Consider the following 72,089-nt stretch of genomic DNA (forward strand, 5'->3'; position numbering starts at 1 on the left):
AAGGGGGTGATGGGGCGGTTGTGAGGGGAGATTGTGAGGTGAGAGAAGGGGCAGCCATGGGCCGTGAGGGGTGGCCATGAGGGGAGATCTTAAGCGGCAGCCATGAGGGGTAGGGGCAGCAGCTATATAGTGTGGGGCCACTGGGAGGGGTGCAGATAAAGGGTGGCTGTGACTGGAGTTCCTGAGGGGCAGCCATGAGGGGAGATAAGTTTGCCCTTAGTGACACAGTTTAGTGGTGGGCTTGACAGTCCTAGGGGTAACAGTTGGGCTCAATGATCTTAAAGGTCTTCTCCAACCTAGTTGATTCTAGGATTCATATGATACAAAGTTTATAGTCACAAACTTCCAGCCCAGACTAGTTAAGGTGCAGTTGAAGGGTAGAAAAAAGCATCGTTGCAGGTATCCCTGGTTTCCAGTCTCCTTACCTACTTACCTAAGCAGCTGGCACTAAAAATAGACAGCAAAGATGTTTCTTTAATAAATGGGACAAAAATGCCTGCTACCTTAATCCTTCAGTGCATGAGGTAAGACTTCTGCACCATGAGAAATTCAAGTGTTCAACGTGTGATACTGGATCTTGACCTACATATTTTCTTCAGTGGTTTTACACTGATCAGAGACATCTGTACTGTCACCACAGCAACACGTTCCTCACCTTCCACCCGCCTGCCCTGAGTTTTGACACCATTTTTGTTGTTTTGGTTTTTTTTTTTTTTTTAAGAAAAACCCCACTGACTGGAGTCAACCACACTCTTCTGCAGGGAATGCTGGGCTGCTCAGTGCTGCTATTCAAAATCTTTCCAGTTACAGCACTGGTTCCAAGAGATTTATTTTTTCATAGAATCACAGAATGGTTTGGGTTGGAAGGGACCTTAAAGCTCATCCAGTTCCAACCCCCCGCAATGGGCAGGGACAACTTCCATTAGAACAAGTTTGCTCAAAGCCCCGTCCAACCTGGCTTTGAACACTGCCAGGGATGAGGCAGTCGCAGCTTCTCTGGGCAACCCATGCCAGGGCCTCACAACCTTCCCAGGGAGGAACTTCTTCCTAATATGTAATCTAAATCTACTCTGTCAGTTTAAAACCATTCTCCCTTGTCCTATCACTACATGCCCTTGTAAAAAGTCTCTCCAATATTTTTTCCCCATAAAAGCCATGGACACTTTAGAGCTTTTTTGTATGCCAGAGTTATTCTAAGCAGTTTAAGATTCTATCAAACTGGGAGTTCAATATCAGCCACCACCTCCTCACAATGCTTCCTTTGAAGAGGGTTGCGCAACTTTTATCACTCTTATACGATGGAAGCAGTTTGCAAGCAGATTAAGAATACTACAATTTCAATATATGAGCAGCATCTGTTTTATTTTTTCCCTGCATAGCTAGATTCAATATGTGAAGGTATTTTCCCCCATGCAAATAATAATGCAAATAGTAGCAGTGTATCAGAAACTGGTTTGCGATACTGTGATCATTACTAGCACAGAGTAACGATGAGGAAAAAAGAAAAGCACAATTAAATTCCTGCTTTTCTAAAGAATTTTCTAAATATTGTCTGAGTATTTAACATTTCTGAGGGCGCTGAGGTTTGCTGGAATTGTAAAAGATCAGATAAACAGACACACCTTGCACATCAGAACTAAGAAAGCTTATTTTTAAATGAATTTGTATCTCAGTTGATTGACTGTAGTGGAGAGAGATGCAAGTTCTGACTGAGGCTTTCTGACTTGTGGGATGCAACATTCATTAAAGCCAGACATTTCATAATAATCCATCCACTTGCAACAGTTACTTATTTCAAAGCTATGCTTTGTTCTTCAGGTACTGCATGCATCCCAAAGGATGTGCGAGCACAGGAAGCATATAGCACTGAGTTCACAGAGTAAGATTTAGCATACAGTTAATGAAATACCTAAATGCTGAGGACAACACACTAAAACCTGCGACATGAGAATTTCACAGGCAGTTTGAAGAGACATAGTGCTGAAACTCTACAGATCTGCAGAGGCTGGCTTGTCCCTGCGGCTGGTGGGGCAGGGAGCACATGTTCAGTGTGCGCACAGTTAGCTCTTGGATGTGCTCCGACCCTTCTGGCAATAGCCAAGTGAAAACACTCATACACTACACTGTAAAAAACAGCAGGCTGTTGATCTATAATTACTTTGTGTAAATCAAGTTAAGTGCACACCTTGAAGAGCAAATTCAGTTGCTCATCTCTTCTTAAAAAAGGCATAGCAGAGATAGAAAAAAGATTTCACAGAGATTGCAGTATATAGAAATAACATTTTATGGGAGATACGCCTAAAATCCCAGAAGGGCTCTGAAAAATCTAAAGTCTCTGCTTCAGTGTATAATGTTGTAGGTAGTATAATGGTAACATCACAGCTCCTTGAGCTTAGTGTTCAGAGGCAAAAGCTAATGTAACTTTGTAATGTAATTTATCATCTTTCTGAGATGATAAAACAAAGCACAAACAATTTGTTTTATGTTCTCCAACCACTGTTCCATGATTTATCAGTACTCCTAATAACAGGAGCTTGTGAGTGCTCCTTATAGTTCCTGGTCACCTACAGAACAAACATGTATGGAATATAGCTACTCGTTGGCTTTGTGAGAACATCTCTTCTTGAGATGAGTAAAAAGAAACACCTACTGGCTCCCTAGGTACAGGGGGAGGGCTTAGTTTCATTTTTTAAAGAAAGCAACAGTTTATTAAGAATTTTAGCCAAATAGCAGAACTGAAGTGTAGTTATAATCACTTTAATGAGCTTAGATTTACTTGCAATTTCCGCTCTTCCAAGGCAACAGCATTCCAAAATATAGCACACACAAACCATGGCAGCTATTCTGGTCTGCAGCTTTTCCAGGTGTGTGGCAGTTGCATCCAGCCCCTGAACATGTTTGGATTTTGACCAATACATTAAATTCCATTTTGGAACATAAGGGTGCTAAAAAATCGCTTTGCAGGAGGCAGTGGAAAGAATAACTCTTTTGCTTTGATTTCTGGTATTAAAAGTAGACTTCAGTCAGCAAAATATGAACCAGAACCATATGTTCTAGATTGGATTTTTCTCAAGCCCAGAGCTGTTTGGCTGCGGGCGATAAGAACTACAAAGTTTCAGTGTAGCCAAAGAGCTCTTTTCCCCAGGGCTGTGGATAGTTTCACCAGTTAGCCTGAGCTGCCACATGAAGGTTTCAGTCTCTTATGTGGAGACACAGTGGGCGTCTGATACTCGTGTAAGTACTGGATATTCGTTGCAGTTTCTAAAACTTCAGCAAAAAAAAAAACAGGGTAATTATTCTTCCCAGTCACAATGCTTAAGAGTTTCAGTTAGAAACCCGAGTCTATAATTGTGTGCTGTATGAAAGTCACAGAAGGAAAACCAACCCTTATCCCAGGGAGCTAACAGGCGTGTATTATGGTTAGGTGAAAAACAGGAGGAAGAAACAAACCAAAGAAGAGAGGAGGATGAAAGAACATGGTTTCAGGGAAGACAAACGTTGTGTGGGTGGGGAGCAGCTTTTTCAGCTTACTGCTCAGCTGTAGCCTGGAATTTTGAAGTTTTATCAGCTCACTACATCTTTAAGTTACCAGTAGATCTCAACATTACTTCAGTGAATGCAAGATTGGGCTGTTTGCTAAAGTTTAAAAGCAAAGTCAATTGAAAATTGATTTGAAAGCTGATCATGAGCATGCTAGGCAGAAAGCTTTCTTTCACACTCCTAGGTTTCAATTTTTGGATGGAAACAACAGTAAACTCACTTTGAAGACCTTATAAAAGCTGTCTCTGAAAAATCATTTTGCTTTCATCTCACAGAGAATATGATTCAAATAAACCACATTATGCATTCCAGTTTTGTAATACTGAAAGAGAGTAGAAGCCTTTCAGAGAATCTGGCACCTAACAACTGTTGCCACTAGAGTTGCAAACTCTACTTATGTAAAACCCTGCCAAAATATTAATTTTTAAATGCACACATTTTTAAGCCTTATGTTGACATCACAGCTTTTTATCACAGTGTGGGTTCCCCTTGTTCTGCCTCTCGTGGCCATGCCATGCTACTTAGCAGGCTTTAAACAAAGTAAGGAAGGCAGATAAACAAATTTAGGGAGGAACATATTGCTTAGCTGAGATTTTAATCACATCACTTAACTCCGGTGAATGGAGACAATGCTGCAAGTAGTTTCGAGTTCTGCAAGGGTAAACTCTGCAGTTTTCACACAGTCTTTGAAGGCCTTTACACCTCTACCAGGGCAGGACACAAAAAAGATTGAGTCCAGACACTCTAGGAAGCAGAAGCAACAGTGGGGTACTATAAAAAACATCGTATTTTTTTTCCCAATTTACTTATTCCATTCAAAGCCTTTCTACTGCTGGGTTATAAAAAGAAAATAAAACAAATAATACCCCTTTATGTAAGGAAAAAATAAGCATGGACATACTGTAAGCGGAAAGGAATTATTTCAGAAATTCTTAAAGCTTCGAAGTCTTTAGATTTAAGATGGTAAGTAATATGATAGATATATGATGCTTACAGTTTATGAGTACATGCAGCCCCAATGTAAATCTTCAAAGGAAGCATCAGAAAGCTTTAAAGAGGACAGAGTAGCATCCCTTCCCCCTATTTTAATGACGGAAGGCCTCTGAAACCATAGGTCATTCTGTGAAAGCCTGTTATTAAGTCTTAGAGGTCCTACCTGCTGCGTCTCACTTCAGAGCCCAGCCCTTTTGTTTAGGGACACCAACATCTGCAGTCTTTCATCTCATTACAATGCCAGATAGAGGGCTTTTTAAGTGAGCATCTCTGCACTCCCTTCAAATCATTGATCTTTGAATCCTTGCTGGGGATTTATTGAAGGCCCAGCAGTCTAGCACATAAAACATATACATCTTTCTGTGTTTTTTTCAGAGCTGTGGTAACTCAGAGTTGAGATAAAACGATAGCCATTAGCAGTCACCACAGAGTTCCTAGCTCCAAGATTTTGCTGTTACAGAACAATGAAATTCTTCCTTTTATGTAAAACCAGCAGCCAACAGACACTTCCAAGAGTGGAGATACCATTAAAATGCAAAACCAAAGCCTCAAACTGAACAAGATATTCAGTAGTTATCTTCATCCTTCCATTTCTAGCCAGCAGGTACTTTTTAGTCCTCTCAGTTCATATACTTCACTGTGGACAGGACCCCTCACACCCAGCCTCCTGATTGAAGCCATGTCAGTGGATATCTATTACCCAGTATAATTCAGCAATGAAAAAAGAAAGATCCAATAAATTGCCAACAGCCACAGTCCTCGAGGCACCCAGAAAATACCACTTGCTAGAAATAAAATGAGCTGTACTTCAGAGAGGCTTCATGTCTTTAAAAACAGCAGCAGAAAAATGTAAGGACATGGGAGATCAGGCAAGTTGACATACCTTTTAAAAGCAGATGTTCTCACTCTTCAGGTTAAAGTGGCACCTGAGGATTTTGCTGCTCCTTTGTAAACACAGCAGAGCCTTGTCTTCCCCTCACAATTACTATGCCCAGAGCAGCTGCTCCTGATCTGAAGAGGAATTCTTTTGAACCTGATGCACGTACACCTAGAGTTACAGCTTAGGGAGTGCTCTTGACAAAGCAACCTCAAACCTTCAGTGCCTGGGGAGTGTGTGTATTTTTGCTTAGTTTAGTGTGAGGTGTCCCTGCCCATGGCAGGGGGGTTGGAACTAGATGATCTTAAGGTCCTTTCCAACCCTAACTATTCTATGATTCTATATCATAAAAGCTTTACTTCTCAGCTGAGCTGGCTCCTGCTCCAATGTCACTGTTGGTGGCGATGCACCCATGTTTCAGCACCTCTCCAAGACATCACTCTTGTATCATTGTCTCATCTTGTCCTTTGCAAGTCTGTGCAGCTTGGCACTAATAACCCTGGCAGCTGTCTGGATTCTGAGCAGTACCTGCAGGATGACAGTGTTGAGAAGTGACTTCACTACGTCAAGCACTGTACAAACACACAGTATAAGACAGCACAGCTTAAGTAAACTGGGAAAAGACAGAAAAGAATCCTCATTTAATAGGTGGAGAATAGAAGCACTGAAATTCAGTGATTTACTTCAGGGTGCACAGGCCACAGGAAATGCAGGTTACCAGAGTCCTTGTTTGCTGCTTAAATACAGGACAAATTTCCATCACCTTTCCTCACGCAATCTTAAGAAAGATCACTCTGAGCTTTGGGAATTCACATATGGATATGTAGCTAGTGGCTGCTGAAGTGCATCTGCACATGCCAGGCTGTGACAGGTGTGCAAGATACCTACTGTTGAGTGGGACTATCTAGCAAGAAAGTAGAGGATTGTCAGCGGGCTTATCTGTTGTCCTTGCTGATAAGACATTCACTGACACTCCTGTCTCTTCTCCCTGCAACAACTCATTCTCACCCAAATCTGGTAGGAGAGCAGCTGGTTAGTGGTGGTAAGGACAGCAGTCTCTGCCAGCAGCAGATACTTTTTGCTCCACTCAGCTGATTAAATAGGTACTCAGCAGCAGTGCCTACCTGTCCCAGGAGACCTGTGACTCTTCTGAGCCACCTCCGTAAAAATCTAAGCCTGGAGGGCAATTTGCCTTAGGTTCCTCCTAGCAATGGTCTATTTCAATCAGGATAGCTGCTGTAGCTGGTTCTTCTGTAGGAATGGTATCAGGCAACACAAAGCATGGTGATGAACTGTCAGGTTAATGATGTGAAAATCACCTCATTGTATTCAGCCTTGATGTTAATATTGCTGTGAAATCACCCTATGAGCCACCTCTGTGAAATGTGTTAAAGAACAGCAGGGAGAGCTGTGCTCTTCTGTTACTGGTCAAAAGGCTTTGTTAGAATAACCAAAGCATTATCGCTGCTAAAGGAAATGTGCTTATCTCTGGGTCTTGTGGAGGGATACTGTCCAGATTGTCCCAGCCTCACTGCCTGGTTTCCTGATATATTCCCAAAGAAACATTGCACACACCTTCACTGGCTTTACTTGTCCCTGTCCAGGTAATTTTCTAAGCAAATAATCTGTAATCTAGCAAACAATAAAAATTACTGGTTTTCACTGGAGGCTTTCATTTCCTTTACACAGAGACCCATGTTTCATTGCTGACTGATTAAACATGTTGGTAAAAAGTACAGTCTTTGGGATCTCAGTATGCTTATAACATCCTTTTGAGGAGAAAGCATTTGCAGGGTGGAAGTGTGGATGCATTTAGGAAAACGCTTCGTACAGGCTGATTCCCCTTCTATTTGCTCCTCTGAAATAATTCAGTTTGCTATTCTTTAGAAGGGAAATAAAAATTCTGTTCTATAAGGACAGCCATTTTTCCTTTTCTTGTAATGCAAATATTTTTTAATACAAAGAAGAAAATGACATGCAGGGGGAGAAGGGCACGTGGCAGGCCTCCCAGTTCCCATTGGTATGCCCTTCTCCCTCTTGCACCTCAGAAGTTTTAATTGAAGGGAATGCAGTTTATTGATTTTTAGCATACGGTAACACAGTAACGTGTTAATAGTCAGAGGAGGTCAACGTAACTTTAAGCCAGTCTAGAGAGGATATAACGAGAAATTAAGGATGTGAAGTAGATTAAAGATCTGATAGTGTTTCCCATTAAATCAGAAGTTCTTTTGATTTTAGCAGCAAAAGTCCCAGCTATAAGGAGGGAAATGTGTACTATTGCTGTATCTAAAGACAAAAAAAAAAAAAAAAAGCAAAAAGCAAGGACTTGGAAAATCAGCACATTAAAGTATTATCTAACTCTGATTTTATAAGAGAATTATTTTTGTCTTATATATTTACACTTGGCTCAATTAAGCCACAAAGGCACAAGTTCAGTGGGACACTGAGGGAGCAATTGTATTCTGAAGTAAAGCTTCAACTTCAGTCCATGGAAATAATGGGCTTGTTTTGGCCTTTTTCTTTGTTTGGGTTGGTTTGTTTGTTTGTTTTTCTCTTTTTTTTTAGATCCAGTAAAAATGAAGACTACAAGGAGATTGACGAGTTTATAACAAGAAGTGTTCCTGTAGCCTATAGGGATGTCTCATTCTATAGTCCAGTCAGCAAATTATTTCCTGTATGATTCCTTAGTTCTGCGAGGGACAGTACTACAATCCCACTGTCTACTGTCTTCATCATTTTCTTGTTGTTGCAGGTGAAGCCTATGTGTGTCTGAACTGGCAAGAGATCAAGCTGTTCAATTGAATTTAGCTGCATTTAACATGACCATTTAGAGCAGATCTGATGCTGGATAGTACTTTGTGCTGTGGTCAAAATGGATATTAAAGCAGTGATTCCAGAGGCTGGCTCCTCTCCTGTGTACAATCTGTAGTTATATTTTAACATTATGCTATTTTATGTAAGCTACCAATACTATATAGTATTACAATGTCCTGTTGTCTCCAAGGAGTCCTAATATTTTTGTGCTGCAATGGAATTCTGTAAAACAAAGAGGAAAAATGATGCTGTATTTACAATCAAGAGAACATATGAATGCTTGCTGTTTGGTAGCATAATGAAACTGCTAACTCAGGGTTTAATTTTGCCATTACAAATAGAGTGGATATATATTATTACTGTGTGATGATGATGCAAGAAATAGCTTATTCTTGACTGAGATTTATACATCTGTACTTTTCATTTATTCTGAAAAAGGGAGATAGGTTTGCTATATGTATTTGTAATGTTATATGCTTTAATATTTTCTTGAAAACAGCTTAATCTTTAATAATTCCAAGCACTCATAGTCCATCCTGTCTGTTCTCCCTCTCTCTCTCCTTTTTCAGAGAGAGAAAGAAATACATCTTTGTGTGTACTGCACATATATGTATGAAAAATAAACTTCCTCTGCAGCAAGTAAACCCAAGAACAATGCTGCTAGCAGCTGTTGTGCTTAAAGCCCAGTGCAGAACACTGGTCCGTTATGAGCTTTCAATGCTCTTCTCAACATCAGTAACCAACGTGCCAGTACAATGTATTGTAAACTCAAATGCCCAGGCCAGGAGACCACAAAAGCTTCTCTGTCTTGTGTGAGTGAACTGAAAAGTCTTTCACAGTGCTGCAGAATATGCTGGCAGACTGCGTCAGTTCAGAGCCCACAGTGTTCCAGAAGATGGTTATGTACAAGGAGGGCAAATCTTGTCTAATCCTTGATTAAGAAGCTACTATAACTGTTTCTTTTAAAAAATGAGAAGAATCATATGTATATCTCAAATACAACCATCAGATAATTACAGGCTGCCCAGTGGCTGCATGAAGTGCAGTAGCTGAGGAACAGAAAGAGTCTGTGTTCCTTCAGCAGCAGCAGGACATCTTATCCACTCTCACAAACATAAAGTAAGACCTATCCTTTAAAAACAGACATACACCTATTTCCACCTGGTTTATCAAATATTCTCATAGACAATCATTTTTGCAAGCAGAAAGTTACAAAGCCAGAGTTTTATAGCAACTGGTAGTTTTTCTTAAAGGTGAAATCCCAAGGTAACAAGCACCCAGTCCTATGATTTTCACTCACATTTGTACATTTGTAGTTGTTGGGAAGAGTTAAGACTACATTGGGTAAAATAGCATCAAAGTGAAACCAAATAACTTCTCATTGCATGGTCCATCTAAAAAGGAAGGTACCTGCTGGGATTTTTAGGAAGTTTTGCTAGGTATCAATGGAAGCAACGAGATGTCAGAGAGAGGAAGATCAGCTTAGCAAACAGAATACTGCTTTTTGTAATTTTATTTTAAATGAAAATGTGCTCAGATACAGCCCAGTTATATAAGCAGAAATTTAGACAAATGTTTAAAGCTAACAAACGCCTGTAATTGATCTCTTAGCTTCACAATTCTTTTGTCATTGATTATAAGCTCAGACTAAATTCAGTCTTTTGCATTACCCAGATTCAAAATCAATGATGTTAAAAAACAAAAATGTCTTAAATTTCACTTTCCACCCTAGCTTACAAGAGTAATAAAACCACTGAAATGCCTTCATTAATAAGCCACACTGACATGATATAAAACTGTACAAACTGTTGTTTAAAACAAGCATTATAGGGTAAGTTATAGCAGTGCTAAAGATTTTAAGCAGAATTTTTTTCCCACTTGTCCTTATGTAGACTCTTTTGACTAAATTACAAATAAAAACCATTTTGAAAATGTACTCTTAAATTCACCAGAATAAAAAAAGCCAAAAAACTATCTGAGAGAAAAGTCTATATTCTACGGTGTGTACTCACACTCCAAATTCCCAGGATGTGGAACGCTATTGGAACAAGGGTTTTCCTCATGCTTGATGTACTTAGAAACACATCCTGCACCTGACAAGGTGAGCAGTCTGCATGCTGGAAAAGTACTGAGTACTGCTGAGTAAGGCAACTGAGACAAAGTATGGCTTAAGTTCAGTGTGGTTAAGGCAGAGTACGTATTTTGAAGCTCTCACTTCTTCTGCTTCCACATAAAAGCACTAGTGCTCTAGGAATGTGTTTAAGAGCTTTGGTTAAAAAGACCTGCTGGAGCTGGAGGTGGTTCCCAGAGATAATCTAAAGAAATTCACTATAATGAGCTAGACAGTCCCTAAAAATCCCCTTCGTTGACTTCATATTCTTACAGCCATTAGGTCCAAAGCTCCAAATATATATATGTACTAAAAAGACAAACATGTCAAGTACAGCTTTCTCAAAATACCCACCCCTTATTTGTCCCCTGTAAGACACATCTCCCCCTCTGGATCAGGCATCATCTGAACTTTTACCTGAGTGTGGCAATACTTTGGCCTAATAAGTAAACCAGGTCTAGTCCTAACCTTGCAAAAGATGTAGAATTAATGCTTTATCAGGCCAAATTCTGCACACTGTTATGCTGACCTCTATCTAAAGGAATTTCTGTGACATTAATTTAGATTAGTTTAGATTTTCAAGTGAAGGCAAATTGTAGCCCATTTTAGCCCATTAAAATAAACTAAACCACAGTTTCTGTTTGAAGAATCAATAGCTTAAACAAAGCATTGGCAGCACTTTCCACATTTACAAGAAAACCTCCACTCACCCCATTTGACGAGTTTTCAATTATTATTTATCCTTTCCAGTGCTAACAATTTCTACCTTATCCACAGAAAGACACCAAAGCTCAGGAAAGCATATCAACAGGGGTGTCGTATTGTTGCATAAGCTTACGCTTAAAGATGCCAGAAAGTAACTGGGTTCTGATTATTCTTTGGCTTGAAGCTGGAGCCTCCTTGGATAGATCAGTTCTTCCACTTGTTGGAGTCCCATGCCAGGAACCAGCCTGTGAATGTTGGGGGTTCATGCCCCTGCTTCACAATGACAATGGAGGTCCTCTTATCTCTGCCAGAAGGATCTGTTTCAATATAGCGTTTGGCTAAAACCAGAGAGGAAATATAACATATAATATATTAGTTCATTCCTTTGGTATAAGAAACACATTAAAAGCCCTAGTGAAAGAACCCAGGGCTACTATAACACAGTATTCAATTAAATTATTTCAAAGGCAATTAAATGTTCAGGTAATTGCTGATTTCTCCCAGCTGCCAGTGAAGGAATTTTCCACAAGGTTGAAACAGAGGGATTGTTGCTTTGATCAGTTCATTGCCATACACCTGGGTTTTGGCTCCTGAATAGGAGAAAAAAAAACCTGCTAGTGCTGTGTAGATGCACAAGCTTCATTCCTGCTTTGCTTATGTAAAAGCCACTATAGTTTCCCCTAACATCACAACATGACATCCACACAGATCAGAAACACAGTCAGGTAACCCCAGATGCTCCAGGGAAATACCTGTAAGTGTTTTTTAGCACAAACTTTGTCAGAAGAGCTCAGCTATGTGAAATCACACCAGAGAGAATATATGATTTTCCAAGGAGGTGCATTCCATATGACTTGTCATGCTTTGTTCTGTAGTTGGAATTTCCTCCTCCTAATTTAAATTCAGTGAACAGTGGCAGGGGAAGGACTTGAGGATTTATTGGCATGCCTTTGACTGTATAAATTAGTGTAGGGCACAGCTCAATAGGTATCTCCTTTTCAATTCTTTCTCTTCTCAGTGCAGTTTCTTTTCATGGAGCTCTCCTATATATTCTTTAAAAAGCTCTGCAGCCTAATAATACTATCTTGATTCATTTTATCCTTCATATGCTTACAGATAATAAAGATAAAATTAGTTTTAAAGCACATTTGAAGGAGAAAATATTTTTCTTCAGGATTAAATCCTAATAAGCTCAGTAACTCCTTTAAACACTGTAAACATAATTAGATTTCTTCTAAATCATCTTTTTCACTTCTTTAAGTAATATTGATGCTACTTCACTCAAAATTCTTCCAAATTGATTTGATTTACCAGATTTAACGGATTCCTGTCGCTCAGTTTCATTAGCATCCTTCCCAATCCAGACAAAAACCTGCAAGCAGAGGAAAGAGATAGCTCCCATGTTGTTACAAGGATGTTGTGTACAGCAGGTAAAGTACAAAACAATTGATTCCACCAGGAGAAAGAATATACACTATAAAAAGACTGCACAGAAATACAGCTGTCACAAACCACAACTGATACTATTTTTTCCCTTGTGCAAGAGATCGTAGTTCTATCCTCCAAAATCCACAGAAAATGTAATTAGAGTTCCTTTCACCACAGTGCATAAAGGTCCATATTTCCAGTGTCAAAAAAGTGGTGAGATTTCAGAGGGTAGAGTTAGTCTTGCAAGGAAATCAGAAGCCTCAGTCTGCAGTCCCCACGTAGTTGGTTGGTTGGTTGGGGTTTTTTCCTGCCAAGGATCCTTTTGGAGACCACCTATGTGTCTCAGACTTCCTTCCTTCTTACCTGAGTCACTATGTCCCAACTACTTTCCATCCAGCTCTTCCACCCACCTTGTCCCATCACTGTTTTATACATGAACCTTGGACATTCCTTCTCATTTCCAAAAACCTCAGCCTTTTCTTCCTTAAGGATTAGGCTGAAGAACACAAATAAAGTATGGGATCTGTGGCTTCCTCCCCACTTTCCTCCAAGGAAAGAGGAAGGGTAGAGAATATACTGTAAGAAACAGATGTGCTTTATTGCACCCCCAAGTAAGTTTACAAGTCATCCAAAAAGCTCTCAGCAGTCTCAGTTTTCAGTGAACCTGTGAAAATGACAGATTGTTTTTGCCAACCTCCATGCAGTTTGTCTGAAGAAAACTGTGTAAGGGTTTAGACTTTGTCCCCTTCTCTAATAATACCTTTTGTAGGTGCTGCTGCTAAATGGATTTTGTGGCTTCCGAATACCTTTTATGCAATAACTTTCTGTTTTAAAAATCAATAAACTTTATTGATAAAATCAAGAACATTATTGAGAGCCTTTCAGGGGCTCATACTCTTTCAGTGTCCATTGGTTTTAATGGGGAGTGCCTGCCATGATCCTACATGATGCTTGGAAAATCACTCGTGTGCTCACCCTAGCACATCATGTAGCTCAAAAAATATAGCTCCCTTTGGTATAATTTAAAGGAAACATACCCTCTTCCATTCTCAAAAGATTATTTTTCTTCCCATCTTATGATCTAAGTGGTAAGGAATAAATTATCCTCGTTACCATGAAAAGGAGTGGTCAAGGACACAGCTTACCTGCTCCCAAGCATCCAGCAACATAACATCATCTTCAGCCAAATCATCCTGAGTGAATTCTCCTGGGACCTCCTCAATCTGAAAAGGACATTATGCTTTGGTTTGGGTTTTTGGTTTGGTTTTTGGTTTTTTTTTTCATAATTTATCAAGATCTTCTGATTTTGCACAGACCAAAGATACTTTTAAGAGGGTAAGGCTAGAAGCTGTTGCACAGTTCTTTTTGCTCCTAAAGGATCAAGCCCTAAACTGATTTGATGAATGTGTCAAGGGTGTTTTTCTGAAAGGAAACAGATCACATAATTGCATATCCTATAAAATCAGCTCAAAGTTTGTCAGGATTGATAGGATATCCTCAAGAGGGGAAGAGGTTTACATTGTAATTCTGACTGTTGTTAAGTTGGGACTGAGGTCTGACAGAAGGCAGCGACAGGGAAATTCCCATAGAGCACCTTGTACCAAGCAAATCAATCAGCTGATCCCAGCTGAGGTATTCCTGCAGCTTACATTCATTAATAAGGTAAAGAAACTGCACTGGTCTGCAAAGGGTGAGCTCAGTGATGAAATACACACCCAAGCAAATTTTCCAGTCACTTGACAGTGGGATATTACAGTTGACTAAGGCATCTCAAGGCTTAGTCCCCAGAGGAAAGGCAGACTGTTTGCTTCTTCCAAGGATGTGCAGGCAGATAGGAAAGCAGTTTAGTACTATTCTGTGTGAGAAGGAAAGATAGCAATGTAGCTAGTGGTCAGCCCTCTACTTTTAAAGGACTGTCAAGGGTGTGGCTATGCTTGGTCATGTAGGAGTGCTGAAGAGACGGTGAGCAGATGGTGCAAAAGACACTCCTTTTCTCCACCCTGTGTTACAGTGCCAGGTCAGAGTGATCTGACCTACCTCTTCTGGTGAGCTCTAACAGTGATGATTCTGTTAACTAAAGAAATGCTTCAGGAAAGAGGGGATTTCACAGAATTTGGAGGGAATTTAAAACAAAAACCAAACAAGTGCATAGCTGCCAGAGCACTATTTACAGAGAGCTTTGTTCCTGTATTTCAGAGGAGTGTTTTAGAAGCTTGTTAGAAGAATACACTTCACTACTTTTATTAAAAAGTAATCCTTATTAAAAGTTCCTATTTGTTTTATCCCTCTTCAAATGGATGGGCTGTGTTTTAAGGAGACTGTAGAGATGGTGGCAAACTATGTCCCCTCCCTAAAAATTAGTAGAACTGTGCCAGAGAGTGACACAGTGTTGCCCTCCCAGAATATAGTAATAAAGCCTGAATCACAGGCTTAATACACAGTGCCCACTTTGGGGTATTTCTGCTAAGGAACTAGGTCTTCCTACCTCTTAAGCATAGGTTTATACCTCAGACGCATAATTTCATGTCTTAAATCTCTATGGAAAAATTCAGACTGCTAGAGATTTTTGGCAAGGAACATTTCCTCACCACCACTATCAAACACATTAAGGGGCAAGGCACTGACCTTTCTCAGTGAAAGCAGTCTGGCAATGGTCTGCCAGAACACTATTGCTTTCAACTGGGCAAATACCTCATCATTTTTCATCTGCAGGACTCTAAGTCCCTGGCTGGAGCAGGCTCTGTGTGCAGACTTCTTCATTATTCATCATTCTGTCCATCCATTGCATTTGGATTGATTTAAAGCATGAAATATCAATTCTCCAGCTCTTGTTAAGCACAGCTAACTAAGCCAGATCCCCAGATTCATTTAATGTCTGATGATTCCCAAAGCAAAATATACCAGAAACTATACAATTAAACAGAGAAGAAAGTATCCCTCATATACTCACAATAAATCTACCAGTCTTGTTAGAACAACCATACAGGCGAGGGGGGTGATCTTCAGCCTTTGTCAAGAGTTGTGATGACGTCTGGTACTTTTTTTTACCTCCCAGTGCTTTCCAGAATTCCTCTGAAATACACAGTATATAATTTATTCAGCAGTGGATTTAATATTTGATGGTTTAGCTTGTTAGATACATTTCAAGAATCCCCAAACAATATCTGTGCTGTCTCAAAGATGAGTACATTTTCCTATAGTTCTTCCCACAGTTTGTCAAAATAGTAATGAAAATATCACTTGCAGACCTAGAAAGAACGATGCACTACGTCCTTCTCCCCTCCTAGGCACTTGCAGTAAAGAAAGGACCACATTCCCCTGCAGCTCCTACTACTGTCCTGCAGACTTCCAGGGCATCACACTGCTCATGCATTGGCCAGTTCTGGATGGATCTCCATAGTAAATGTCAGGTTGGATTTTAAAATGGAAAAAGTGAGCATATAGTTCTGGCTACAAAATATATATGATCACAAAACCCTATTTAGGCTGTATTTCCATGCAGTGCTCTGTATTCTTAGCTACCTATTAGCAACCCTGTGGCCTCATACTAACCAGGTTCCTGGCCTTCATTAATCTTAGCAGTCTGGCAATTAAGAATGCTGGCAATGTATTGAGCTCCATGTTCCTCTTCTTTGCTTGAGCCTTTTCCTACCCAGGTGTAGCCAGAGTTGTTTGGCAGTTTCAGAACAAAGACATCATTAGAGTTTAGAGACATTGCATCAACATCAACCTAGATCAAAAAAAAAACAAACCTGTTTAATTCTCCATATTTTCAAATAAGGTAATCACTATTTTGCATGCTTATATAAACTGTGTAGATAGATCTTAATCAGCTATGCTTTTTTCCTTCAAATTTTCCCTAGGTTTATACTGATATAAGTTACAGAACCTAACCTGAGAGAGGGAGCCTGCTTGAAGGGCAAAACTTAGGACTGTTTGGCAGTGAGAAAAACTGTCTCATAAGGGTTGCTGATTCTTATCTATTCTTTATCAGCTGACTCTTCACTACACGTTTTCTTACAGTTTCCTCTGAAAGCTGTAGATTGGTTGCACCAAGTTACAGCATATTCTCTTTGATTTATTACATGGATTGGTCACTTAGGGCAGCGGATTTGATTTGGAATTCTGCATTCCTACTAGATGTGACTACCCAACAAGATTAGTCAGAGAGGCTATGGCAGCTATACCATTTCCCATGGAGAACAGTTGATTTATCTAGCAGGTGACCTTACCTCTGCAATCCTAGTAATAGCTGCAAGGTTCCTGCGGATTTGGAAGAGTCGTGTCAGTGGAGCAGGTTTCTGACCTTCGTTCCTGGATGTCCCATCCTTGTAGACAATAAGTGGTTTGTTTTTGAACAAGCTCAGTAAATGTGCAGGCTCTTTGCCTTGGCTGACTCGGATCTGTACATACATAAAGAAATGCAATAAAAGAAACAAAAGGACACAGGTAGTTATTTTTGGTCTTTGTTGAATAGCGCGGGGGATGTTAGCCAATAACGTGAAGTTTGTTAGCATGAGGGAGAAGTGGCAAGCAGAGAAAACCTAAAGATATAGTTCCAGACACATTAAAGTTAGAGCATTTGTGAGACTTTTTTGTCAATCATGCTGACACAAAGACAAGATTCAACCTTCTAACATAACGTTTAGCTGATTAAAATGGCTGCTATCTACTGTAATGAGAAAATTACTCTTTTTCAAAAGAATTGTCATTTCATAGCATTTTATAGAGTGACTGAAGAACTATCGTGGAAGTTTAGGTGCCTTGTATTTAAGCAGAACAGAAAGAGTATTCATCCTGTTCATTATTTCTATGTGTATTTTATCTGCAAGAGGGTGAAAAAGATGAGCATAAATCTATCTTGCAGATAACGTAGACGACAAAAATGAACTTATATTAGAGATGCAAAAGATGTTATTTCAATCTCAAAAAAAAACATTGAGCTATGAAGAATAGATATTTTTAGGTTAACGTATGATAAAAGTAATTTGTAGACAACTATTTATTCTTCCTTTGTATCAGTGCCACCTGTCAAGGTGGAGGGCTACGACTACCTGCCTTTCACTCCTGGAAAGAAAGAGGAAAAAGGGAACGAGGCATGCTGCATACCCAACAGAGGAGAATTGGACAGCTCCAGCCCCTTAGCCCTGCCTGGTGAGGCTTGAGGCAGCTGGACAGCAGTGGTCATGCTGGGCAGCAGGAGCAAGTGTTTCTACTGCAGAGACCACAACAGCTGCCTGTTGAGGATACCCTGGAACACATACACTTGTGTGTATGCCAAACTGCAGCAGGATTTTACAGATGGGGGAAAAAACTAATCACCAAACAAAACAAAACAAGCCAACAAAAAAAAAAGCTGAAGGAAACACTCTTGCAAAACAAATAGGGAAAAATGACTTTTTTTAGTCATTTGTACTGTAATGCCATCTAGTGACCACAAAGTAGTACATTTAAACTCTTCAAATAATGCTAATACAGACGTTAAGCACAGGCAATATAATCTAGGTAGCCATGTACATGCATACAAATGCACACATATTTGAATGTATATATACACACATATATACATTCCTAAATTTATTTCAGGCTAAAAGTGCTTTTAAGTATCGTGTCCATTGCGCTGAGATGGATCTCCTTCAGTTTTAATAAAGAGTTTTTAAGCACATTACTATTGCAGTTGAGAGTAGTAATATTATTGGTACTGTAGTATTAGTACTGGCCTTAGGTATGAGGCTGGCCCACACTGTGCTGGACTCTGTCCAAATATAGAACATGTGTTAGGAATATTTCAAGCAGTAATTGCTTAGAAGTGTTCTAATCCTTCCTTAATATAATTTCAATCATAAATCATTACTGATTAATGGTTAAAAGCATAGTCTGCCATCTAGATTAACTGTACCTTAGTGGGTGGGGGAGCCTTTTACTTTGGTAATTAAAAAATGGCAATCACAGAACTCTCTGACTGCCCAGAAAATCTCTGTCCCTTGTTCTCTTACAGCTCTGGCTTTCCTGTGAAAAGCGGAGACCTCTCACCTCTCCACCTACTCACCACTCCTCAGTAGTGATGAAAGAACATCACACACCCTAGTCATGTTAGGACTAGCTTATCTCCTCACACCTGTTAGCTGTCAGTGTCCTGCACCTTGCCTTGCACACCCCACTTCTGCAAGTGAGGGTGTGTATCCTGCTTTCATGGAGCTGCAAGCACTACAGGATGGGAAAACCCAAGTTATGTTCCTCAGTAAGGCAGGCACAAGCCAGATGCTGACACACAGTTCATCATATCATAGAACCATAGAATGCTGAGGTTTGGAAGGGACCTTAAAGATCATCTAGTTCCAAACCCCCTGCCATGGGCTGGGACACCTTCCACTAGACCAGGCTGCTCAGCATCATGTGGCTTTCATATCTCCCAGTTTTGGCCCACTAAAAGTCAGGTGTCCTGTCTGGGCTAACCATGACTGCTTCCTCCATAATCAAAAGGAGACAGGGGAGCTCCCACAGGGGTATCACCCTGTTAAGACACCTGCTTCACGGGAGATGCTCTGCTCTGGGAGGATCTTATCTGGTCTCTGTTGACCATGTACAGCATCTGTAAGTCTAGGCAGGACTAAAACCTAATTTTTAGACAGTGAAAGTCAAAGGAAAGAAAAGGCAGTTTTAGGCTGTGTTCTTCTGAATATCTACATTCAGAAAGAATGATTCAAATGGGGAACCTCCAGTGACTTTAAAAGGAGCCCATGGTGTTTGGCTTATACAGATCACGAGCAGCTAACTTTCCCAGTCTTCAAACACTACCTCCTCCTTTCAGTTCTTATAGAAATTGTTATATTTTGCATGCTGTATTGAATTTTATCCAAAAGACACTAACCTGCACAGCTTGACCATTCAATAACTGATCCAGCTGAACAGTCAGAAATGCAGACGCAGTCAGTTCATCTTTTGTAGCATGGGCTCCTTGCCTAAGAGAGAAAGACAAAGACAGTGGTTAAGTCCAGTTTCAAAATGATCCAGAGCTTATAGTGCATAACAAATGCACAGTAAACAACCTTGCATTTACATGTGGTTCTACTGAAAAGGACATAAAGTTAGCATAAAATAATATCCACATTCTGGAGGTTTGTGCAAAGCCAGCCAAACACACCATGTGTAGATGATCTGTCCTTTAGGGTAAGTGTAGAGGATAATGTAGCAGTCGCCACCATAGAACTGTCCGTAAGTCTCAGGTCCCACAGGAACCCTGCCACTGCTTTCCACACGCCAGATCTGGGGAAACAGAGATATCACTGGAGTATGCTGCACTTCATCCTGAGACTCTGCAAGAAGCAATTCACTGTGTCATCCCTTTGAGTGATCTTTGTTTCTGTTCCCAAGTGTTATGGAATAAAACCAGGAAGGATTCTTCATGAAGTAGATCTATACACCCTGCACCCACTGAATGAATGAATAAAGACCATCAACAAGCCAATGCAGTACACTTTTCTTTGTCTGATGCTTTAATGCCACATGATCATCTCATAATGCTATGTTGAACTTACTTTAAGATCTTAAGATGACAATATGACATGAATGGCACAACACTGTGATTCATCACAGTACTACCATATCATTTGGGAGAGACACACTGCAGTCAGAGAGCACACTGTTATGCAGATTTCTTCCTATTTGATTCATTACAGCCCAGTTCAGTTAACAACTGTTCTCCAAAAACATACTACTAAAATTAAAAATCAAAAAATGCTGCAGATCAAAGCTGCTTTGGCTTAAGCCTACAGACCATCTGAAGTATGATGTTAGAAACCTAGAAAACATAGCAATGAGACAGTAGGTATTTATCTCTTCTTTTTCTTCTGTAATCCTAAGATGCAGGCCTGTATTCAAGAGGCTGTGTTGCTAAAATGGCAAACCAGCCCTGTGTAATCCAAAGATATTCCTGCAGTGGGATATGGATAGATTTAGAAAGACTGTACAGTCATTTTTTCTCTCCAAATCCAGGCTACCTGAGAAACACAATAGGGACAAAGAAGGTTCTTCTAGAAAGCAGACTGGATACATACATAAAGACACAGAATTGAATTTTTTGACTCCAAGGGCAAGTCTTCCCATTCCAGATTTCAAGCTGATATAAGCCAGAAGTCTTTCCTTAGGCTAAGGATCATACTCAAAGTACATCTTTAACAGGTATTGTGTAGAGATTCAATTTCTACTTCCAAGTATCTTTTCTGATGATAGAAGTAACACTGCCACTAATGTAGCATTACTCTATACAACAGTGTAAATGGGAAAACATAGTGTAGCAGCCTATCCCATTACACTTAACAAACTACACTGGGTAGGTGGGATACAGTTTAACACAACACAAAAATTACCTCTACTTTCCCTGAACCATCATCTACCATGTTGTGCTGGGCAGCCATTTGAGGAGACTCATGTAACTTGGTAGCATCAAATTCAACCTGCTCAATTTTAGCCACTCTCTCTGTGACATACACTTTGCCAAAGCCATCACTTTGATCTTTATCCTTCCAGTCTTTAAAAAATTGTTTGAAAATTGGCGTTTCACCTCCTTCTGGAAAGACTTGAATCTGAAATGAAGCAAGACACATGAAATGGAAGGAAAACAAAACTGACACAGTTACTCAAACAGAAACTTTTCTGAGTTACTTGTTAGTGAAATATTGCCCTTATGTCTTACCAGCCCTTAAAATATTTTTTGCTGATTTAAAACCAAACTTTTGAACAGAGCTCATGTTTTCCTGGTATCATCTTATAACTAGATCGCACCTGTGTGTTGGCAGGATAATTCATCTGCTGTATGAATTGTTCAGCATTCTTCATGGCAGCTTTCCTCTCTTGTGGGTTAGCATCTTTGCCTGGTTAAAACAGAAGGATAACAATACATGGGAAAGCGTAATGAGCTCACAGATCCTGCAAAAACAAGATGCCCTTGAGCCAGGTTCTATCTGACATTGCTCTTGCCTCAGCCTTGAACAAACACAAATGCTGGACATAGCATGAGCAAGAAGACTCACATGTAAGCTGAATGGCCAAAACAGCGGCTTTGGAAACAGCTAAAATAAAAATAAAAATGGGGACATTATAATTATTTTTTTCTTCTAGTGTGGGCCTCTACCAAAATAATGCTGTTCATAATATCTGCTTGGTTTCAAGGTACAAGAACACCCCGGTGCTTTTCTCTGAATATGCTCCTTACTGGGCTGCAATGTGGTAAATAAAGCTGCTGTCCAGAACTGCCTTTACCTCTTTAGGCACTGCCACAGTCTGAGTAGAGGCAACTCCCACTTTGTCTGGCTGGGTTGTGCAATTTCCACTGCCCTTCCCAACCCATTGCTCCTTTTTCAGCCTTGCTCAGTGTCAGACATCTGGGGAAACCTCTGTGGGATGATATTGTCTATCAGGTCTGTGTCCCAGCTGGCTGTCAATTACTATACTGCAAAGACCTCTTAGTCTAATAAGATGCTCTTATGAGCTATTCATTGTATTCCATTCTGAATGAGATTATTAGAAAAGCAATTCACACTCCTCAGCTTAGTGGTCTGAAGATTTCCAGCAGAGATGATAACTGCAGCCTCCCAGTGAAAGGGTGAGACTCATAGACTAATGTGAGTCATTATTGTTACACATTATTTTTACCAACAGTAGCACAGTGAGGATGCACGGAGGAGCAAATAGGTTCACATTCAAAGGGCCTAAATAGTATTTTATTTATTTTATGCCTGATCCTATTGGCTTGGTTCTTCTTGAAGCTGTCAGGTAGAGAGTAAAAACCAGGGATCAAGTAGACGTTAGGCCATCTGAGCATAATGCTCCCAAAATATTCTCACTTAAAGGATGCTTCCTTAACTGCAAATGAAGTTTCAACAAAAATAAAAAAACCTGCAAATGCCACAGAATAATTAATACAGTGCCTCAGATGAAAAAGGGGAGATACTCAGCACTGGAGGCAATGGCAGCACCACAACAATCCAGCTACAAGGTGTACAGACCTAATTCCTCATTAGTAGTATTCTCCTGGGAAATGTTCAGTCAAAGTAACTTCAGACACTCCTACAAGCATTCATGATACTGCAGAGAAATATTCACAAGACAAAAAGAAGCATCAAAGTATATGCAAGCTTATGCTTTTAGTTGATGCCTGAGACACTCATCTTGCAATTTCACACTTCTGTGGAGCAATGTATGGAATCCATTCATTATCAAAATTTATGTGTCCAGATTTTGTTCCAGAAGATAGGGATTTGATAACAGTATATAGAATTTGTAGAATTCTTTACGTTTGCTTTGTAACTGCCACTTAGATAAGCACTTAGGCACCCAGGCTTACAAGTACCTCCTTAGACAAGGATCCTTAGACAAGACTTAATCTGGAGGCTGTTACCCAAATGAGCAATCTGTGTCCACCAAGGAACTGCACCTACACCAAGGAAGACTGTGTGCAGGGTGCTGTGTCCAGCCAATATTAAATTATTGCTAGTGTCCCCAGGGTGTTGTGTCGACTCCTTAGATATATCTGTGTAGCTTCTGCATTTGCAAGAGAAGTGATCTCTTACCTTTCCACACAAAGATCTTCCTTGCAGCACCATTGTCCAAAATGAAACACTCCTCAGACAAAAGCATAGCCATGGAGAAGGGGTTTTCCTCTGCTACCAGGGACACTTTCATGGATCCACTTGCATCTGACACCTAAGAAGCAAACATTTCAAATTTAGAGCAACTCTGACTTTTATTTCCAAGTTAATTTTGGCTCCCAAAATTACTATAATGATCAGCTGCCATTCCTATATAAATGGCTAGATGAAATTTGTGTGCTGCTGGAAAGTAAGGCAGGCTGATGATACTTCTGTTTCATTTCATCTTACATCCAATAGAGGGAGATGTAGTATTAATTTTAGTGAGTTGGTTGGATTCCTGTCTAACAACTTCTTAAAAGAAATCTGTTTATTTCCCCTTGCAATTCAACTGCTCCTTCAGTGAACACCTGACAGTTAAAAATCTGTATTTTCTCCAGCCTCTCCTATATGCTCAGCTGAACTAGTGGAGTCCCTAAGTGTCATCTTCTGCTACCAAGCAACCTGCATGAAGCCAAAAGTACACATACATGCTGAACATTTGAAATTGTAACAAAATACTCCTACACTGTTAATAACAATAAATACCTATATTTACAATATATAATTTGCTAACTGGAAATTGTAATATAAGACTTGTTACAGAATCTGTTTCGTAATCTCTACAACTACTGTACGTTCATGTAGATTTTTAAAACCTTCTAAAATTCTGTCCTGTATGGTGAAAAGACCAATTATTACTACTTAAAAGAAGTTATTACGACTCTTGTAATAACTTTTCTAGAAGTCTTTATTTCCTTTTAATTAGTAAGTATAAATTATAAATATACCACTATATCTTACCTTATGTGTTATGGAAGCACAAGATGGCAACTGCAACTGCATACAACAAATAAAAATCAACTATTATACCTATCGTGAGGCTTACTGTAGGCCTGCCTCCTGACTTTGACACTTGCTGTTTTATTGCAGCACATTTAAATTTAGCTAACAGAGCTCCATTAGCAGGACAGGTATGGTTAGAGGAATTTATTAAATATTCACAGAATTTTCTGAGAGCTCCTAGGATTCCAAAATTTACTGCAAGCATTTTTCTTTAGTCTTGTCTTACTACAGTGGTCCTGATCATACCTGCAGGCTTTTCTCTTCCTCCAGCCCCAAACCTTCCTACAAATTTAAATATGTGCCAGATTTTTTGGCAAGAATGGAATGATTAATGGGAACTAAACACAGCACATAGACCACAAGGACTTAAAAATGGCTTGTAACGATCACCTCATACAGGCTTCTTGTAAACCTCTGCACCACATGTGGGTAGGGGAAGAACCATGCTATAGGCAGGGAGAGAGGTGGCTTTATCCTACTGAAGCCTGTGGGATGCAGTAGCTGCAGAGGAAGGGACTCACCATCTCTCATACTTCACAGCAGCCTCAAAGCTACTGTATATGGCACCTAAAAGGTCATACACATGGGGATACAGCAGCACTTAGTTCTGTCAGTGTTGCCACTTGTTGATCAAATCCTTGCTCTTAGGTGACTGTGGTGAAGACAAAAAAGTACATTGTATGCCAGTGAAAGACTTTTCCGCCACAAAAGGCAACCTCACTGCTTGAGCCAGAACACAAAATACTGAAGAGAAAGGTCCAGACCTCCATGCTAATGAGGGCTTGTAAAATAAATACTCTTTGTGCAGTCTTCAGGATAAAATAATCTTTTCTTATTGGGAGGAGGGAGGATAATGTGTTTTATAGCTATTGTTATAGATATGTGTTTATAGCTATTGTATAGCTATCCCCTTTTCCAAGTACTTTCTTACTTCTTTTCTCAAGTGGGAGAATATGAAAGAAAGAGAAGCTATAGGAAAAAATAAAATAAAATAAAATATAATAAAATAAAAATACAGGCCTGGAAACAGTTTGGATAGTTTGGTTTGGGTTTTTTTTTTTTGTTGTTGTTTTGTTTAATAGTAGTGTAGCTTTGTATACAGGTAAGATATTGTACTGCTAGCTCGAAGAACAAATTCCATGCCTCTTCTAGGGAAGAGCAGTACACCTAGCATGATGTGAGGGAAATAATTAGCTTTACAGACTACAATCATGAAATTCCTACTGATTTAAATGGACTCAATTTTTTTCTGGCAGCGACGCAGTCCTAGTCAGTGTTAAGCTGTTGCAGGTGAGGAAGGAAGTAAAGGGCATTGGAAAAGAAAGAAGGTTTACGTTCAAATTCCTTTGGATTTATCAATAAAATATAACACAACTGTTCAGCTTTCAAACTTCGTTAAGAATAACTTAATCACGTATGCTTACCAAAACTCTCACTGTTAAAATCGAGAAGACACAAAATATAGTTTAAGACCAGCTAATTCTTCTTTGACCTGAACTGAGCGCCTCATAGGCGATGCTTAGCTTGTTTCCTGAATAAACAGGATATAATCCTTTTTTTTTTTTTCTCCTGAAATTATCTGGGCTGTCTTGATTGACATCCCTTGAGAAACTTGTCCATTGGCTGCAAATCAACTGACCTGAAGGCAGTTCTGTAACTGAAGCCACAACTCCATGCATGAGGAACAAATGAATGCATGAATACTGTAGAGTGTACCTAACTTAAATAAGCAAATAAATTACGTACCATATATAGTTTAGCACTTCTCCTGTTTGTAATATCGGCTAGCTCATCTTCATTATCATCACACTCGGGAAGCTCTGGCTTGCTCCCTAAAACCTGTTCAACAAAAGAAGAACAAATTCAGTGAAGAGAGAGTAGGTGCTATAGTATAAATACCCAAACACTGTAATGGTTGTTCCAGTAACTAATTAAACTGCATTATGTTTACATGTAATCCAGTCTAAATCCAAACTCATGGATGATTTGTTCATCAATGCTTTTGCATTGCTAGGAAAAACTTACATCATTCCCAACATGTATTTATTTCAGGCAGTTTGTCTTAGAGACTGGAGGAGGACACAGAGCACAGAAGGGAAAAATCTGTACTTAAAAAAGCAATTTATGCTGAAAAAAGAAGTTAATTCTGCCCCAAAGAGATGCCTTCCAGAGAAGGTGTCCTTCCTCCTTCTAAGACAAACTTCTGTGCTGCAGCTGAGTCCACACACAGTCACACATATGTGTGGGGGGTACGACAGTTGATAATTTTACATGAAGATTACCAAGTGTGTATTGAACAACAGCTAACTGCTGTGCTGGAATTGGATTGTATTATTACCTAAGCATATGGCTGGCTGAGCTGCAGCTTTCCAGGGCACCTCACCATTGTACAGATAATCCTCATGTGATGCATAAAAAGAAAACAAATCCTGCCAGCTGAGACTATAATCAAACACTCCCAAAGCTTTTCAGCAAGATGACTTAAACCAAGAAACAGTTTAAAAGACATTGAGTCTTCTGACTCTTATCTACATATACTCTTCATTTCACACAAATCCCATGGTAGGTGTATACACAGGACCTTGCTCATATAATTCTCCCTATACAGACATTCAGGCTGCTCCACTGGGTCTTTACACCTTACAATCCAGAACACTGAGAGCTCTGGGGTGGTTCCTCTGGGCTGCTCTGACATTAGAAACCTAGACTCGCAAACTTACCAAGAACTCAGACCCACAAATCCATCCTACACACCTGAAAATAGCAGCGCTCTTTTGGGGATACAAAACAGCCTAGCTACACAGTCCAACCGTCTTGGCAACTTCAAACCACACCTCTCATAAATACACAAGTGCACACACAGGTTTGAAACCACTTTAAAAATCATCAATTATTATCCTTTACTGCTGGAGTGCTGAAGATTATTTAGAGTAGAAATAATCTAAAGAATAATTAGGGGCCCTGAAAGGATACCCATGCCTCATCTTCATTCTTTGGCTTTAGCATCTTTGTTCACAGCTGCTGATTTCCAAACCACAGACACTTCATATCACTTCACCTTACCTGTCATTGACAGATTAAGGTGTCAATCTTAGAATCATAGAATAGTTAGGGTTGGAAAGGACCTTAAGATCATCTAGTTCCAACCCCCCTGACATGGGCAGGGACACCTCACACTAAACCATATCACCCAAAGCCTCATCCAGCCTGGTCTTGAACACTGCCAGGGATGGAGCAGTCACAGCTTCCCTGGGCAACCCATTCCAGTGCCTCACCACCCTAACAGGAAAGAATTTCTTCCTTATATCCAATCTAAACTTCCCCTGTTTAAGTTTTAACCCATTACCCCTTGTCCTATCACTACAGTCCCTAATGAAGAATCCATCCCCAGCATCCCTATAGGCCCCCTTCAGATACTGGAAGGCTGCTATGAGGTCTCCACGCAGCCTTCTCTTCTCCAGGCTGAACAGCCCCAACTTTCTCAGCCTATCTTCATATGGGAGGTGCTCCAGTCCCCTGATCATCATCGTGGCCCTCCTCTGGACTTGTTCCAACAGTTCCATGTCCTTTTTATGTTGAGGACACCAGAACTGCACACAATACTCCAAGTGGGATCTCACAAGAGCAAAGTAAAGGGGCAGGATCACCTCCTTCGACCTGCTGGTCACGCTCCTTTTGATGCAGCCCAGGATACGGTTGGCTTTCTGGGCTGCGAGCACACACTGAAGCCGGCTCATATTCATTTTCTCAACACCCCCAAGTCCTTCTCCGCAGGGCTGCTCTGAATCTCTTCTCTGCCCAACCTGTAGCTGTGCCTGGGATTGCTCCGACCCAGGTGTAGGACCTTGCCCTTGGCATGGTTAAACTTCGTGAGGTTGGCATCAGCCCACCTCACAAGCATGTCAAGGTCCCTCTGGATGGCATTCCTTCCCTCCAGCGTATCAACCGAACCACACAGCTTGGTGTCATCTGAGGGCGCACTCAATCCCACTGTCTATGTCACCAACAAAGATGTTGAATTCAACCCTCACTCTCTGTTGCTCCACCACAGAATGATGCTTATACTCTCCCCACCATTCCTTCTTGCATGCAGGTTTGTCCTGGAGAAAAGCATGAGCAACTCTGGCCTCAGCAAGGCACACAACTGCTGCTATTCTGCAGTGGCCACCAGTGTGCACATTCTAACCTCATGGTGTATGCGATGTTGTTTAACCACTTAAGGCTTAATCAGCTCCACAGCTGCTTCAGACTAAGACATGCCCACAGCTGGCTACGGCAGAGCCCACCTTGCCTTACATGGCTATCGTCTAACACCAGCTTACCTCTCAATGAGAGCTTTGGAATGCCAAAGATCTTGTCTGAAGGCGGAGGGATAAAAGAAAGTCAATCTGCATTAACTGTCAAAGCTTTGGTTCTTTAAGTTTTGTTAAACTTTACATTTACACTCCTTGGCTGGTGCAAAAATATCAAGGTGAAAACCAAAAGAACATCAGATTCTCTACAAGTGCCCAAATTCACTCCTATCTTGTGGTAAGTGCCATATACCTTATCCTGCCTGCATAACCATAATCCCCTTTCTTATTCTCATGTGCACAATCTCTTCTCTATAAGTATTTGCACCCCCCAGAGAAGTAGTGCAAAATATGGAGGCAAACCTTTTACTGACACATGAAATTCTGCTTAGTTGACCTTAAAAAGAACAAAAAAAAAAAAATCACAGACAAAAGGTTTCTAATCTGTAGGAATGTGACAAGGTAAATAATTTAAAATAAACCCATCAAAAGAAGAAATTTAGTAAACATTGTCTTCGTAACTGGAGAAGCCAGCTCTGCATCTAAACCAGTTGATATTGACTTAATGGGAGGAACAAGTTTAAAGACTTCAGTGAGGCTGAAAATCCAACTTGGAAAACAATACTCAAAGACCGTGTCAGGTGAAGGTTAATTAAGAGAGAAATCCAGTTTGGTAGAGTTTAAGTTGTGTACACTAGCCCTGTGTTTGTGTTTCTTCTTACTATACACAGTTTGAGTTAGGTTTCTCAGTCTGAAACTAAACTGTTTGTTGTGGCTGTGATCCCAAATGCCAGATCTCAAAAACCTTGAATTCCCCTCTTTATACGCTAAGAGCAATAGAAAGAAAAGCAAGACATCTACATAGCTTAAAGCTGTCTTGTGGTCCTGATATTTTATTACTTAATACTTTCGGGAAACAATCAAGATTAGTAGGTTATCATTTACTCTCTAGCAGCCTCTGACATAAGCAAGTATATTCTTCTCCCACAAACTCAAGGTACACATGTAGGCTGTGATGGAATATAAACCCTCAGTGCAGGTTAATAGGCCTGAACCACAGGCACAGCATGGACTCAATGGCAGACAAACGCTTAGATTTTTATTAACCTTCAAAGCAGAGCAGAATATTACAAGGAATGTCTCTCTGAAATAAATACTGCCTCCAGTATCTGCTGCAGTGGTCTGTAAAAGATTAATCCAGTAGAGAGAGGAAAGGATGAACATGATGCAAGCTAGTAACCACCTGGCTGACCCTGGCTACCAGAGCAGACATTGGTGGTGCTCATTGGGCAAAGGTGTCTTTAGGACTTTGCTGCTGAAGTAACTGGGCAGTTTCATTTCTAATCATTTTGGCTTTGTGGCTCTCCTGCCAGAGCACAACCACTGCAGAGGATATTCTGGTCCACTCACAAACAACTTTTGACATTGGTCAGATTATGAATAGCTGAATATGCTTATTTCACTGGTTACTGTAACCTGGAACTCTTTCCACTCATTCATAGACTGAAAAAATTACACTCCCAACAGGAAAAAAAATACCCTTTCACTAAACTGCTCCCAGGTAGCTAGCAGGATTTCTGCCTGAAATTGCCTCTCACTAGTGATTCCAGCCACAACAGATGTCATTACATGCTCACCTTGAGCAGAAGACCTCCCACCTGCCTGAATAGAGATTGAAAATAAGATGGAAACAGCCATTAGGTACTGAGCAGTGGACAAAAATTATGGTTTATACTAACAAATAGTTCCAGCATGCTGTTAATTTTGAGGGGGTTACCATGTAATTCATCAAAAAGACTTCCTAGTATTAAGGTCTAAACCTGATTTGTATGCATCCAGATTGCTATGAAATAGCAAAACACATCAGTTGCTCATGGCACTTTTGACACTTAAATTATGGCCTACATTTTTAGCCAGCTTCTGTTTTCTCGGGAATTTCAAATGCAAATCACAATTTTATTCATATCTCTATGCTTAACTTCCTAAAAATAGGGCATTAGTCCTTGGCAGCTTTTCATGCAATATTTGCAACTTTGCATATCTGTCTGGGGTAATTTGAATATAAATCCTTTACTGGTATGACGGCGATATTTTAACATTCATTTTCTGCTCTGTGAAACAGGCCATGGATAACATTTTCATTTAAAAAGTATCTAGATCAGTCTTGAGAGTACAAAATCGATGTTTTTCACAGTTTGCCTCCAAGGTAAAACAAGCTACCTGCTGTCCTGCTGGGACTGCACAGCTGGCAGTACCTAAGTTAGATATTTACACTGCAACCCGGTGTGTGTGAAACGAGCTGAGGAAACCCCCAGCCGACATTATCTTCAAATGTCTGGCTTTTAGGATCCCTTCAGGATGAACAGTGATTCCACACTAAAGAAACCGTGAGGGTGAATGGCAGTAAATATGCACACACAGAAGCCTTTCTGTGACCATTACTGCTGCTGAACATTGAGAACTGAGCTGTTCATTGACCTGCCTACCTGCAGCATAATTAAAAATGCAGTAAGTAATCACACTACATCTTTTTCACATTTATACTCATTTTTTAATCATATTCCTTTGCTACATGCTCCTCTGATACCACCAGAAATATGAGAATTGAGGCCCAAATCCTGCAGAGGCTTGCACATGTGCTTGAGATGCCTGTTTTTTCTGCTTACTGGGACATAAAGTCAGGCACACACTGAAGCCTTTCTAGCTTTGCAGATCCCAGTTTGAAAGCCTTGCAGATAAAAAAAATCTTATGTGCTTCATGACAGTGCATGTTTATGTGCTGGAAAATAATAGAAATAAATCAGTAACTAATGCCAACATGAAGCCTCAGACAAAGAATACTCATCTGCTAAAATCCATGAAACTCACATCTTTTCATACCTTAAGTGCCTCCACTTTTGCAGCAGGGTATTTGCAGTGCCACCACATGGGCAGGTCCTGAGGCTGTAGCATGCTGGATCATATCAATATTGGGGTAAAAAGAGGAGTATGGCAAATACCCTGTGAAGCTCGAGCTGCATGCAGCAGCAGGGGTTGGCAGCCACTGACCCTGCTAGAAAAGCAGTTCCCACGGGAAACACAGCCACTGGAAGGATCAGCAGGCAGCCATGGTGAATAACAGCATCAGGGAGAGCAGACGGAGCTGCAGAAAGGTGTTTCAGCACTTAATCTGTAATACGGGAAGGTGAAAAAAGCTACTTGGGGCACTGAAATATTTTCCCAGCACACCACTGGCCCTATGCACAAGCTCAGCATTCCTAATCCCATAGAGCCCAATAAATCAGCCTGGGGATCCTCTCTGGTATGACACTCAAACCGTTGCATCCAAGACAAAGCATACATTTGGACCCTGATGTTTAAGAAAGCAAACCAGAGAGCATTCTGATAGTTTTTCTCTAATGAATCCTGCTGAAGCTTGAACTAAATTAAATATTTATTAGGACAGAAAAAGAGAGAGAGCAATAATGTTTCCTTCACCTGGTTGTCTAGGAGATGCATCCTGCTTAGCTCTTTGAAAATAATTTCCTCCTGCTAGTTGAGGTGCCCTCCATTAACTGATTTGTTTTTAAGTTCCTACACCTCCTCAAATTTTGTGTAAATCAGCCAAAATGTTCAACAAAGGGGCTATGATTTATAGCTCTTAAAAATTAGTTGCCACACTGATTACTGCAGCATTTAAATTCATCTTAATTACCTACCTCTTATTTTTACAGGTAAAGCCAAGTAGTATCAAAGTCATAGGCTGGTATGTAAGCAAAATAACCTGCTTTGCAGTAAATACAATTATTATATTTACACATTTCTTCAATGTTACACACTCAGTGGTGGTGAAAATACTGAACTGATCCCATAACACATGGAACAGTTTCTTCTATACAGCTGTTCTTCATCCTTGCTTAGATGTGAGAGAGCTTTTACTTTTACCTTTCAAGGTGTATCTGTCTTGGGGAGATGCAGGATTCCAGAAACAGCACAGCCCTGAGCTTTTTATACAGCAAAGATTCTGTGTCCTTTCAGTTCTTCTCCATGAAATCCCCCCCGTTGCTACAAAGTACATGGAAATAACAGCTCCACGTGGAGATAACTGCTAACAACTCTTTTCTTTGGCCTTGCCTTCTTAATTATGCTCATTTAATAACTGAAAATTAGAGTGGGTTTTCATCAATAGATTTCTTGATAGCCTAGCACAGAAAGGAAAAAAGCCATTACAAACTCCATTAATATTCTAACATGTAATTATAAGATTATAATTGAGTAATGTGGTAACCCTACAAGCGCTACAGCTGCTGAAGAAGAAAACATAAAAGATGAGTAGTTTTCTCACCCACAAGAATGCAAACGAGACATAATTTAATTGCAAGCACTTACAGAAATTCATTATGATTTTAGAAATTCACTGAAATTACCTCCTATAGAAGCATCTTTCTTAATGTAAGAAATTAGGTTTTCAGTCATCTATTATTAGAGCTGTTCATAAACGATTTAGCTCATGCCATGCTGTACAATACACCTGAACATATTCTGTAGTAAAATTTCAAATGCAGGCACTGAAATTCATATTTAGAGACTTAATTAAAAGCCTGACTTTCAGATGTACTTGCCACCTGCAGCTCCTATTCAGTTCCCTGTCATTTAAGTACCTGGCTTCAGGCAGCCAAGATTGAAAACTGCAGCTTGAAGAACATTATGGATAACTCACAATGTAGCTGAAGAGTCCTCTGCCTTCCTTGGGCAGAGGACTTGCTGATTTTCTACCTGGGCCTGGGGAAAACAGTGGACAAAATGCTCAGCTGGTGCAAAGCAGCTAAGCCTGCTGAAATCCAGGCCATGCCTGCTTTGTCTGAGCACAGGTTGTGTAATTGAGTCCTTTCAATGGCAATTTGCATCAAGAAAAAAGACTGCCCTTAATGAAGGAGATCTACCGAGTAATTAGAAAGAAAACAGGACACCTGGGTTTGACAGCTTGAAACTGGCGCCCTGCAGGGCACGGGGTTTGTACTTTGCATCCACATTCATAGCCTATCATAAACTCTAATTAAAGAGTGTAATGATAAATAAACTGACACTCCTAAGACTGGACAGATGTTGCTGTGAAAGGTGCACAAGCAGGTGTAGTATTTTTCCCCATGAACTGTTATCAGTTCATATCCTACAAACTCCTACTGTTTGAAATGGCAAGACCCAGACTGTGCTTTTGCTGACACCTGCATATATCCAAAAGCATTCCAGGGAAGAAGCAAATTTGTCTTCCTGAGGGGTAAATTTGATCCGTAGTCTCAAAGCAGCCTGAGAAGGTTCATTTGAGTACCTAATGCAACTACAGCTAGTAACTATAGTTAGTATAGTTATAGTAATCTGCTGTTTTCTGCCCATTAGCTTTCTTCAATCTTTCCTTTCTCAGGTAAGTGTAGTTAACTTCTCCCTGTGTGTCTGGCTGCATAGATGAGTCTTTGTATAGGGGACTGGTACAATTTTCATTGTCCTCGCCCCTCTCTCAATGCACTAATTTTCCGTTGGAAAGGACTGTTCAATACTGCTTCTGCCCTGGGACTGAAATTAATTTCTAGTATGTTTCACAAAAATCCCTGGAAGCTTGTTCATTTTTTCCAACTACCTCAATTTAGATAGTAAAAGATACTACTTTGGCTTACATATCCCCAAAGCCATGGATAATTTGGCCTAATATGATTTCATTAAGGTATTTTTCATATTGGGCATTTTCTTGCAAGCTAACAGGTCAGGCTGGACCGTAATAGTTACATGCAATTCACTGCTCTAAGTTTATCATGTAGCTGTGTACAAGCTACATGATTAAACAACAGTTTAATCCCTAATAAATGCCTGGAATTTGTATTCTGCAAAAGAATTTACCCCTCCTCCTCCTGCATCACTCTCACTGTTCCCCCACTCCTCTCAATACAAAACAAACAAGACTCCTTATCATGACTCATAATACAACCAAAAGTAAGGGAGCAAGAAAGCAAATGCCATGAGAGCAGCAGTTTTTGCAGGGTTGGGATGGCAGATCCTACTCTTGCTGCCTCAGGGAAAGGAGAAGGAAACAAACCGGTGGGGCACGCACCGCTCTTCGAGCCTTATGCAATGATCCAGGTGACAGGACTGCAGGAACCTGCCTAGCTCCTTCAGAGCAGCATGCCCTTGCGTTGTCAAACCCACTTATGCTAGTTACAAGCCACAGCAAGCCTTAGTTTTTCCCAGCTACCTCACTGCGCTTTGTGCCACCCTTGGAAATTATCTTTGGTTTGCAGCAAGTAATTTTTAGGGGCTTGGATTTAAGAAGGGAGAAGGTGGTTCTGCTCTTCTGTCCATATGGCCAGACATCTATCCACCTAATTTAAGGTTTACAGGAGCTTGAAGCTGTGGTGATGTTTGCATTACTTGGGTCTCTAGAGAAGCAGCTTCTGTTACTTGCATTTGTGATGGGATCTTACTTTCTGTGCTTTTGATATTTTATCCGCATGACTGAGTTAGGACCGTGTAGCGCTACCAGTCCCTTTCCAGTTACAGAGGTAGAAAGGCATGACTGGCTGTAATGTGATCAAACCATTACCATACTTCTGTGTAGTATTTATTCGCACGGTTAGCAAAAACAATCACCACTGAACACAATGGCATTCAGGAATGCTCAGGATTTAGAGTCACTTAGGAGTTTTAAAGAAAAAAGAGGGAGGAGATAGCTGCATTATTAGAAAGAAGGAAAGGTGCCCTCTGTTGTTCAATATTTAAACTAGATGAATATTTACACAAGTGTTTCATGAGAAGCGAGTCTGCATTCATCTGTTGTAAGGTCACGAGAGCTCTCACAAAACCAGGAACATGACAACTGCAAGTGCTGAGCAAACAAGGTTATGGCATTTTTTTGTTTAAAGGCAGAAGAGCAATGTCAAAGATGCGTGCTAACATGATCCTTCATTTTCATGTGGTTTTAGGCTTCAGCAGGTATGTTCCTCAGGTTTTATTGTTTCAGGCATGAACATCAAAAACCTTTGCAAAAATTAAACAAAAGCCAAGAGCCTCAGCAGTAAAAACTGCAGCAATCACATGCTACCAAGAGCTGTGGTGTTAAGCGACTAGTTTGTAGGTGAATGATGAAGCAGTATTAAGAATCAGACAGTTTTGACTTCGTAGAAAACAGAACCATCCTGAAAAGTGTTAGCTGAACACTTCATGATTAAGCAGAAGGGACAGATGCAGACTCAATACTTAGCTTAGTTAAAACTCAGTCTATTCTCCTTTTTGATTGGCTTTTACACCCTGCAGACACACTGTCAAACTGCCTGAGATACTTGAAATGTACCACATGGAGATAAATCCATGTAGTCAGCACAGTACTGTCAAACTAAAAATCTTTTAGTGTGTCTAGTATTTCAAATTGCACAAATATAGTAAAACAACTATACTAAGACTTTATCTTCCTCTCCTATTTCATCTGTAGGGATACCATACCAGATCAAGGTTTTGGTGTGCTACAAATGGAGGATTGGGTGCTTTGCATCTTTCTCTTGGGTGATGAACTGAATTTCTGTTTCCTGCATTACTCCAAGCAGCTTCAGCTTCCTGACCAACTAGTAAACTTCACAAACAAAGATGTTTCCAATTCTTTGTTTCTCTAGTTTGCCATTACTCTGAAAACAGAATCACAGAATCCCAAGGGTTGGAAGGGACCTCAAAAGATCATCTATTCCAACCCCCCTGCAAGAGCAGGATAACCTAGAGTACATCACACAGGAACTTGTCCAGGCAGGCCTTGAATATCCCCAGTGTAGGAGACTCCACAACCCCCCTGGCCAACCTGTTCCAGTGCTCTGCCACTCTCACAGTAAAGAAATTTTTCCTGATGTTCACATGGAACCTCCTATGCTCCAGTTTACACCCATTGCCCCTTGTCCTATCACTGGCCATCACTGAAAAAACCTAGCTCCATCATCCTGACACTCACCCTTTACATATTGGTAAACATTGATGAGGTCACCCCTCAGTCTCCTCCAAGCTAAAGAGACCCAGCTCCCTCAGCCTCTCCTCATAAGGGAGATGTTCCATTCCCTTAATCATCTTTGTGGCTCTGTGCTGGACTCTTTCAAGCAATTCCCTGTCCTTCTTGAACTGAGGGGCCCAGAACTGGACACAATATTCCAGATGCAGCCTCACCAAGGCAGAGTAGAGGGGGAGGAGAACCTCTCTCGACCTACTAACCACACCCTTTCTAATGCACCCTAGGATACCATTGGCCTTCTTGGCCACAAGGGCACATTGCTGGCTCATGGTCATCCTCCTATCCACCAGGACCCCCAGGTCCCTTTCCCCTTCACTACTACTTCCCCTACTACTACAGAAGCACAGCTCACACATTCACTAGCCAAACAGTGGACAATAACTCCACTGAGACAGGGTACCTCAGTCCATCACCCATCCCACTCACCATTTCCCATGACATTACATAATGAGATCATGGGGAACTGTTTTTAAAATTCAGGTTCCCCAGTGCTATCCTCTCTTCAGAATTAGAGGAGAGATTCCAGCTACAGTCAGAAAATTGTCTGTCCTGAGTACGACTACCTGGCACTGTGGCTGCTCTCTCAGGCCTCAGCGATCTCCTGGGCATCCAAATGCAGCACTGTGACTGTAACCAGTCAGAAAGACAAGCAACAGGGCCCACAATGGACCCCAGAGAATTTGGGGTCAGTTTTGAAACTATGTATTTAGTGTTCCTTTTGGTTAAAGTTAAAAAAAGAAGCGTGGCTAGCTTTAACCCTAATGTGGTGACTCTAGAGCAACCAAACTGACTCAAGCATTGCTAAGACCTATTTTTGGGTTGGTCTCATGCAGGTGAAAAATTTCCTGTAACACAATTTGAACATTCAGGCCTAAAATCCAGCAGAATGAGTAACTTTATTCAGCTGTTTACATGTTTAAGAGCAGAGTCAGCATCTGGTGCATTTTAATATGGGCAGCTGCGACTGTGGAGACCAGTCACAGCTACTGAGCAGCAACAGCAGCAATTTGTCCAAGGTGGTCTGTTACTTTCTAAATCTATGAGGCAGCAACCCTGTACTGCGCTGCTGGTTGGTACCTCACCTCAAGTACAAACAGCCAGATCAAATACCTCTGATGTGCCCGCACAGAAAGTTTCTGCCTTGTCCTTGCAGCCAAAGAGTTCTAGTGATTCCTGCAGCATCTTATGAGACCTTCTGTGCTCTCACTGCAGGTCTGAGCTTTCCAGACATGCTGCATTTCCTGAGTGCGAGCACAGGATGGTCACTGTGTTCTCAAGTGGCCCCTGGTCACTATGGCAGATGAAAAACAGGCTTGCTGCCATCAAAACTACTCATGTGCCCAGCTTCTAGCTGCTCTCCTTTCCCAGGGCAAGCAAGCTCTATCTTGCTGGCCTGTCACATCAATTGATCCAGCCCTACAGCATGCTCTCTCCCATGAGCAAATTGTTCAAGCCGTGCCAGCCTGTTCCCACTTCTTGCTAAAGCGGTAGCTGTGAGTAGGCAACTGCCCTTGTCAGACTAGCTCAGCTCACCTGCAACTCCCCAGCTCCTAGCGGGAAAGCGACTGGCCTGGAAACAGCAGCCTGGCATGGCCACTGCTACCTCTGCTAATCCCGTAGCAGGACAGAAGGCTGGCAGGGTTTGTGGAATGAGCCTGTGCCTGGCCTCTGTGGGTACAGGCACAGCAGTCTTCCTTTGCTGGCTGGGAGTCAGGACTCTGTGCTTACAGAGCAGGGCTATGAGCGCTGTTGGCTGTTTACCTCGGTACTCGTGGTGGGTATATCAGCCCCTGCCTGGTGAACACTTCTCTGGCAGCACTGCACAAGCAGGTTTAGCCATTTAGCCACTCGTATGGAAGCAGATTTCTACTTACAGCAGGGGAAATCATTCCTGACACTTATCAGAGAGGATTTCAGGAAATCTCATTCCGATTTCAGTGGCATACTGGATGACAAAATAAATACTTAAAGTACATAATTATTTTCCCTAGTAAATAAATCAGCCTTTTTCTAAGACAGCTAGAGATGGCAAAAGTCCATCCTTCCTGATGCAGGGCAGTCAGCCTGGGTAAGGGCTATAGCAAATTAAAGACCATTTTGTGACAGCAAGGAGAAATCAAAATGAAGAGCACCAGGAACTGGATATCACTTTAACAGGAATAGGAATTAATAAGTTTTATATGTTTGTGAGGTTAACTACCCTCCTGGTGTACCAGCATCACATTTCAGAGCTTGGAGTGGCACAGACACAGCTGAGCTGCAGACCCTGTTATGTGACCAGCACTTCCTAAAACACAGCTACCTAGCATAATGCAAGCTAGAAGGTAAGCTCTGGATGATGACAAACTCACTCAAATCAGGCTCATGACAGTGGTGGTAATGAAAGCCATGAACCTACTTGCTCTGAACTACCCATTTTATTTCCCTCTATATTCACAATGCAAAAAGAAACAGCAGAAACTTCTTCAGATACTACTGAGCAAATGAAGAAAAGATTAATTATAAAAATATTAAATAGAAATAGAAACAAAATAAACGTAAGATAAATAAATAGAAAATTATAAAAAAACACTTATTATTGGAGCGAGTCCAGAGGACGCCACGAAGATGATCAAAGGGCTGGAGCACCTCTCCCATGAAGACAGGCTGTTCAGCCTGGAGAAGAGAAGGCTCAGGGGAGACCATATAGCAGTGCCTAAAGGGGGGCCTACAACAAATCTGGACAGGGTCTTCTTCAAGGGCATGTAGTGATAGGACAAGGGGGAATGGCTTTAAACTGACAGAGGGGATATTTAGATTAAATATAAGGAAGAAATTGTTTCCTGTGAGGGTTGTGAGGCCCTGGCACAGGTTGCCCAGAGAAGCTGTGGCTGCCCCATCCGTGGCAGTGCTCAAGGCCAGGTTGGAGAGGGCTTGGAGCAACTTGGTCTAGTGAGATGTGTCCGTGCCCATGGCAGAGGACTTGGAACCAGATGATCTTTAAGGTCCCTTCTAACCCAAACCATTCTGTGATTCTATATCCTAATTAAAAATTAAAAAAAAAAAAAAAGTCACAGGTGTAAAGCATGTGCCACATCAGAGCTGGTGTGAGAAGTCTGTACAAGGAAGTAAAAAGCCAGGAAAAGGATTTTTTTGCTTGGGTTTGTTTTTTTTTCTTAACCCTTCAAAAATCTGTGGTGTGCTGGGTGCCACCTCCCCTACTTTGAGCACAACCACATGTGTATTTACAACCCATAGCAAAAAATGCCTTTGCAAGCAGATGTACAGATCATCCAAAGGGGCGGTGATCACCCGCATGGCCACAGGAGGCAACTCAGCACCTGGCATGTTTTGTGCTTAGGTAATAACTATTTACACAGCACTTGACAAAACTGAATGCAAGCACCACCAAAATTAATGGCATACCTGCATGCACCATTAGCATTACTTCCTGAAGTTAATCTAAAGTACAAGACAATATTCCAACTGTACATTTTCCATTTTATTGGAGAGTGGTTTATGACCCTGCTTCCCTCTTCCTTCTTTTTGGAGAATGAACAGAAAAGGCTTAATTTAGCACACAATGAAAAGTGACAATGAATGCTTTAATTAGCATGTGTGGCCTGCAAAAAAATCAGTGCTTTTTTTTTTTTCCAAGATCTGAAAACTCTGTAAGTTGTAATATTCTTTCGACTCTTTTTAAAGTAAATGGTTAAACATTTTAAGTACAGAAGGGTTACTAGAGGCCAGCTGCAGGAGAGTTTGTCATAGAAATGGTTAGGCAGCCTGCTTGGCTTCATGAATCTCGGTGGAATTTGCTACATTTTTTTGCTTCACAGACATAGTAATTCTGTATCTTTCCTCTTGCTTGGTTCTGTCCCACCTCCATGCTGCTCTTTCCCCATACAGAGCCGGCGGCGTGGTTGAGGTGTGAGCTATGCTGTTCATTCAGACACCTTACGGCTAACTCAAAAATAAAAAAGCAAACATTTAGTTCCTGAAAAGGTATTCCCAGATGATCAATTCTCTCAGATTCTGTTGCCCAATGAATTTAACAGTGCTTGGATAAGGAGGGAAAAGAAGTATAAGCTGGCCTCCCATAACCTAAATCTGACTTCCTGGAATCCTTGAAGAACTTCAGGCTTGAGACAAATCCCATTTAGTTCTTGAGGCATAAAAACATTTTATTCACAGCTAAGTTAGTAACCGGTATGTATATCACAATACCTCTATGAGCTGGTCTGGTTCACTCCCTTCTTCCACAGTAATTAATTTAGACCTTCCGTTTCGTTCATTGTCCCGAATGCCGACAGCAACTTGAGTAGCCTTCAGCCGCTCGTATTTATTGCATGATGAGCCACACCACTGATAGATTTCCTATAATAATTAAAAGCACACACACATTAGCAATAAGATTCAATGGTGAGGAAAATCATTAATAAACTTAATCATTAATAAAATATTAATTTTATAAAGTGACTGGATCTAAGTCATGAGAATGTCAGTGAAGCTGCATCTTTCAGAGGTACTTTCCAGAAGAGATTTGTTAAGTCACCTAGATATTTATAATATGCAAGATATTTACATAATGTAATTTAGTATCCAAATACTAGGAGATCACTTAATCTCAGAATAGTCAGAGTGCTGGTTTGACTGAGTTTTATCCCAAATACAGATATATCTTCATATATATATATGAAGAACCTGAAAGTCCTAAATTTGCTACTGCAAATTGGTTTTTATTTTACATCTGGCAGTTTCTCATCTACGCTATTCAGGAGTGCCGGTTCTCATCTGTGGCAAGAAACAAAGTAATTTCAAAATCCCAAGGAAATCCTGACTGTATGTGCTACGCACAGGAATGTTAGATCTTTCAATCCAGTTTTTATTTTGGTGACTTTTTGGTGTAGAATGATATTTGTTGCACACTCTGCTGCATCAAGCCACATCAAACTGATGACGTCAGTGTTTTCAATGCAAAGTCTTCTTCACCAGAAGATTTTTCCTCAGTGTACAGCTAATCTAATGCTCATAAAAATTCATTAACTTCAGATTAATGCCAGCCCTTCCAACTGTTGTTATCACAAATGTCTTTTTAAATTACTTCTAAATATTTACAGATCAGGAATACCCTGGTTTTCTGGTCAGTTCCTCCCCAGCACAAGATGGACCCTTCCTGCCTCAGGAACTGACTAAAGACAAGAGACACATCTGTAGAAGATCTGTTCAGGAAATGCTGCAAACAGCCACAGGTAACCTGCTGACCCAGTGGCCAACCCTCTGCCATTGCCACCTTTGCAAGGAGCTCCTCAGGCACTGAAGAAGCTGCTCTTCATGTTGACAAGTGAGTGCACTAGTGGCAGTAGCCCACCCCTAGATACCATCTTACAGGCCTTCAAGACCTTCCTCTCACCTGGCTGAATAGGTAGGAAACAGGCTTGCCCTGCACATGACTGGGAAAGTGCAATTCAACCAGAACAGAGTGTGCTCCCAAAGCACCTTTCAGGAAGGAGTGCCACCAGAATCAGCCTAAAGACAGGTCACCTAACCCAGTCACACCACAGACCAAGGACCCCTAGTTTTGGCAAGTCCCATTATTCATCCTGAATGCAAAGCATTTCAGAATAAAGAATTTAGATTTCAGTCTTGATGAAAATCAGTAAAAGCAGCAGAACATAAGCCACAGAGCTGCTAGAGGCTGAGCTGGAAAGAACTAGTCAAAGGGAACTAATTAGCTTGGCTGGTTGCTTTCCCCCCCGACTCCCTTCTCCCGGAAGAAAGTGATTTGATTCTATCAACTGGCCCAAACAGTACCGAAATAAAGGTACCCTATAATTTTCAACTTTTTAAAAGATTTAACTGGTTTGTATTCATCTACAAATAAGGATTTAATCAGGACCCTCACTGAGTTAAGTTATGGGGTCTTAGTTTTACAGGCTGTATAAAACTTAGTTTTTTGGATGAAAACCTGTTTCATTCAAAAAAAGCTTTTAAAGCCATTTCTGCTGACCACTGTTATTGAACAGTACTTGAAATAGTAGTTTGCAACAAGTGAGAAATGTAGCACAGCTTCTCAGTACTAGCAGACGCAGACTTATAGAAGACAGCTAATATTGACGCCACCTGCATGCAAAACAGTGCTAGCAACTTCTGGTATATACTATTTGCCAGCTCAGATATAAAAACAGCAAACAAGAAAACCTCAGCGATCTCACAGCCAAGTTCCCTCCCCTTTGGAAGCATCCTTCAAATAAGAAGTTTCACGCTTATGTCAGGATAATACAGGTTCCCAGAACTGGATGCCTTTCAACTTGCAGATGTTGCACAACAAAAGCTGGGAGGTTTTCAGCTTGCCTTTAGCAACAGGACTGTAGGCTTAAAACAAATAAAAAATAAAAAATAAAAAAATCTGCTTCCAAGTTCTGGTTTAAATTCTGTCAGCTTACTGAGTGTCCAGAATCTGGAGACATGCTTGGCTTTGCGTCTGAACTTTATCTTAAATCAGGCTTTCAATGTTTCCACAGGAAAAGAAAATATTAGTGCATATTTGGGGAAACAGGTTTTTGTTTGGTTTTTTTTTCTAAATAACTAATGAAAGACTGCCTTGAGTCTGTAGAAAATAAAAAGTTTCAATTTCAGCAGAGCTTTTAATATATTTATTATAGCCATGCACTGCTTTAGACAACTCCCAAGTTTTGGGAGGCTTCCTGAAACACAGACTCCTTTAATTTCTGAGAATTTCAGCACCCAAACTTACTCATGCTCATCTTGGCATACTTCCTACTAATTGAGCTTATTTGAAATTACATGCAAAACAGGAATCACTAAAGATATGGCAGCAATTAATAGACATTTTTAGTTCCCTATCTGGAAGCAATAAGAGGAAGAAGACATAGATACAGAATTAGCTGAAGAGGTTATGAAGCTATTGCCTTAGTGTGTATGCTACAGTTCATGGAGATTACTCATTCAGAAGGGTTACAAGTTCAGTTTCCAGGTGTACGTGTCTGCCTTCACTTGGTCTTTTGGTAACTGACCATGCAATCTCAAACAAGTATTCTCATCTACAAAATGAACAGCATTTACCTCACTGACCACAAGGATATTGTGAGAACTAAATTGTCACTCCAAATTACAAAGACCTTTACTTCTCAGACAATACATTTACATTTTCTTTTCTTAGCATGTCTTAGCATTATCTGTCCCACCGCACAGCTACCCTCTGGCTACCCTGCATTCACAGCGCATTCTCCCAGTCTGCCTTCAGTCAGCAAGTGACTAAACTAGGCTCTCCTTCAGCCCACTGGCTCCAGACTTCCAATAAGAATCTACAGTAATGGATTTCAGGTCTTTTGATTTGCAGACTTATTTTCCTTATGGAGCCCACATTCCTTAACTACAGAAACATTCCCCCAAATAATGTGGCCTAAATACTTTTGTCCTAAACTAAAATAAATAAACATGAAATTTTGTTAGCTGTAACTCTCAGAGACCTTTGTGGTAGGGTTTTCTCCTACTGCATAAAAAAGTTGCATCAACAAGCAGTGTCTGAAAACATCTTTGATATGAAGTTCACATGGATAAACCATACTCTCCCTGTAAGCTTAATCTTCCCTGGTTACTTAAAAAAAACTACATTGATTTTAAAAGCTAGAAAAACAAAAATCTGATTTTGTTTCAGCACTAGAGAATAAAGACAGTATTCTTTATTAAAACCCTGAAAGCTAAACTTCATGTACAGTATAATCTAATAGAAGGAAGTGAGCAGCGACAAGTCACAAAGGTCTCAAAGTATATAACAATTTATCATATTTACTATGAGCACTAAACAAACGTCTTAAGCACTTAGTGCTACAAGCTTTCAGGAGCTTAGATTTAGTTCTTTTCTCTTCCGAAGTAAAATCATCTTTATTTTTAAATATATCTATTTTTGAGACCTCATGGTAGAAGCTCAGCTGGATATTTACAAGCTTGTCTTTTCGATTGAGTTTACCCCTTTCAATCCCTAGGCAGATTGGGGGGGTTTAACAATTTAAAGTCAGAAAAAGATATCTTTTTTTAGTTAAAGCAACTTCTTGACAAGACTAATGTTATAGATCTATATTTATCTGAAATACAGTCAGCTAGTTAGCTAACCATGTCCAACAGACCTCTGAGCTTTTGGCTTGTATCCTAGTATTCATGTATTTATAGACATATATTATACATATAAAGTGCTCAACTAGGGTCATAATATGGTATTTACTTTAGCTCGGTCAATACTTTCACAATTTCTTAGGTGTACTACACCTTCACTATTTTTAGGCTTGTTTTGCTAACCTTATTTTGAATTGGCAGGCTGACAGAAAAAATGTTTCCATTAAAATGAAAATAGACTTAAAGTGTTCACACCCCTCAAATAAAAAAGGAACTTCATTCATCACTTTTTCTTATGCCAAGCTCAGTTTATTTTTGGAAGTTTGTACTCGCAGGTTTGGGTTTTTAATCTCTTTAACAGAGTTTGAGAGAGAGAATACGGAAGAGAGCTATTCTATTACCTGATATTAATGTTTGTTGATATCAATATACTGGTCATATTACAGTGGGACAATTAGCAACTAAGGGTCAGCAAATGTTATCATAAATAATCACAATGATGACCCTAGAGCTTCTGAGGGAGGTTGGGAAGGCAAACCAGATCTGTGCCATGCAACCCACATGTCTCTCCTCATCTGTGCATTCTGGGGACACAGTTCTGTCTTCCAGTTATAGGAGTAGCTGGATTTACTGCTTTTATCCCTGGCAATTTCCGGTCTGAGAGCGACCTTGAGCAAGTCATACAAGATTTCTATAGCACATTAAAAATGACCCAACATCTAGCTTCTATACAGCAGTGCATGGCAGCATAGTCATGCACGGCTCATGAGCATGTACTCCAGTACCTTGGCACCTTTTGCTGTTTGGAGGGGGCTTGTGAAAGTATTCCTCCTGCCTTCCCACTCCTGTCCCAAAGGGCATGTAGAGTAAAAGAAGGAAAAACATGCTTATTTCAGGAGTGACATAAAACCAAGTTTTCCCTCCTAACACACAGCCACCTCTGTGTTCAGCTGGCAGCCTGCTCAGTTTGGAGGCAAATGAAAATACACTCTGCATCCTGGTGTCTTTTCTGTAAGTCTTAGTCAGGGCAATGAAAGCAAAACCTAAGAAGCTTAAATCTGTGAAGAACTCAGTTTTGTTCTGGTTACAAACATGTCCTCAACACTGAAGTGTTTTAAACCTGTATCTTTGTTGGAACACCTAGTAATTTCCAGGCCCACACTGTAATTTCTGATTTGCATTCTCTTACACGAAGAGACATTAAAAAGCTAAATAAATTAGACAGGTTTCTAATTCAAAGCAAATTTGTTGTGAAATTTCAATTTGGTAGAAAATAGCAGTGGCTTGTTTTGGAGATTAAATCTCACTAATCTTAAAATATTAAAATAAAAAAATTAAGCTTTCAGCAAGGACAGACTAAGCAAAGTACCAACAAGCTGCTGTGCCTCCATTCTGTGTTGCCAGGCCCTGAGGCACCCTAAAGCTGTTCACCTTTGCCTGCATCTGAACCAGAACATGCTCCCAAAATGTAACCGCACCTCAATTAAAATAAATAAAAAATATAAAAATATTACCGCACTTAGCTGAGTCAGTTAAAACTGTAGTGTGGATCCTGTCATGTCAACATGACATAACTTATTCTGACTCAAAGTATGTTTGTGAAGGTGTTCTCTTCTGTTCCTCTAAACCACAACAGTAGGTACATAGGCAAGGCTATGAAGCAGAGGGGCTTAGCAAAAAACAAAACAAAGTCCTTCAGCTAAATCTGCTTGCTCATGTGAAACACCATACTACATTCTCTTTACCCTCACAACTCACACAAAAGGGCTAAAGCAAGGGGTTTGTTAGGTTATTACTGCCTTAATTCCTCCCTTCTCTTAAGCTTAGCTGCTTCCATTTCTAAGAAAGCAGAGATTGAGCAAATAACCAAATGACAGAAAGCCCCTGTAGTGGTTTCACAGTGGGCAGGTAGAAGAAAGGATTATGAAGCATCTAAAGAAAGGCAGGTCAGGAGGAGAGGTGCTGTGATGCAGGAGTTCCCAAAGAAGCCTGCACTCCTCATGCTCCCATGTGAGTGAACTCTAGATAACACTTCTTGAGGGAAGCAGAATAAAACTGGCCAAGCTACAGACAGACTGAACAAGCAAAAATATTGGCAAAGCTTCTATACATATCTTGTCATGCTACTATCAAAATAATTGGCATGCACTCAGCTGAGGCTCCATTCATTCTCTTCATGGTCATTAATAAACAGCTGTTCCAATAGGGCAAGAGTCCACTTTAGCTGAAACTGTTCTTTGTTAAAGTCTAGTCTCTTAAAGTTATGAGATTTAAAGGAAAAATGACAATACAAAATACAAATAGATTTGCAAAAAAGTTTTTATATAAACTGCAAACAACAAATACTTTCAGTGCCCTCAGTTCTCATTAAAAGTGTTTGTAAAACAAAGGCACATTACCCTAGTGTTTGTACTTCAAACTTCTTGGAAATAAAACGGAGAGCTCAAAAGCAGGCGCGTGATGTGGGCTTTGTTGCAAGTATTATTTTTTAATAAAAAAGTGCTAAATAAAAAACAAAGTCCAAATGATGTAGAAAACTTTCAATTTTTGGAATTGACATATATATTAAGAAGAATGTTTAGATAGAACCAGGTTAATATAAGCTTCTGGAGACATTTTTCTACTTAAATTATTCAGTGTTTTTTTTCTTGTCTTGACTGCTGAATTCTTGATACAGGCAGGGGGGAGTGGAAATCATTTCATATATTCATCCAATCTGCCTTTTACATTTGTAAACTGGGACACACTGAGCCATTGAAAGTTGTACAGTTTTGATAATCCAAAACAAACTGAATTCACTCAGAATGCTGCAAGGGCCACCATCAGCCTGGCCCTGGTATAATCACAATAGTGCCTTTGTAACCAGTCCTGGAGTCTCCCATTTGATTCAACTGGAACAAATTGTTAGACTAAAAATAAGTCAGATGTACCACATTCATACACTTACCATATTCATTTTTCCTCTCACACCTGTTTTGACAGTGTATGCTAGGAACAGCTTTTGCTACACCACTACGCATTAAATGGTAAGCACCGGGAGGATATTCATTCTAAATAACAGTTACTCAAAGAGCAAAACGTGGATTTCCTACAGTACCAGGAAGAAAACCAACATGTCTGAATCCTTGTGTATACATGTATGTGCTGTACACCTTGAACTTTAATGACTGTCTCTGTTTCAGCTGCTTTTCTGCATAAAAGTGGGGCTGAGGGGAAGCTTTCGAGTCCACAGAGTATGAAGGAAAACTACATACCCTGGAAACTCTGACTGAAGGTGGGGAAAGCTTAATGTTTTGTTTTGTTTTTTTCTCTCCATCTGATGACTTTGGGACTATAAAATTTTCCAGAATGCTGGAGTTCAAACTGCTGGAGCTGTAAAAATAACTGGTTCATGGAATGACACAAAAATGTGTGTTTGCTTACTGAGATACACCATGCACAGACAGAAACACACTCTAAAGTCCACAAAGTTAATAAAGAACAAAAGCAGTTTAGTTCCTCAAGCTCTGCTACTTGTTTGGCAATTCTCCACTACAGCGCAAGCAACAGTTTAGCTCTTAGCTGGGGGAAACTGAGGAAGATGTTAGTTGTAGGAGAAACATGTGAATGAAAAAACATGGAAAAAGGACATGACTAATCAGTTGTTAATGCCAGGGAAATCAATGAGAAACTTAAACTGACAAACCCCAACATGCAAGAATCTGCTCTTCCAGTTCTGTTTACATACAAACAGGGACTTTATTAATACAATTAATATGCTGATTCTAAACTGGTTTCTCTGAAGGAAGAAAAGCAAAGCCACCTAGAAGAGAGTGCAGGCAAGAAGCAAAACAGGAGCAAGCAAAACTACAGCTGTGCTTAACATGCAATGTGATACCCCATAGGCATAATCATAAAGAAAAATATGTTCTCTTGGTCTTTTACTGTTAAAAAGCAGAAAAAAGCAGAAGTTGATTTTCTTTTTGCAAACATAACTTAATCTATAGCAGGTTAACAGGTTTTATGAAAAGCAGATGTGATAAAAAGTCAGCCTTTTTGCTTTTATTTTTTCTAGTGTCTTTGTGCAAGGCAGCAATCTTTTCCTTTTTGACATACCTATTAATTCAGGAGCTCAGGTAGAAGCACAGTGACAGATACATGATCACAACAGCTTTATTCAATCTCATACTTTTGAGCTCTAACATAATTTTCTCTTGTGGTTCATGGAGCCCTTGAGAAGTACATACATTGGTTACTGGATGGCACAAGTTGTTTTTAAGCACATCATAGACTCTTAAATTTCAAACCAGCAACCTCATGGCTTTTTATAATTCAGTTTATAACCACCACTATAGGAATAGGAAGAATAGACAACTGGCTGCAGTCTATCTTTAGTCTTCACTTAACTTGAGATACAGTTATCATCTCACTGCCTGCATTCTTCCTTTGGGAAGAAGAGTACTGTTTCATTAGCAGAACTTTGATTCTACTGACAAAACTTTCCAGCTTCAATCAGGCCCAAGCTCAGAACTGTTTGGTACTTACCACACATTCCTCATTTCCCCTTATTTTAAGGGCTGCCTAATTTCTTCCAGGAGGCTTAGCGGTACACAGCCCTCTCGCTGCCCTCTGCAGCCCTGTGGCTGATAGCACTGCCGCTGCTGCCCATCAGGAGGGGAGTCAGACAGACAGAATCCAGTCCTACACTTCACAAAGCTCTAGCTGAACAAATGTGTAGAAAGTATTTTTGCTGATCAGTAAGGATACAACTTTAGAGAGCCTTCATACAGCAGAGCTTCCTGAACTGAGTTAAGAAGCTTTCAGTAAAATCAGCTGATCACTTCATGTTGCTTTATTGCTCTTCCATTACTTTAATTTTTGCTGAGAACTACTGCTAAATTCAACTCGGAGCTCCTGTAAAGACTTAACCATTAAGAGTGGACCTCTAGTCATGGGAAATTTCAATCTGAAATTGTTATTTCAGCTTGAAGCATAGTTACAAAACTTGCTCAAGATTGCCACTGTGACAGTGTCTTTTTGACCACCCCTATTTTTCTATAGGCGTTTCACTAGACTTGCACATCTTCATCTTGAACTATGTCATGCATTGCCTTTTCATCTTCCACAGGAAAGGTCTGGTTTATATAATAACCTATGATGAAATTCCTACAGATGTCTACTGAAACACTTTTCCTTAATACATCCAAGAAAACACATCCCTCACATACCATTGACACAGCAAGACCAAGAACTGTTATTAGTCATGTGATTTGAGTGCCATTTCCCATACCATGGTAAAAGAGATCTAGACGCTGTTCAAATCTAATCTTTCTTCCTGCAAAGGCACAGGGTTGCATTGCTGCTTGACCTCTCTTGTCAAACAGGAAATCAGAAACCAGAGTGATGCTGCAGTATGAGAAAGGCTCACAGTGTACATTCAGTATTAGAAATGAACCTATGTGGCATTTAAATAGTTCAGTGGCAGTGCTCTCCTCTTGACAAATCTCATCAAAAAGGATGAGAGCCAAGATATACATGTAACAACACTACATATTAGTGTTATTGTCATGCCTGAAGCGTGACCCAAACTACCTTAGGTGAACTGGGTAACTGTAACACAATGAGGTCAGGACTAGCCAAATTCATGGAGTACACCAGTTCCACAGCATGTTCATGGGAGGTGAACTCAAGACCTGTGACAGCCTGACTGCAAAAGCAGCATTTTTTCTGTATTTAGTTCCAAATTGGCCATCTCCTATGTGTTAACTTTGCAAAGTGACATTGAGACACAAGTGTTGGGATACTGATCATTAGACTCTTTCGGTTGATTAGACCACACTGCCATATGGGATGTTGGGAAAACACTGGCTGGTGTTCCACCTGAAGGTTGCTAAGCATTATAAAAAACAGATATAATCAATATAGCTACTTGATACTAACAACTTCAGTTGTCACACCAGGGGATGCTTTTCAGAGGAAAAAGCCAAATGCATAACATGAGTTCAGAAGAACTCTTTTTCAGTAGGTCAGGGAACTCTTCTCTGAAAACTTGCTAAAGTAACTGACCACTTCCTTGTGGAGCATTACAGTTAAGACCAACGGAAGATGCTGCCTTGCAGATAAGCTCTTTTCCATCATACGTTGTTTTCTACGTGCCAGCATATCAGGCATAGGAATCATTTCAAATTGATAACTAGCATCTAACTAGAGGGGACTACAACCCACTTGCTACTTTTAGTATCAGAGTCTTAATCATGATGTGACAGTACTATATTTTAAATCACCCAAAGCAAGCAAAATTATCTGTCCATGTGCACTATCTCTACTTGGTTTGAATAGAAAACCTTGAAGTATAGGATTGCTTCTCAAGAGATCTCTTGAAATATTAGTTTTATAACACTTTATATGACATTTATTAACACAACTGCTTTTGCAGCTATTTAACACAGTTTTAGAAATACGAAGAAATGCTCTTGAGAGAAAGGTCCAATCTGCATTCTGCCCTGAACCCTAGCACTGATCTCATTCAGCTGGTTCATAGTGCCAAAGGTAGTCAGAACTTACTGGGAACAGGTTAACGTTCAAATATCAGTAGTAAAATATGCCAATGCCTAGAGTGGGAAAGAGAACTCTTTCCTGAAAGATAATCTGTGCATACTTCAGAAAACATTTATGGCAATTTTGAACCTTCAAAGTGCTGTGACACAAACTGATTTTCTAAATCAAATTCTTCCTATCAGTTTGAGTGAGTGACAAAAATCAGTTGTGCATTTTAGGGGATGATTCAGACCTTAGAAGGGATGTTGCACCTCCTACTTTTCAGTGTGTTTTGCTCTAAGAAATACTTACCTTTCCAAGGTCAATAATGAAACAATCTCCTTTGTTGAAGCTGGTCCAAGCCAGGGGGACTTCCGTGGCTCTTACAACTCTCCGGCCCTTGATATGCAGAAGCCTTTGGGCACTCAGATCATTAGTAACAACATGATTAAATCCAGAGGCGACACCACCTGCCTGAATAAAATGAAACAAAGCAGCAAGCTTTATTTCAGCTTGATTTTGGCAAACTTTATCTTACAAGTGAGGAGCTACCAGGAGAAAAAAAAAAAGTAGTTTATGCAGTGAGAGTGGAGCCAAAATAATATACTGTTTAGCAGTGCTGACCACAAGCCAGACAGACACAGCAAATGCTGCTGCTGCTCAACCCTCAGGTGTGAACTTCTATCAGAGGGAGCAGACATCACCATGTTTCAAAGGGTTTTCAGATGAATGGGCAAAGGGAAAGCACAGGATTTACAGCACTCTGATGCATCATCCAGAAGATGAGGTAATACCAAACCACACTGTTAGGACAAAAGTCAGTAGGTTGTCCAATAAAGACTGAGGAAACACAGAACATGCAGTCCCTATATAAGTTTTCCTCAGCTTCCTTACATCTCGGAGGTCTGGGTTGTTCTAGTGTCCGGTGATGTGTAGCAGAAAGGGTAATTCCACAGCAGCTCTGTAATTCTCTAGAAGGAACATCTGCACCATATGAGCAACCTAACAAGGGGCACCAAATTGGGGGAAGCGAAACCAAACTGTTGATTTAAAATCTATAAAGTTGAAATTTAAGCATAACTTATTCCTGTAAACTGGCTTGGCTGTCTGCCTCTGTGAGAGCATATTCTCCACTCTGCCAGGAGACCCAGATCTTTGGCTGGAATGGGAACTGGCTCTTGAAATTACAAAGAAAAAGTAAAAGGCCAGGTCACTGCCAAAGTCTCTTATGCAAGCAGAATTAGAGGCTTCAAATTGCTTGTTTAAACTATAACAAGTTGCAAACCTCCATAATAGAATAAAAGGCTGACTGAGCAACAGCTCCCAGAGCACCTGCTATAGGGACAGTTTCAGAAGATACATTACTTTATTCTTAAAAAAACCTAACAAAGATGTTGCAAAAAAAAAATCTTTCCAGAGATTCAGCTTCTGGAATTGACACAAGGGGGCTTTAAAAACATCTTAGAAAAGAAAAAGAAAAATCATTAAAAGTATTTGGGAGGTTTTATCATCTACCGTGAAACAAAAACCTGCAGTAGGACTGCAAAAGCATATTTTTTTAGACTAAAGTGAGATTATGGTCTTTTCCATTCTGTTCATGTTCTCAACCACTTAAGCACATCGAGTTCTGCATTTGCACAAAATGATTCAGTCTATAAAAAAGAATTTTGTGATATTTACCATCTCCCAGAGTCCCTACTGTGAGCTCCCTTAGACACAGGTATGAAATCTCAGGATAGCTAGATTTTGGGGGGAAAGAGAAGGGAAGGTTTTCACATATCAGAAGAGCCGCTGGTAAACAATCTGTTGCTTTCCGTACAATTACTGGGTCTCCTACAGTTTAAAATAGGTGGTTCAGATCTAAAACCACTAAGCATTAAGAAATTACTATTTAAACTTTCCATTTACAAAGCAAAATATTTTATTTAGGGCACAATGTTACATATATTTTTTAGAATACATTTTGACAGATGGATCTTTACCTTGTATTTAATTCCTCCTTTGAAGTAGCCCACAAACTCAGTAGACTCATATCCTTGAATTTCTCTACTCTGCACAGGCTTGCCTCCTAAATAGTCATCCATTTGAACAGCAAAGATAGCTGCAGCTGTGCTTTCATCCTGGGTACATTCTTTCCCTGAAATAAGATGAAATATTATAAAGCACTAATATAACTTTGAATCCCGTTGGAGAAATTGTGTGACAATCAGGCACTGCCTCCAGCAGGCTGTACAGCCCATGTATATGTTGCAACAAAGCAGTATGTCATAACCTTGCTCACCACTAAATGCATGACCATCCAGAAAATTACTTAACTACTTGTAAAACTGCATTCATAAGGAAAACAGTGAAAAATAGCGAAGTTTTTCTTCTCTCATTCTCTTTGAGCAAGGGAACATTTTAATTAATTTGGTTTAGCAAGTGTCTGCAGTAATGATTTTTGGACTCCAAATTGAATTGCAACAAAGGAAGTTCACATCATAGGTCTGATTACATGGTAAACCATGTATTTATGCAAATAACTCACCAAGCTATAAAGTCAGAATAGTTCAAAAGCAGTCCTCTTGACGTTACAATGCAAGCAAGGCATTCTGCTTAGATACCTTTTATCAGATTGCCTGGAACAGCTTGGAGAAAAAAAAGCAGCTTTGGGGTTCAGATATTTGCTTCATGATGTCACACTTTGTTTTGTACCTTTCAGGGATTAGACTCTTACCAGGACTGTGGCAAAATGCCCTCCTTACCTAGTCTGTTGATGGCCTAATCACATTGCAGATCAGGATATGTATTAAAACAAAACCTCTAAGACAGGCTTATACATTTTCTGATTAAGATTTTCAGCAGTTCTGATTGCTTTGAGATAAGCACAACAATTCTCAAGAGCAGCTTCTCACTTACATTAACCATTTCCTTGCTTCTTATGTGACCAAGTGGAAAAAAAAGCATAGAGTCCCAGGCAGTCTGAACAGAGATAACTCTCAGACTGTGGGAGAAGGGGAAGTGTGTAGTCTGGTATTGGTGCCACCTCACACCACTGTGAGTCACTGGTATCACAGGAAGTCTGTCAGTAAGGTATTAGGAAAGAATAAAGCATGGGAGAGGGGGAAGAGGGATGCCTAACGGTACCACTGACCTAGCTCCTCTCTTAGGGAGAGAGCGCCCTATTCATGGCCCAGCAGTGCAAATACCATAGGATGACTCCCCACTGCCCACGACCAACTGTGACCCTGTGTCCCAGGAGCCGTACCACCGTCACAGCTTTTGTGGTAACATAGGTGCAATGGAAACCTCCAGAAAGCAGCAAGGATGAACTAGGGAAAAGATCCAAATAAAAGCAGCATAGGGAAGAACAAAGTATGAGGTCCACCCAAAAAAGATAAAACAAATACTAAAAGCAGGACTTAACACCAGAATCCTGGGGGGGGAGAATGTTCCCATCACTCAGTGACAGAAGAATGAAGAACTCAATATACAGCAACATGCTTTCTGAGACTTGGGTACCACCTTAACATTGGTGGTAAAGCTAGGGGGGAAGGGTGTTCATTTGTTTGTTTTTAGAGTTATTTATGTTCATTGGAATTGGATCCTTCAGATTTATTGCTTGCATTTACACAGGCGTTCAGAACACTGTTAGAGGTAAGAGCCACTAGCAGGCTTGGTGTGACAGCTGCTATGCAACACAATACTCTGTGAAATCCTGTTTAAAAACCACAAATGAGAGTCAGTCTAAGCAGAGGTTATTCAAGCTTGCATGAAAAACAGATTTACATTGAATTTGAGGCACAAGCAGGTATAAATGAGGAAGAAAAGATATATGTATAGGAGAAACATCAAGATTTTTGCCAGACTAGATCCTGGTTCACATGAACAGGTCTTATCACTTAATCTGAGAACAAGGGTTAAAAGAAGAGATAAGAACACCATGCATGATTTTATTTAAGATATGGAGTATAGCTAGTTTTACTCCCACAAGTAGTCTTATACTGGCTGTTTCTACTAGTGATAGTTTTGAGACAGCTCCCTTAGGATTAGTAATTTAGTTACTAAAACATCCCTCAAGTGCTAGTGCAGACAACCCAGCCAGGGTCTCTGAGCAAAGTTAAAAATGGACACAGCTGCCACAGCACAGATTCACACGGATTGCTTATCCATGCCAACATCATTGCAGCACATGAGTTAGCTTGTTCAAAATTATGCAATCTCGGCAGCACTTCACTGATACTTGGTAAAACAGTGGCTTTTGAATAGGAAGCTTCAGGACAATTGAACTGTTTGGTCACTTTAATCCTAGGATGCCAATCACAGCACAAAACTGTCAGCATATCAAGGTCACAGACCATCCTCCCATGATCTAGACTTCCTTCTGGGTACACCCAAGCAAGACATTAAGAGGAAGTTTGTGACTAACATGTTATGAAAATTCAATGGTCTTCTAAATTTGAGACATATTTGGTAAAGTCAGAATCCATTCATACTCAAAGCCACCATATGAGGCCCACACAGTTACAAATGCCACAGATGGCATGCAGGAACAGGACCATATCACCAAATAGCAAGGCCCATTAAGTATCTAAGCTCAAAGCCTGTAGGGCTTCCACCAATCCAATTTCCTAAGTGTTTCATCCTGAAATCTGGCTGATGACTGCAGGTGTTCAGAGACAGTTTATGGGAAGTCTTCAGAAAGACCCTACTGAGGTCTTACTGGCCCACAGGTTATACAGTGTTCACCAATGAGGAAAAGCCTGGTGTGCATAACAGCAATGAGAACTGGTCAGCAAAAATACCAAAATGATACGAACTCTTGCCCTCGGTGTGACTACCCTTCCCCATACACCTTGTATGGATGAAGTTCTGGTCTCCTGTTGCTATTAAGCTTGCAGAAGTCTTTGAGCATCTCTGTCCCACTACTGGTGCAAGCAGGAAGGGATTTCCCAGCAGTTAGCCACCCTACAGTCAACTGGGGTATCACCCCATCAACACAAGAGGTGCAGGATTTACCACTAAAGCTCCTTAGGCAACAGCAAAGATGTTTTAATCAGTGCAAATGTCACCGATTTGACATCATTTCCAGTTGCAAAGAATCCTTGCCATCTTTCCCTGGGAGATGCCTACCACACCTTAACTCCTATGTAAGTAGTTCTACCTTCATTAACAAAGGTCTAAACAGCTGAACCCTGCTACTAACTAGCAGTGCTGCTGGCATAAGAACATCGGCCAGAAATTCATTTACACTGCCATCACGATTATACTCTTGTCAAAGACAGACACTAACCCACATGCCAGCTGGATAACTCATAACACATGCAAAACTAAACAAGCTTGAAATATTTATGCAGAAGCAATCCCAGCTTTATCTGCTATTCTTTTTCAATGCACCCAAAAGTACAACAAGAACCACAGCAACTCAATCGCATTAACATTAATGCACATTGACCTGTCTTTATGTGCTTTCACTGAGATGATTGCCTACAAACACAAACCCGATGGTGAAAGAAGAAACAGGCAGCTACAGAGCAACCACTGTGGCTGGATGTCTTAGTGACCAGACAAGGAAGTCTCACAAAACCTCCAGAAGATGAGAAAGTCACCTAAAATGCGTCCTTATGTCAGACTTCTATTTTACCCTAAACACTGTGCTAGGCAAGGCTAAAGGCAAAAGACAGCCCAATTGCAGGGCTCCCTATTACTTTTGACTGCTTTACGAGGCTGTCAGACTGATATTGAGGAGGTTTCACAGAAAAAAACGGTGACTTTGCCTCCAATCTCTGTATAATCAGGAAACGTCTGAAAAGGCAACATCTGGACAACAATGCCACAAGGAGATGGCTGAGATGGACTTTTAGCTCTAGTAGAAACAAAGGCAAGAAAACTCTCCATCAGAATTTCATTGGTTGGATGCAGCAAAGACTCGAGTGCAAATCTTCAGGGCTTTTCCAAGCTAACACCACAAAGCACGCAAACGTTCACCTTTCTGTCTCACCCTATTTTCTCACCCACAGAGCCCGCTCGCACTGCTACACTCTTCGCAGCGAGGCTCGGCATCGCCCCGATCCTTGGCTGTAGCGCTGTTACTGAGCGCCTCAACTTGGAAGCTTCATGCACGCAGCCCTTGTGAAAAGGGAGGGGGAAAATTCAGCTCCCCATCCGCCGCAGACCAGCCAAGCCGTCAGAAACCTCACCAGCAGCATCGAGGACATGTTCGCGCTACTCCCCATCCCGGACCCCCGCACCGTCCCGCTGCCTACCGAGCCAGTAGTGGAGGCGGTAGGCGGCGGCGGCGGGCCGGCGGACGGTGTGCAGCACCAGGTACGCGTCCCCCACGAAGAAGTCGCCGTGGCGGCTGCGGGGCACCGGCACCAGCTCCAGCCGCTCCACCCTCCACACCTGCAGCCCGCTCTGCTGCCCGGCCCCGGCGAACGCCGACGGGGGCCGCTCGGAGGCCATAGCAAAGAGCGGGGAGTAGAGAAGCACCACGGGCGACCCGCCCTTTATAACGCCCTTTATAGGGCCCGGCCAGGCCCGGCCCCCCCCCGGGAGGAGCGGGGCGGCCCCGCCCGGCAGCCTCCGAGGTGGAAGAGGCACGTCCCGGCGGGCCGCGGGATGCGGCTTCCCCGCCCGGCCCCGCTGCTGCCCGGTGCAGCGGTTTTGTTACTTTTCAACACGCCTGCTAAACTCACCCGTAGCTGCGGCAGAGGTGGGGTGAAACATCCACCTCCCTTGGTGCTGATGCGTCGTTTTCCTCTGTTCTAAAACGAGAAGGAAAAAAAAACCCAAAAGTCACAAAAGCAAAGCACAACCAGCCTGACCCAGTACTGACGAGGGCTCCAGTGCTGTGCAGTTTGCTTGTATAATGATCACACCTGCCTTGGTTTTGTAAACTGCTAGTATCAGAATGCAAACAGTTCCTATAGCTTGTGCTTGCTGTCGGGCTCTGGTTTTACCCCAGATTGGAACGGCAGAGCACAGCTGTCTTTCTCCATCCGGCAGTTTCATTTTGTTTGTCCAGTGTTATAAGGAATCTTTTTGTAAGGGGAAAAATCTTGTCTCTTTTGAAAGATGCCAGATGAAGCCCAGAATGTATATAAATCCTTTCTCAGAAAATGGAAAAAGCACTGTGCTGTTGTTTTCTTGACACCACACAACAACAACCCAGAAGGTTTGAACCCACCTTGTCTATAAATGGTTGGTACATCATCCTGGCAGGCTATCACAACATGAAAATTACAGCAAATCACTGTTTTCATCTGATGTTGATAAGAGGTAGATTAATCTAGGAAGGATACAGGTAGAAACAGCTGAAGCTGTCAGTATATTGAAATACAGGTTTCAGAGAGGGTTTTGCTTAGGATCATCATTTTATTCACCTGGGTGAGTTTTGAAGCTCATATTTCCCCACTGTGTTGTTTTATCAAGTTAACACGAGAAGAATGCAGGTATCCACCCGTGGGCAGTTCAGGGCTACCTCAATAGCACTAGAGGCAGTGCTACAAGCAACAAAGCAACTGGAGGCATCTTCTCTGGCAAAAAGTTAAAAAAAAAGCACCACATCTAAGAAATCTAATTATCTTCCCTGCCTTCTTTCTATACTGTCTGGTGCACAGTTTAGCTATGAGGGAAAAGATGCTGTTACACAACGCGTACGTACTACCATGTTCCATTTTGGTGAGCATCCTCTCAGCAGCTTGCCAAACAGAGGTGTACAGGCACCCTAACCTCTATCCCCACTGTTTAAAAAGAACCTGAAGGAGTTGTGCTTTGTCCAAGCTCCAGCTGAACATGTCACAGCTCACCTTCAGCAGTTCATGGCTAAGCATTTTATCCCTCATTCTGCCAGGGCTGCAGGGACCCTGCTTGATAAAGCACTATGCCTCCCAAACGAAATGCCTTTCTGCAGACTGTTCACCATATGAAGAAGAAAAACTCCGGGAAGAGCAGCCAAAAAATTCCAGCAGTTCCAGTTTCAATACGGTATCAGATGTTTTGAAATGCTCATAAATGATTTCTCAAGTTTACCCTTCCATCTATGCCAGTTGTTCCTTTCACTTTTAGTCACATAATTACATGAAGCAGATTTTTTTCATATCATGCCTTTTTGCATTCTTGTGCATTAGTTTGCTTTGGTCAGTGCAGGTAGGACTTACCACAAACTGTAACTGTAGGGCTTTACTAGTTCTTCCGAAGTTGGCCAGTTGCACTTGCTTTGGAACTGTGCTGAGTTTTGCCCATACATGAGCTCAAAGCAGTCCGGTGTTATGCAGCCTCATGTCTCCTACCTGTTCTGCCTGTCTTGCCAAGCTGAGGTTGTTTGTGCACAGATTGCACAGGCCAGTTGGTCAAATTTACATCTCCTTATTCTAGCATTACATTTTCAGATCACAGACCAAATGCTGCTCTCAGCTGTAATCCCCCTTGCTGTCAAGAGATGCACACTGATGCTGTTTGTTCAGCATTGACTGTGCCCAGTATCACACACCAATGGCCAAAGGTTAAAGACACAAGAATAGTTTGTTTTGTCTCAAAGTCTGTGGCATTATTCGGACACAAAGGATGTTAATACTGACACCAGAGTTTTCTCATGCCAAAATTTGGCTTACTGGGATTATGAACTGTGTAATCAGTTACTGGCTTCTCAAAGAAAACCTTCAGTTGAAGCAAGTGACAAGATATTTGTTTGCACTCTTCAATATTAATTTTTGTCTGTTTGCAAATCTTGCTTTTGCAATCTTCCTCCTTAAGAAAGTAGTACTCTTTTGTCTTGGCCTATTTCCATCTATTTTTTTGTAGCAAAAATAAGCACTGGAAGTGTTAACATTACAGATTTTCGTCACATTTTAAATATCAAAAGCTTTCCAACATGCAGTTATTCAAAAGCAAAATTTCAGAGAAAAATGAGAAATAACCTCGGACTTGTACATTCAGAAAGAATATTTAAAATTACTTTTTATGTGCCGCTGTGTGTTTTTTGACGTAGTATTTGAAGTGGAGAAGACTACGAAACATTATTGGTTTTGTGACTCAGAAGTCCTGGGTCAAATTGTAATTACTGCACTCAGCAGAACTTGCACTGTAATGGACTTTCAGACCACCTTAACTTGTCAAAAGATTTCTGTTCTCAGTTCCTAACCGGTATGTTTTGCTGATCAGCTGTGCCTTTCTAGAAGGGTGGCAAAGGCCTAGTGCTGTTTCAGCTTTGGAGTAACAAAGGGAAATAAATTTGCCTCACACCCTTTTCTCAGGGGGAGGTCAGACACAGCAATCAGCTGCTGTTGGACCAGGAACACAAAACTGTAGATTTCTACCTGCTTGATTGCACTGTTTGAGGTGTGGCCATCTTTAAATGCCTGCTTTTTTCCCAGGAACTGAAAGGTCACACAGGAGTGTCAGAAGGTGTTCCTGCTCCTCATTTAGTCCTTAAAACAGCTGAGATAGATACAAACATAGTGAGTTCAAAGGTTTGATATGACTCAGAGAATCGAGGACTTGTGAAAAAAATTACCATTTGATTTTGCTCATTTACTTCCAAAGTCTTTTGTTGCATTAAGGGATCTTCTTCCCTTACAGTATTGTTGCAATATACTGCTTATATGTGGGTGTGTATACACATCTGAAAAAACAGAATGCAACGTGCCGAGTTCTAATTTTTGTCCCAGTCTGGGGTAGGGATTGCAACAAAACAAAGTGGTGCTTGCAGGTGCTTCCAGAAACTAAGCCCCAGCATCTTTCCAAGTAGGAATAACTTTCAGTATGGACTGCTGAAGTCTAAGTTTATAGTCCTTCTACAAGGCTGGTGCCCAGCATTGAATTAAAATTCCAGGAACTAACAATGGAAGGAATGAGAAGGGAATGTGAGGAGAGAATATTTTCAAATGTCCCAAGTGGTTCCTTCTACAAAGCTTATTTCTTCTTCACCATGTATGCCAAATACCCTCTTGAACTCTGTGACCCTACCTCAACAATGGGACTACAGATGTTTAACTCCAGTTTCATGTTACAAAGTTTGCTGTACACAGAGTATGTGCGTCAAAACCACACTCCTGCCCAGTTGCAGAAGTCAGCCCCTGTCCTCACCTGTTCTGTTGCTGAATCAAGTGTTATTTCAGATTTATCCCACATCAGTAAGCCAGTTCACAGATCTAAGCTAAATTCCTATTTCCAGTATACTCCTAAAAAAAAACCAACCAAAAATCACTGATACTGTATGAGCAGAAGGAGAATTAGACCATACATTTTAAAAAGCAGTTATCAAAACCAGGCTTTAGAATGATGTTACACTTGATAATTCTTTCCATTCTCTCATCACCACTCAGACCATCCTGTTCAATAGCCCAGCTTTAGCAAATCTAAAGCATGCTGAAGAAAGACTGAAATGCAGCTTTCCTCCTCACTGGCAAAGTTTGAGTGATGAGGCTACTAACTAGATGAGAGGTATGCAGAGCTTCAACCCATCCCCTGACATAAGCAGTCAGTCCTCCTTTACCGTCAAGAGAAGAGTCTGGGTTTAATCCTCCAAGTCCAGAGCAAATAAAGAGCTTTAGTGCACAGCATGTATCTAAGGCGTAGAGAGGGTAGGATCACAGCTATGCTATGTGATCCACTTGGCAAGTGGCTGGCTCCTTTCTACGTCCTGCTCTGCTTGTGTGAGTACACTCTCACTCACTATGGCAGTGTCTGTGCCCCTGTACAGGCAGTGAGGGATTCTTCAGTGGCACTCACCACTTTCAGCAGTGCAGGTAAGGACACTGCATGCCCAGCAGCTTAGAAGCTGTGACTCTCCAAATTCATTCTTCAGCAGTGGTGCTGGAAACATTCTCAATATTGGCTTCTGTCAAAGCATCTGGGAAAACATTTTTGACACTGGGCTAGTGAGAAGTGAGGTGTTAATTATTTAGTATATTACATCTCCCTGCACTTTTTGTACCTTCTTCCCCTGAAATATTCAATGAGTAGCATTAAAGTTTAATCAAGAAATTCTGATTATATGTTCATCCCAAGCCACAGTATAATGTATCTCAAGGAGTCAGAAAGGGGGAATTGAAGCACTCCTTCAGCAATCCTGTTTTCCAAGAGACAGAAGGTCTCCTTTATCTTTATATGACATTTCATTACATGTCATGGGAATAGACAAGATTCAGAAAAACATTTTCAGACTCACAATTTTACCCACCTTGGCTATCTAGACAGAGAAATACTGTCATTCACATCAATGATTTATCAGCCTGTCCATGTTTCCTGCTCATTTGGTCTGCCATAGGAACAAATCATGCTGTTCTCTATGGATACACGGCTCAGCAAGTTTCACCAAAATAATCCCACTGATCCTTAGGTTTTCTTCCTTATGTTTAGATACAGTCATCTCAAGTCTGATGGGGAAAATCTCCATCTCTTTGCAGAGTTCAATTTTTTGATGAATCAGTGAAAAATGGAAAGGCCACTCTTTAGGAAGATTCAGAAGTATTGGCCAGAAATTGTTCATCAGAAAGTTTAATTGAAACCCGTTTTATCTGTTGATAACTTCAATTATTGCTACAAAATGTCTTTCTTTTATCAATTCCCACAGTATTGCTGGGATTCAGTGTGCACACTGCTCTGTGAAACAAGATGCCCCATGAAAAATGGTTGGTTTCATTCATGTCATTCACATGGTGCACTAAAGGTTACACCCTGTCATAACATAGAACTCAGTATCAGCTGATTGCTCCAGATCCTCTATTTGTTTTAGAAGTGTAAGTGGCAATGTGTAGGTGACTTTTTTTCCCTTACAAAAGATGAAGCAACATCACTTTACATCACAGAGGATGGAAGGCAGTAGGGAATGCAGCCTTGATTTCTTGCTTGCTTTCTCACATAAAATTCAAATACATGGCCTAAAAGGGCTAAGTATGAGGTAGTTACAGAATTTGTCTGCATAGACTGACATTCTGCAAGTGCCAAATAGTGGTATTTATTCATTTTGAATTTGAGAATACTGTACTTCTGGTCTGACTATAATTTCAGAATGATCTTTTGAGTGCCAAGAAGTGATAATTGAAGTTTCTTATTTGTATGTTGCAGATACTGGTTTTGATGATGGTTTAAGTGATTTTTTGAATACTTGGAAAAAATGGGAAACTGACCCACTTGCATTTACCATCAGCACAGTAATTGAAGTTAAAAGCATGTAAGTAAAACAAAGGAAAAGAGGTTTACCCAAACACAAGAAATAAGCAACAATTTGAAGAAAGCACAGTCATCATCTGGATCCATTAATTCAATATGCAACATCCACGAAGCTCATAGATCAACTCTACAACAAGATATCCTTAAATTTGTGGAAGGAGTGCCTGAAGTGTTGTAATTATACCAGCACAAAACACTAAGATCACTAACAAGAGTCCTGTCAGCATTTTAAAATAAACACCCTCAGCATTGCTTGGGTTGAAGAGGGCAGGAAAGCTTCCTTTATTGGCCTTCCCAAATTAAGTGAGTCGTTTCTAAGATCACTGACATTTATTGGGGATCTGCCCGCTGAGTTTAGTGGTTCTAAAAGCAAAGCTGTCTGCAGGAGAACAAAGGCATCCATAAATTTGTTTCTATATCAGGGTCACCGGATTTATAAAATCTGAACTTCTTTTTCTCTGAAATATTGCAAGAATACAAATTTGCTAAAAACCTGCTGAGGTATGCAAACCTGCAGGAGGCAGCTTCTAAAACAGTTATCTTTTGGTAGTGCATGTTCAAGATGGGGTCTTGTTGCTGCCCATGAGGCCTAAGAAAGATCTATTTTAAATCAAAGCTTGGGACTGATTTCTGTTTCAAAAGTCTGAGACATGTTTACTGAAAAAGGACCCAACCTCCCTGTTTTCCTAATAGTACTATGCGTAGAAAGCCATGGAGCCTATTATTCTAGAGAAGGCATGTCCTCAGGGACACAACAGGCCCTCTTCTGACTCTTCCAATTTGCTTGTCCACTATAAATGCGTGGATACCCAATAAAATAAAATGGAAGGTAAAATGCTTAACTGATGAGACAGTGAAGTGTTCAGATTATTTATGCACCCTCAATCCTAGCTAGCATTAGTATAGTTCCCAGAATAGATGAATCCAATAAGAGCTCCAATATTTATTCCCCCCATTTCCTTTGTGTCAATGATACTGTATATATTTGTACTCCCAAAGAGAACTACAGCGTTCACTTCTTACAGAATAAAACAATTGAACAGCTATAAAGCACCTTTAGTTCTTTAGCTTCTCCCCCAGATCATTAGTTTAGGTACCTCTTTTCCCTGGGTCTCAAGTCTATCCTGCTAACATAATCCCATCCCACCATCCTGGTGCAATGTTCTGAGGTCTCTGGCACTCTCCTGTCCTGTGTTTCCAAGCTCTGCTCTGCAGCTTTCTCAACTAGATCTGGCTAGAAGCCAGACATAAATATTGTCTCTATCCAAACCATTCCTCCTTCCTATATGGCTTCTTGGAGCACATTTCTCAAAATACTACTTTTAAAAATAAAATCCTGAACAGAATAAAAGACTAGGGGATGCCCACCCTTATGGGACCTACAATGGTGGGAAACTGTGCTAAACTGCGTGGTGATAGGAAAAAAACAAACCAAACAAACAAAAGACCCCAGAGCAATGAAGTCAAGAAATAAATTAATACATTTCATGTTCTTATTTCCTCAATGACACAGCAACACAGCACTATGCACATTGGACTGTGTGCTTGAAGTTCCAGATCTGGAAGTCACTTAAGGTTTTGCTCAACTCTTCCTAGAGTCAAGAGAAACATGTTCCTTGCTCAGTGCAAGGTAGCCAACATTATGTGATTCCACAGCCTCTGCGTGCTTGGGCTCATGTTTCACACAGGGCATGCCAACCAGTTTTTAGAGACATGATCAGAGTGAAGAGTGCATATTGATACACTATTTTAAGGCCATTATATTCCCTTTCCTTCCTTGCTTTTTCCACAAGGCCAGAAAATTTCCTTTGTTTTGGAAAAGAAAAATCCCTTTGGTATCCTTTGCCTTTCTCTGTTTCTAGTTACTTTCACTAATAACACTGTTTGTTATTTACTTTCAAAGGTACAGAACCATGAATAAGAATGATTACCCTGTCAGGGAAACACGTACAGGAACACATCTGTGTATGGCTCCATGTTTTGACTTTCCACTGGTGCCAGGTGATTGCTGTTTTCCTATGCATATCTTGAGATGAACATTCAAGGAATATCACCACTACTTGGCCACTATCTTCTTCAACTATATAGGAAGAAAAAGGAAATAGCTGTTTCTCTTTACAAAGTAAAATATGAGAGGTACAGAGTCAGCTGAGGAACATGCTATTACAGATACGTTTATTGTACTAAGTATAATTTTAGTACAACCTACATGACAGACACTTCCTTGTTTTATTTTTCCAACTAAGTAAAGGCCTCTGTGGAGGAAAAGTAGCACTTCAGTGTTTATAAAGCTTCATGTTTTAAACAGTTACAGAACAGACCTTGTGTGTTTCATGCTCTGACTCTGGTTTGTAACTTGAGGAAATCCCCTGCTATTAAAACTGAACTGGCTTTTTATTAAAAGAACCACGTACAGGCATCCTGCAGCAACAACAGCCTTTCCTGCTAGCCTGTGGGCATCCCGCTGCCCCCTCCAAAGCCCTCTCCCCATAGCTCCCTACTCCCCTTCTCCCAGTCTCCTCTCTGCTTGTTGTCCTTCGCCATGGTCTGTGCAAAATTCAGCCAGAGAGCTTCCGACACTTCCTGAGCTGTTGCAGCAGTTGGTGGTGAAGTAAGAGTATTAGTCTTATCTAAATGAAGAGAGGCATCCCAGAACACTTTTCATTTCAGCTTCACTCATTTATTTAGCATTGCAAGCTCTCCTATGTGTCACTTTGGATGCAGTTAGTGCCTTTTTGAAAACAGTCCCTTTTAAATAAAAACAAATTAGTATTTTTCTTCTTGATATGAACTAACCAGAAAAGTGTTAGCTAGCTGCAGCTGTGTTACAAAGGTAATAAAATTACTCTGTTATCACAGTAACATGATACGGTATAATGCAATGCTCAAAGCAATGATTAATGGAGCAGAGAAGTATCTGGCAGAAAATGATTCTTTACATTTTTTCCAGTATGCTAATTTTAATTTGGTCGATACAAGATACTTATTTTTATTATTTCAAACAAATCTGCTATCTGCAATCAGCTTTTGTAAATCAGGTCTCAAAAAGATCTTCATAGAATCATAGAAAGTTTTGGGTTGAAAGGGACCTTAAAACTCATCTAGTTCCTACTCCACTGCCACAGGCAGGGACACCTTCCAGTAGCCCCGTCCAACCTGGCCTTGAACACTGCCAGGGATGGGGCAGCCACACAGTTCCTTAAACTTAGATTGTTAGTCAGCTGTTAGGTTGACTGTTTCATGTCTATTTATGAATTTGTTCCACAGGAAAGGCATGAGATTTGGTATTTTAAAGGCTTAGTGTGACAAGCATATTAATACTTCCAGTACTGACAGTACTTTCTGCTGACCAGCTGAATACTCCATGTGTATGTGCTTAATTTTTCAAATGTAGAATCATAGAATCAGAGAATAGTTAGGGTTGGAAAGGACCTTAAGATCATCCAGTTCCAACCCCCCTGCCATGGGCAGGGACACCTTAAGCTAAATCATATCACCCAGGTCCTCGTCCAACCTGTTCTTGAACACTGCCAGGGATGGAGCATTCACAACCTCCCTGGGCAACCTATTCCAGTGCCTCACCACCCTAACAGGAAAGAATGTATGTGTTTGTGATGGAGGAAGGATAGAGAAAATTGTCTTTTAGTTGAACTTGGGCATAAATTCATGGCAAATAAAATATAAAAAACTTACAGAAATGTTGACATAGCTTAGATTAGAATTAGGAGTCCTGTGTATAATTCAGACACTGATTTTAATCTGCATGGTAATCATTCACATGAGTAGGTAAATCATTCACATGGTTAAATCTAGCCCAAAATACTTTAGGGGTAACATTGAATTTGAAGTATATGTGGAGTGAGAGGGTGGAGGACATCCTGAACAGAGGCCTCGAAAGCTTTCTGTCTGTTTTATAGTAAAGGGTAAGTTTTATACATATGCGGAATGTTTTTATTAATAACCTACAGAATCTACTGATTTGTCTTTATAGAGTCAGTACGCATGGGTGGCAGATCTGAAGATACTTTCGTGGAATGCTTGCTTCTTGTGGTCATTTTTGAGATCACAGTATTTACAGTAAACCTGTAACCCTGCCTCATCCATTTAGTATTTTAGAAAGTATTGATATTCACTCTCTGCATTTATATAAGCTGTAGAGGTTTTCATAAAGCATTTCTAAAGGAACAATCCAATAGTGCTGCCTCAAACAAAAGTATTCACCTCGGTAAGCCTGTTCCAAAGTACACCAAAGTCCACCAATGGAAAAATACTGACTGACTAAAACAGATTTTAGATCAGTTGGCATTGTTGGTGATGGATACTGGTCATTTCTCATACACTGGGCCATGAGGTGACCACGCCACAGCTGACTGTGTGCCAAATGGCTGATGTAGCTGTCAGCAAGATTTACAGTGCATTTGCACCCCCACAATGAGAATGCGAAACTAACAAGGATGAAGAGATTTTGCACGTATCTCCAGCTGCTGAGGCATGAGAACACCACTTCAGCCAGTCCTTGATACAAACCCCCCCACTTTAAGAGCTTTGCAAAGCATGTGAGAGGAGATGGAGATCGACCTGAACGGCAAACATCTCTGAGGGGGGAGCCTCAGCCCCCTTTAGGCTCTGACAGAACTTCAGTTCTAAGGTGGGGCCAGCACGAAGAGTTAGCACAGTGTTCCGCTCAGGTTCTGTGTTTCATCCAGGTGCAGCTGTAAACCTTTGCAATGGGCAGTAGTACACAGAGACACAACAAAAGGCTGAGCTCTGCTGGGTGCTGGAGTGCACCAAGCCAACAGTGCAGCAGATGCAGAACTGCTCTCCGGAGAGCACTTAAATCTCCATGTTGAATGGCGGCACCACCACCAATTCCTTCAGACCAAGCCACTGCATTGTACTGGTAAGCCTGGCAGGGTAATGGGGGTTTCTAGCTGCACAGCTGGATGGCAGCATTACATCTGCCCTTCACAAAAGCTTCAGATGGATGTCACACCCCCGTGGAAATTTGGAAGCAAGGCATCTGTCCTGTCACTAGCAGCAATGGTCTTTAAGCCACTTCCTACCAAAGATGTGCTGTTAGAGAAGAAAACTTCATACTTCTTTATAGGGCTCTTAACAGGAACAGGTTTTTGCTTAGTTGTATATATTGCATATGATAAAGGTATATAGTATAATTACATCAAAACAGTTGAACAAAAAGCCAGCATTTTCAAGGCACCCTTATGTTTACAAGTTTTAGTTTAGGTTCTTAGGACATCTCTTATTGGAATTTTAGGAGTAAAGAGCATTATCCATGCATAAATAGATTTATTGCAGGTACCTTAGTTTCCTTAATAGCCTTATGTACCCCAGAGGCTCTAGCAACTTGCATTCTCCTCACTGCAGAGCAGCTTTGTGGCTTTTTTCCCGGCTCCTCTAATGAAAGAGTGAAGTTGCCTAAGCCAGGAAACGAGTGTCTGTAATGTGCCCGTCTGTCTCACTTCCCACTGCAAGCAAACACAAGGGTCAAAAAGGATCAGAATGAAGATACACCTCTGTCATCTACATTTTTAAAGATGAGGTGTCATGCACAGAGGTTAAAGACAAGTTTATTCTTTTTTTTTCCTCAGGAACACTGGAAATACCTCCACGTGTGATAAAAGATCAAGGTTACCTGTAAGAGTTGGCTGTAATGGACTCTTCCCTCATGCTTTTGGGGCAATTCATTTACCTGCTCTGGGCCTCCTTTTTCCCGTCCGCAAAAAGACAAAGTCAGTGGCATTCCTTTGAAGGACTGCTGTGAGTGTCATATTATTATACTGTCACCCCTATTGCTATGCGTAGGCCTAGCTAAATTTTTATCATTATCCATGATAGCATAAAAACAATGCTATTATATTATGATCATGTCTACCAACAAGAGGTCCAGATCCTAATAACCTCTGAAATAGAATTTGTCCTTAATCTTTCATTTGCCATGCACAGAGAAAGCACCATTTGTTGGACTGGGTTTGCCTCATGTTCAGAAAATAGGGAATTTCCAGGCAGACCAGTGACTTTATTCTTTCCAAACCCATATCTGGGGAACCCCAAATTTCAACCGAGTGTCTGGAGATGTAATGCATTTGCTCCCTGCCCTGTAGGAAGCTCTCTTTAACAAAAAATATGCTCTTTTCTAGTATGAGCATCTTACACTTTTTGTCTTTTTCACTAAGTGTTGCATCTGGGAAATCCTGGAGAAACACCAAATTCTACAACAGTGCACACAGAGCTATGAGATCATTGCTTAAGGGATTCTTCCTAGCATCCCAGGCTTTCCACAGTGATGTGTAGCTCATTGTCTTTTGGAAAGGGCAAAATAATCCAACATGCCATTTTCTCATGCTAAATCACTATCTGAAGTGCACTTTTTGTGTAGCTTATTTACTGTTTAAATCTAGAGATTTGAGTCCAAGTCTAGCTCTGGATATGCCTCCAAAGCCCTCAGCAATACAGACTATGACTAAAAAGTGCTTCTCCCTGTTACACTCAACACCCCCCTACACTGATTATGATAGGAATTGAAACTATCTGACCATGTTGACATTTCAGCTGTCAATCCTTAGTAATTACAGTCAAGAGCAAAGCTGCTGTTCCTATGAAAAGAAGAAGTGTAGGAGGTTCATTTTGGCACTATCTGCTGATCACCAACACTTGGGTGGAAAGGACAGGGAGTTTTCAAAGTAAGCTCATGATGGCACTCAGCCTCTCTAGTTCTCAGGATTGTGATGGACTGTGCCATTTATTTTACCTCCAGATGCTTGAGGGACTAGTTAGAGAAAAGAATCAATGAATTAAGGAGTTAGTAAGTAATTTTTAGCAAAACAGAGAAATATATATATAGAGAGAAATTTATTAAGCAGGAAGAGATGGTAATACTGCCTTTCATGTTACATCAGAAATCAGAACCTGATAAGGGAAAGAGGTAAAATACTCACTAATAAACCAGACAAAGTGCATTTAGTGTGTTTCTGTTCCACGCTGGTGTTTACAGTAAACTCCAGATATTTTGTTAAAATATTTGAACATCATTGATAAAGGGGGCTCTCTGTGCCAGGTTTTGTACTCTTTGATCTAAGACTGCTTTGTTACAGTGGGCCAGGGCTCTCAGACACCTCATACCTGACCTCACAGGATATACAAAAGACACAACTCAGGACCACTAGTGTCTTCCATAGCATGTGAGATGAACATATTTCTTGGGACCAGAAGGTTGCTACATTAATGTGGATAATGGTGTATCACATTGCTTTCTTCTGAGCACCATTCTGTATAGGCTGAAGTTCCTGTGAAAGGAAAGACATTGACATTTAAATACAGCCATCACCCTGCAAGGTCATATCAAGCTAATGCCAAACATGATGGGAGAAAATGCAGGTTTACAGCAAACTGTAAAAATGAGATGAAGCAATGAAAATGTGTTGTTTGCAACACTGATCTTTGTGGAATAGCCTGTGCATCTTGGCAAATTGCACCTGTTTGAGCACGGTCAGAATCTGTATTTCTGCTTGTCATATCTCTTGAAAGAGATTACTTTTGAGGAGGAACCCTTACTCAAAGCAAGATCTTGGTGAGCAGTTTTCTAAGGCAGGTAGAAAGTCAGACAGCTTTTTAATGCGTTAGGAGACACATTTTTAGCTGCCAGTATACCTGTCCTTCAACGTTCCTGGGTTAACACTTTACAGTGCCCTCCAACACAGTACCCCTGCCTGGCTGCCAGAGTCCTGGGCGGGAATCTTCCCATAGAATACATCATTTTTTTCCATCTTGTCTAGAACAAACTTCTCAGGGTGGAAATGCTGATCTTCTCATTGATGATCCAAAACACTCTGAAATCAATGTAATTCAGAAGTAATACTACTAGTAGTAATAAAACAATTAGAATAATAATTCTCAAAAGCTTTTGATGCAGAGAAAAACAGGAAGTTGTCTTTTAATCAACTAACTGTAAATGAAGCAGATTTAGGTGGCCCGGGATTCTTTGGCAGCATCAGCCATCTATCCCATTTGTTTTCACAAGGCTTGTATATAAGAAATCTCCAACCAGAGTTCTTTTGCTTTCCTTTCAGTGGTTCAAGTCCAGGATCTGAAAATAATAAGTAAACAGTATTTATAAGCTATATGACAAACTATCTGGGATTTGAAAAACAATGTTTATTGTCTACCAGGTAGGATTGCACAAAAAGAGAACCCAGATATACACAGTAAAGATTATAAGCAAAAAAAATACTCTGTCCATGGCCTTGCTGTGAATGCACAAAGAAAGAAATGGCTTATACAACATGATATGTATGTGTGTGTGTGCTTTGACTAATGTGTAGTTAATTATTTTCAAATAAGTTATCCTTAGAAGAGGTGAAGCTATAAAATCTACACTAAAGGGCAGACATCCCATTATGGACTATCCACCACAGTAGGAATGCAGATATGGACTATTGTATCTACAATGAGGATAACAGACATTGGACTTGATTCAGTTGCCTGGGAGTAAACCATTATAAGGTTGAAATTGCAGTCTTATCAGCAAGTCTACATTGGGAAGCAGAGTTTTTGAGCTAATTATCCTGCTTGTATCAGGTATCATTAAAACTTAGTGTCTCTGCATGAGTGAACTAGTGTATTTTCTGTAATCCAAGCCTGTTATTTAGATTTAGAAAGCAGATTGTCTCTGATGTTGACACTTAGGAAAAATATTGCTCTTTGGTCTTCAAGCTTCATTTGAGGTCACTGTGAGTTAGAGGGGTTCTACACCCTTTACTCCTGCTCCCTACTGTTCACATACTGATCCCTAATTTCTTTAACACAGTGAATGTCAAGGACTCACCTATGTTTAAATTCTGTGATTTTAACTTCAGATTTAAAGGATCTCTGGAGTAACTTGTCACAAAAATTGGTAAATTAGCTTCATACTACACTTGAAAAGAAAAATACATTATAACACCAGATAAATTGTCATGCCTACAACCACAACATTAAAGTCAACGGTGGAGTAAACTTTATGTGTTGAACTTAGCTAAGGTAAAAAATATACCCATAA

General features: G+C 40.6%; 2 protein-coding genes across 3 annotated transcripts in view; both read right to left on the reverse strand.

Moving 5' to 3' along the window:
* Positions 1-9,719: 9,719 nt before the first annotated feature.
* SCIN (scinderin) lies at positions 9,720-57,382 on the reverse strand. 2 transcript variants are annotated; one of them, XM_061469252.1, is made up of 16 exons: positions 57,109-57,382; positions 52,861-53,015; positions 51,191-51,352; positions 40,454-40,603; positions 25,688-25,780; positions 23,039-23,171; positions 21,252-21,340; positions 20,837-21,052; positions 19,612-19,733; positions 19,339-19,429; positions 16,700-16,870; positions 16,020-16,197; positions 15,418-15,539; positions 13,613-13,690; positions 12,351-12,411; positions 9,720-11,377 (listed from the first exon to the last, which is right to left on the reverse strand). In XM_061469252.1, exons 1-16 carry the CDS (start codon positions 57,320-57,322, stop codon positions 11,244-11,246), a joined length of 2,169 nt encoding a protein of 722 aa, XP_061325236.1. In that variant the 5' UTR covers positions 57,323-57,382; the 3' UTR covers positions 9,720-11,243. The 2 variants fall into 2 exon arrangements, with proteins under 2 accessions (XP_061325236.1, XP_061325237.1); XM_061469253.1 differs by having other exon boundaries at positions 57,124-57,379.
* Positions 57,383-71,278: 13,896 nt separating this feature from the next.
* Positions 71,279-72,089, reverse strand: part of LOC133277398 (uncharacterized) — a 6,383-nt gene continuing 5,572 nt past the window's right edge. The window contains exon 3 of the mRNA XM_061469178.1: positions 71,279-71,963. Coding sequence (XP_061325162.1) covers positions 71,827-71,963 — 137 coding nt within the window. The 3' untranslated portion in view covers positions 71,279-71,826. The remainder of the gene's footprint in view (positions 71,964-72,089) is intronic.

This window comes from Pezoporus flaviventris, unplaced genomic scaffold (assembly GCF_033815535.1).
Source record: "Pezoporus flaviventris isolate CSIRO_AGI_PZ_B2104156 unplaced genomic scaffold, CSIRO_AGI_Pfla_v1 ptg000055l, whole genome shotgun sequence".
Classification (NCBI taxonomy): Eukaryota; Metazoa; Chordata; class Aves; order Psittaciformes; family Psittacidae; genus Pezoporus; species Pezoporus flaviventris.

What these genes read in the sequence shown, in the direction of transcription:
- SCIN (XM_061469252.1), bottom strand. Translation starts at nt 57,322, where the DNA reads ATGGCCTCCGAGCGGCCCCCGTCGGCGTTCGCCGGGGCCGGGCAGCAG. An exon ending in GAAGATCTTTGTGTGGAAAG is followed by an intron (nt 21,341 to 23,038) that starts GTAAGAGATCAC and finishes TGTTTTAACCAG; the next exon opens with GCAAAGATGCTAACCCACAA. An exon ending in TGCTGGATGCTTGGGAGCAG is followed by an intron (nt 12,412 to 13,612) that starts GTAAGCTGTGTC and finishes CTCTGCTTGCAG; the next exon opens with GTTTTTGTCTGGATTGGGAA.